The following is a 72,089-nucleotide window of genomic DNA, read 5'->3' as shown; positions in this document are numbered from 1 at the left end:
GCATTTCCGTTGCCAACTGTGAGGCGCTGGTAAGGGTGGTATCTATCAACATCGGCTTGTTTCAAGCATTTGCCTGGGGCAAATTAGGGAAAACGCAGAAAACTTAATGAGGGTTATCGGACGCGGATTTGAACCGTCATCCTCGTGAATGCGAGCCCAGTGTGCTAATCATTGCGCCACCTCGCTGGGTCAGATGTTGTTCATTTATTGCGGAATATCACCCTAAATATTGAAGTAAGCATAACGGGAAAATTCATTGTCTTCAAAAATATTATTGTAAGATTCTTTTATTCTGTCACCATAAATTTCAAGCGTTTCAAGCTCATGAAGATATCGCTCCTCGTTTGCTCCATGCAAAATCTCCAGGTTGTTATTGATTTATGACTACGAGGTGTGGCTAGAAAAAAACCGGACTAGTACTGGTGAAACAATAAAACGAATGCAATAAGACTGAAAGTCGCGTGGCCTGTCACGTGACTCTCGCTCCGCCTACTGCTCGAGTTTCATCTGCCTCCTGCACTCAGTCTGCCCGTGGCGTCTGTTTTAAGTAGTTGACGTTTTGTCTGTGCGTCGGAAAATGTTGAGTGTACAGAAAGAACAGCGTGTTAACACCAAATTTTGTTTCAAACTAGGAAAATCTGCAAGTGAAACGTTTGTAATGTTACAAGAAGTGTACGGCGATGATTGTTTATCGCGAACACAAGTGTTTGAGTGGTTTAAACGATTTAAAGATGGCCGCGAAGACACCAGTGATGACACTCGCACTGGCAGACCATTGTCAGCAAAAACTGATGCAAACATTGAAAAAAATCGGTAAACTTGTTCGACAAGACAACAAGTCACCTCCTGTTAACTCAGACACTGCTCTGATTGTTAAACGGCGATCTTGTCGAACAAGTTTACCGATTTTTTCAATGTTTGCATCAGTTTTTGCTGACAATGGTCTGCCAGTTCGAGTGTCATCACTGGTGTCTTCGCGGCCATCTATAAATCGTTTAAACCACTCAAACACTTGTGTTTGCGATAAAAAATCATCGCCGTACACTTGTTGTAACATTACAAACGTTTCACTTGCAGATTTTCCTAGTTTGAAACAAAATTTGATGTTAACACGCTGTTCTTTCTGTACACTCAACATTTTCCGACGCACAGACAAAACGTCAACTACTTGAAACAGACGCCACGGGCAGACTGAGTGCAGGAGGCAGATGACACTCGAGCAGTAGGCGGAGCGAGAGTCACGTGACAGGCCACGCGACTTTCAGCCTTATTGCATTCGTTTTATTGTTTCATCAGTACTAGTCCGGTTTTTTTCTAGCCACACCTCGTATGTGTAGATAAACGTGTACCTAGTCCAGTTTTACTTTGTGTGTTTTAAATTTTCAGCCCGTCTGTTTAATATAGTTCTTTTGGCAGTCATCACATGTTATAAACACCGTAGTGTAAATACTTATTCTCAGTGTGAGATGTTATAGCGAACCGTGCGTCCCAACGCACCGCCCATTCTAGAGGCAAATTTTAAGACCTGTTTACATAGGGATATTTCAGTTTTATCAAAATCTGTGTCACGATGTGGGATACTGACAAAATTATATTTCTTCCTTGATTTACGTTCCCGTTGTCTATGTTTTACTCTATTGCATATACTGTACGTGTAGCTGCAGAGTCGTCGTATCAATTTGCTCCTGCAGTCTGCTTCAATAACTCAATTTTCTTATTGACCGCGTTCGTCCTGTGCTAAAGGCGATTGCAACTTCCTAGGTAACAATGCCTCCTTGTACCGTTTGGGATGCCCGCATCTCGTGGTCGTGCGGTAGCGTTCTCGCTTCCCACGCCCGGGTTCCCGGGTTCGATTCCCGGCGGGGTCAGAGATTTTCTCTACCTCGTGATGGCTGGGTGTTGTGTGCTGTCCTTAGGTTAGTTAGGTTTAAGTAGTTCTAAGTTCTAGGGGACTTATGACCACAGCAGTTGAGTCCCATGGTGCTCAGAGCCATTTTACCGTTTGGGATGCCACGATTGGATTATTGTATCAGTGCATGTCTGTTTCCTAAAGATTCTAAATTTCTGTTCATCATTAACTTTTGAAATGGGTAAGGGACAGTCCTGTTTGGAAATTTCGTCATTATCGTCGTCATCATCAATAGTGTTGTGCCCAAAGGCAGGTTTTCACGTGGTAACTCTCCTGTCCTCTGCCATCCTCATCAGGTTTCCCTCTACGTCGTTTATTGTCCTGTATCTCCTCCTTCTTCCCAATCTCTTCCCACGAACCAGACCTCACAAAGCGTCTGTCAGCAGGTATATGAGTATGCATCTTAATGAAAGTCCACCCAATTCTTCTTCCATTCTCTTATACCATGATCCTGGGATTTCCGACAATGCATATGTGTAACTCAACTACAAAAAATGTAATGCAGCTTTTAACGCGTTTTTCTGGAAACGATATTGTTCAACTTGACGGGAAACATAATTTTTATAATGGTGCATACTATTTTGAATGGAATTTATTGCCGATATTCTAAACTGAATTCTCTATCAGTATACATAGCCATTTCGATTTCGCGACATCTTCGAAAGTCTGTTTTCGGTGCACGCTTTGGTCTTGGATTTTTGGGCGCAAAACAACGCGGTTATTTCGATAAGCGACCAATCTGTTATAACATAGTGTTTTCCCATTATCTTATATATTCTGATAGAAAATATATTGAAAATAACATGTATAAAATTATTTTGTTACAGGTCCAGTAGGAGGGTTTCGAGAATTCCCGCAGATGAACAATGTTCCGGCTTTAAAGGGTCATTCAATCTAGTGCAGCGGTTACAGGGAGCATTCAATGTGGTCACAAAAATAATTTCTTAAAGAAAAAAGTGTAAGAAATAATATTATGTCATCAGAGTTAGCATTACTTTTTATGTTACTTGAAAAAGAAATCACGAATATCACCTACACTATGTGACCAAAAGTAATCGAGCACCTGGCTCAAAATGACTTACAAGTTCGTGGTTCCTTCCATAGATAATGCTGGAATTCAATATGGTGTCGGCCCACCCTTAGCCTTGATGACAGCTTCCATTCTCGCAGGCATGCATTCAGTCAGGGGCTTGAAGGTTTCTTGGGGAATGGCAGCCCGTTCTTCACGGAGTGGTGCGCCTATGAGAGGTATCGATGTGGGTCGGTGAGGCCTGGCACAAAGTCGGCTTTCCAAAACATCCCGAAGGAGTTCTATAGGATTCAGGTCAGGACTCTGTGCTGTCCAGTCCATTACAGGGACGATAATATCGTGTAACCACCCCGCCACAGGCCGTGCGTTATGAACAGGTGCTCGATCATGTTGAAAGGTGCAATCGCCATCCCTGAATTGCTCATCAACAGTGGGAAGCGGGAAGGCTCAGGCTCTGAGCACTACGGGACTTAACAGCTGAGGTCATCAGTCCCCTAGAACTTAGAACTACTTAAACCTAACTAACCTAAGGACATCACACACAACCATGCCCGAGGCAGGATTCGAACCTGCGACCAGACTGTAGCGCCTAGAACCGCTCGGCCACTTTCGCCGGCGAAGCGGGAAGGTGCTTAAGACATCAATGTAGGCCTGTGCTGTGATAATGACACGCAAAACGACAAGGGATGCAAGCCCCCTCCACAAAAAACACGACCACCCATAACACCATCGCCTCCGAATTTTACTGTTGGCACTACACACGCTGGCAGATGACGTTTACCGGGCTTTCGCCATACCCACACCCTGCCTGTTGTGCCATACACTTTTAAGAGTAGCCTTTGTGTTAATTCAGGGTATAAGCTAATTCCATTACAAAATTCGTCGTAATTTGTCCAGCCGTTTCAGCGTGAAAGTGTAACAAACATACTCACACATAAATTTTGCATTTATAATATGCTAGCTGCTATCCGCTGTTTCGCTCGCTTATCAGTAATTTTGTCATGATGAACGATAGTGAGTAAGTAAGCTATAATTTTATGAGAAGTGTGTATATATAGTGATGTTGTATATATAGTGATGTAGCGACGTATGTACACTGAATCGCCAGAAAAACTGGTATAGGCATGCATACTCAAATACAGCGATTTGTTCAAATGGTTCAAATGGCTCTGAGCACTATGGGACTTAACATCTGAGGTCATCAGTCCCCTAAAATTTATAACTACTTGAACCTAACTAACCTAAGGACATCATACACATCCATGTCCGAGGCAGGATTCGAACCTTAGACCGTAGCAGTAGCGCGGTTCCGGACTGAAGCGCCTAGAACCGCTCGGCCACACCGGCCGGCTACAGAGATATGTAAAATGGCAGAATACGGCGCTGCCGTCGGGAACGCCTAAGTAAGACAAATGTCGGTTACTGCTGCTGCAATGGCACGTTATCAAGATTTAAGTGTGTTTGAACGTGGTGTTACACTCGGCGCGTGAGTGATGAGACCCAGTATCTCCAAGGTAACTATGAACTGGTAGTTTCCCAGTACGACCATTTCACGAGTGTACTGTGAATATCAGGAACCCGGTAAAACATCAAATCATTGACATCGCTGCGGTTTGAAAATGATCCTACAAGAACGGGATCAATGACGACTGAAGAGAATCGTTCAGCATGACAGAAATCAAACCCTCCTGCAAATTGCTCAGATTTAAATGCTGGGCCATCAACAAGTGTCAGCGTGCGAACCATTCAACGAAACATAATCTATATGGGCTTTCAGAGCCGAAGGCACACTCGTGCATCATTAGTGACTGCATGACGCAAAGCTTTACGTCACGCCTGGGGCCGTCAACACTGACATTGGACTGGTGATGACTGGAAACATGTCGCCTGGTCGAACGAGCGGATGGAAGTGTACCGGTATGGAGACAACCTCATGAATCCATGGACCCTGCATGTGAGCAAGTGACTGTTCAAGCTGGTGAAGTTTCTGTAATGAATGGTCGACGAGTGAAGTTGGAGTGATGTGGGACCCCTGATACGTCTAGATAGGATTCTGACAGGTGACACATATGTAAACATCCTGTCTGATCACCTGCATCTACCTATGTCCATTGTGCACTCCGACGGACTTTGGCAATTCCTTTAGGACAATGCGACACACCCCACGTCCATAGTTGCTACAGAGTGACTCCAGGAACTCTCTTCTGAGTTTCAGCACTTCCGCTTGCCATCAAACTCCCCATTGTGAGGAAAGGGGCGAGTTGTGGCGCCCTGAAAATATTCTAAGTTGGGAGTTGAGGTGGCCACGCTGGGGCCTCTCGGCGGGCATCAGCTCATCGGCGGCTGCATGGTGCCAAACGTTAGCCGGGATCCAGGGACTGCGTGGCTGGGAATTCGATGGTGACGCTGTGTTGATGAAGAAGACATGCTGGGAATACCAAAGATGGTGGACTTTGTTCGCATAGAAATTAGTAGTTGCCAGATGAACAATGATACCTCAAAGAGAAACATGTACCTTTGCATTATTCGCACGTCGATTCTGATGGTGTAATCAGATTTTCAATATCTTTATTAGTTTAAAGTTTAGTATCTGACTATAAGTTACACAAATAACACACAGCAACGATTTTCCAAAATCTAAACGGTTCGTCCGATTTTGTCGATCGACATGTCTTTAGAAAGCTATTAGTGTAAACCTAAATTGGTATGAATTACAGGCATGTAATGTGAATAGTACATAAGTTATTGGAGGTCAAAGTGGCCGATTACGGTTACATGAAAAAATGTTAGCAGCGTGCTTATAAATATATTTATTCATCTATGTCTTTGTTTATATCCGATATATACTATTAATGAAGAAATTGGTGAATTATTTACTGTGTCTTAGAAAGCACAGGAGCATTAGCCTACTGGCTTATTACTGTTCTGTTCCTTTGATATGTGTTTATTTGATTTTTTTATGTATTTAGTAATGTGTGTTAGAGCGTGTTTATGGCCAGTCCATAGGAATATTTATTTAATTTCAAGTCATTTAAAGGTAAATACAGTATTTTGAATGTGTTTCATTACGTTTTTGAGTGTGCGTTGGCTTGAAGACATGGTGGGAGCGCTCTAGCCAATCACAGCGCTCGTGAATGGGAAAACTGGGTGGAAGTGGGAGAGCGCTGGACAGTGCAGTGCGAGGGACAGTCGCACAGGACACGGAGGGAGTTTTGAACAGTATGGCGCGAAGGACGCACGGTCACGGGAATGACTTGGAGAGTGGAGCAGTTTGCGTGTGGTCGTGAGAGATAGAAATATTTCGTAGTGCTGACCTGTGCACTTGTGAGATTTTTGTGGCTTCTGCAGTTTAGATGTAGCATGGATTTCAAAGTGAATATCCCGCGAGCTATGTGTTTTGCTCATAACTAATCACGTGAAGTAGGAATCTATTGTTCCCTTTTATTCAACTTATAATTTATTTAATTGCTGGACCATCGATACCAATAAGTGTTTAACAGTAACAAAGGGCATTCTTAAAGGCACTTCTGCTATTGTACCCATCATTTAAATTCATTAAAATAGTACCTGCAGAATTTATTTAATTGTGATCTTACATTAATGAGTGTTTATGTTACGTTAAAAATTCGCAATTGCCGAGTGACAGGAACCTTCAACCATTCGATTCATGTGTATATTCATATTGTATACTATATACTCAGCAGTATTTGGCTTGTTATTCGGAAACTACGTATTCCAGTCCCTAGACAACCAAACCAGCCAAAACTTTTAGTATTTCAACTCTGAGTCTGAGAGTACGTAGTTGAGGGCCACCACATCATTTCATATACACTCCTGGAAATTGAAATAAGAACACCGTGAATTCATTGTCCCAGGAAGGGGAAACTTTATTGACACATTCCTGGGGTCAGATACATCACATGATCACACTGACAGAACCACAGGCACATAGACACAGGCAACAGAGCATGCACAATGTCGGCACTAGTACAGTGTATATCCACCTTTCGCAGCAATGCAGGCTGCTATTCTCCCATGGAGACAATCGTAGAGATGCTGGATGTAGTCCTGTGGAACGGCTTGCCATGCCATTTCCACCTGGCGCCTCAGTTGGACCAGCGTTCGTGCTGGACGTGCAGACCGCGTGAGACGACGCTTCATCCAGTCCCAAACATGCTCAATGGGGGACAGATCCGGAGATCTTGCTGGCCAGGGTAGTTGACTTACACCTTCTAGAGCACGTTGGGTGGCACGGGATACATGCGGACGTGCATTGTCCTGTTGGAACAGCAAGTTCCCTTGCCGGTCTAGGAATGGTAGAACGATGGGTTCGATGACGGTTTGGATGTACCGTGCACTATTCAGTGTCCCCTCGACGATCGCCAGTGGTGTACGGCCAGTGTAGGAGATCGCTCCCCACACCATGGTGCCGGGTGTTGGCCCTGTGTGCCTCGGTCGTATGCAGTCCTGATTGCGGCGCTCACCTGCACGGCGCCAAACACGCATACGACCATCATTGGCACCAAGGCAGAAGCGACTCTCATCGCTGAAGACGACACGTCTCCATTCGTCCCTCCATTCACGCCTGTCGCGACACCACTGGAGGCGGGCTGCACGATGTTGGGGCGTGAGCGGAAGACGGCCTAACGGTGTGCGGGACCGTAGCCCAGCTTCATGGAGACGGTTGCGAATGGTCCTCGCCGATACCCCAGGAGCAACAGTGTCCCTAATTTGCTGGGAAGTGGCGGTGCGGTCCCCTACGGCACTGCGTAGGATCCTACGGTCTTGGCGTGCATCCGTGCGTCGCTGCGGTCCGGTCCCAGGTCGACGGGCACGTGCACCTTCCGCCGACCACTGGCGACAACATCGATGTACTGTGGAGACCTCACGCCCCACGTGTTGAGCAATTCGGCGGTACGTCCACCCGGCCTCCCGCATGCCCACTATACGCCCTCGCTCAAAGTCCGTCAACTGCACATACGGTTCACGTCCACGCTGTCGCGGCATGCTACCAGTGTTAAAGACTGCGATGGAGCTCCGTATGCCACGGCAAACTGGCTGACACTGACGGCGGCGGTGCACAAATGCTGCGCAGCTAGCGCCATTCGACGGCCAGCACCGCGGTTCCTGGTGTGTCCGCTGTACCGTGCGTGTGATCATTGCTTGTACAGCCCTCTCGCAGTGTCCGGAGCAAGTATGGTGGGTCTGACACACCGGTGTCAATGTGTTCTTTTTTCCATCTCCAGGAGTGTATTATTTGAAAGCCCGCAATTGAGGGCTCGTCCGGGATTTGTGCCCCGAAAAGTGGTAATTCCTTTGCTCTCTGTTATTCAACGTACTATGCGAAGGCGTAAAAACCTTTTCAAAACCAATAGAGACATCTGTAGAGTGAATCTCTCACAAAACACAGTGTGAGATGGTTTCTTTTTCGCAAGTAGGTTTCGGGAAATAGTGAAATTACGCAGTAATTTTCACAACTAACACATGCTATCGATAGAGGTCCTAATCTATCACGTTAAAGGCAATTTGCGTGGGAGCTCAGAGTCTAAATAAGTTGAGTGCAGGGAATAGCAGCGGCTAGAGCGTTTAACGAACAGTTTCATCGGAGACCAGGCGACTTCTCCAGGGGTGGACGCAGACAACAGCAATACGACAGCAGTGTCTTCGAGTACTCCAGGGCAGTTTTCAATGTCGACTTCCACAACAACTGACAGCATCACCGTGGCAGAGGGAACCATCTCAGATCAGATAAGAGCCTGCGCAAATAGTGAGATAGTGTTTGACTCTGACGTTCAAGCTCCACTTATAGATCTCGCAGATATAAAATAGTCACCTGGTATGTGTAATCCTGAAAACGGAAGGGAGCCGGGTAGTCCGAGATCAGAGCGCGAAAGAGTAACTAGTAGGAATTCAGGCAAGGGGAATGAATGTGGGTGAAAAAATGATTCAAATGGCTCTGAGCACTATGGGACTTAACATATATGGTCATCAGTCCCCGAGAACTTAGAACTACTTAAACCGAACTAACCTAAGGACATCACACAACACCCACTCATCACGAGGCAGAGAAAATCCCTGACCCCGCCGGGAATCGAACCCGCGAACCCGGGCGCGGGAAGCGAGAACGCTACCGCACGACCACGAGCTGCGGACGAATCTGGGTGAGATATGATGTCTCAGCTAATGAAAATGTTCCAGGTATTGGGAAATAATATGAATACAATGCTAAATAGTATCAGTACAATGGGAAATAACATGAATACAATGGCAAATAGTATCAGTAAAATTCAAACAGTTACGGATACAATTCGGACTGATATGGGTACAATGCAAACTGAAATAGGTTCCGCTGTGAAAGAGGAAGTTAAAAAAATTGTGGGTAACTTTGAAAAAGCAATTTATGTAAGTTATGAATTTGCAATGAATGAGTGTGTGAATGGCGATAAATGGAAAGATTCAGTTGTTCAAAAAGAAGTTAAAGAGGAGAAGAATTTTGTGAAAGCAAATTGTGTGGAGAGTTCTGAAGAGGTATTAGCAAATTGCAGCAATTTCAGTAAGGAAGGTGTTGCAGTAGCAAGTATTTGTGAGTCGGCGGAAAGCGTCGACGTTAGTGAAGGCGGCGTAGCTTTGGTCTCGCCAGCTGTAAGTCAGGGCGATTGTGTTTCGGCGGAAAGCGTCAATGTTATTAAGGGAGGCTTAGCGTTGGTCTCGCCAGCAATTGAAGTTAAAAATGCATCGGCGGAGGTAGATGATTTCTGTTAAAAGAACAGAGTAAGGGTAATTTATGTAATGATGTAAAGGCTACTGGTATTGATACTTCGTAGGAAGGAATTTACGCGTTTCTAGTCAGGAATGAAGGCGAAATGAAACTTATTGATAAATGTGTGGATCTAAGACGTTTGTCAGAGTATGAATGAATGTAAAGTAGGATCGGGGGTTAATCTGGATGAAAAGTGTGTAGAAACGGCAGTGTGTGCTGGTTTTTGTCCGATCACAGCGGAATGTAGCAAGTCTGGATGTCCCAAAATTGTACGACAAGGTAGCAGCAATATGCAGGTATGTAGTGAATATGTTCCTATAATTTTGCGTTATGTTGAATCCGAGAGGGTGTATTATATTTTTTAATTAAATTTAAAATATTTCGATTCATTATATTCACGCAGAAGTAGAGTTTTTAGAGATTTCTCTGGCTTGCCTGGTACTGGATATGAGATTTTGCCACCAGAGAAACACATATCACCCATTTCTTCCTCCCATTTTAATACATTATAGTGCATACATCTTTGATCCATCCCCCTATGATACTAATTCATGATTAACATGCTCAATTAGTAGACCAGAATTAAATGTAATCTTACACAGAGCCTTCCACGTTCCACATGGAAAAGGTATAATGTTTCTCTGTTCGTCGTACAGCCTGTAAATCATGCCGTCGTTATACGTCATCAAGCACTCTGGAAACTGAAAGAGAAGCGTGGTGCTCATCATCTAAAATGCGAAAGGTTTGTGACAGTTGTAATGTCTCTGTACGTCCGCTTGACGTTCTGTATCCAAGTTCCGGCGGGCATGAGGTTGCTCTAAGGTTCGTTGTATTCGAGTAACTCTCACAGCTTGAGTTCTCTAAGAACTAAGCGCTAAATCAGACTTAACGTTCGCGAAGCTTTTAAACATGCTTCTCGGACTTACTCTCTGGTATTATTGTATCTCCACTAAAACTCTCCAGTCATGTCAGGTAGTGTAGTAACTCAACATCATAAACCACGCGCACAATAACACTGTATTTGCACTGTCACGCAATAATTTATAGTCACTAAGAGTCGCCGACCATCGCGCCAGCGTTGTCTACATCCCACTCACCTATACCATATTTAAAAATGTTAATAATACTCAAAACGATACAAATTTCTAAAGTAACCTGTGCTCTTCCTCGGGGTTCGAACTATCTCTGTACCAAATTTCATCGGAATCAGTTCAGTGGTATAGTCGTGAAAACGTAACAGAGTTACTTTGCAATTAATAATACTGGTATTCGTATGGAAGTATGGATTAAACACGTTGAGAACTGAATAAACATTGTATTGATTACGTTGAATCACATTTCGTAGAACATATCAAACAATAAAAGCAATTCCACAGTTATTATGATAAAGCTCAAAAGTCAAAGAGAAAATAGCTTTTTCAAAGACTAATGACTTTTCCATATTTCGCTTTATAATATGTTGTAATACACACTTTATTAGGAAACCTATGTTCTTCCTCGGCGTTCAAGCTATCTCCATATCAAATTTTATCAAAATTGGTGCAGCAGTTTAGTCGTGGAAACATAACTGAAAGAGTTACTTTCGCATTCATGACTTTAGTTTGGGTATGAAATCATTTGACACTCCTCTTGTGGATTGAAATCTCGGTCTGATGATGGTTATTATGAACGAAAACGGTTGCCCCCAGTACAGCGTAAATAAATTGCGAGTTGGAATGTTACTTTTTATTTTCGTAGCAAGTACATTCGCTGATGCCAGAGAACGACTTTTTGGTGGTGGGAACAACGATGGTGGCTCCTTACCGTCAAAGATACTATAAATGGGAAAATGGTGCTAGGTTCTTATCACGTTCCTTAATTAGCTTTGGATCTGGTCCGAGTTTTGACTCCATGATCCGTTTTTATGTGTCTTAATCTGAAAAAATCATTTAGGGCAAGGAATTTTCGTCGAGGTGGCTGATAACAGAATTCTGTGCATATAAAAAAAGGAAAACTGAGTGTTGCTGAAGAAATGCACGTAGGGTTAAATTGAGGTTAAGACGTATAGTGAATACTTTACAAGGCAACGTAAAGGTGATATAACGTTGCAAAATTGTCTGATAAACATTAGAGATTTAGCTGGTACTTAAAACTTTTATTGGCACTTACCTGTATCAACATATTTACGACTTAAAAATTACTGAGCTTACAAGGAAACAAAGCGCAAAGCTCTGGCGCTCCCCAGTTGTTTTTCACTCAGATACCTACAGTCCGTATTATGTCTTGCCGTTATTTCGCAAACCGTAAGTGAAAATAAATAACAAAATAAAGTCGCTGGTGGTCTCTTACGCTGCGCTGAACGTAACACTGTGCGAATCACAATATAGAAAAGCCAATATAATGTTTATATGGCTACCAATAAATATTAGGTGACTGCTTGCAGGTATGTAAATATGGTCTTTATTTACTGCGAAAGAACTGAAGAGCCCGAACGGGAATTACGGCAGACTCAGGCGGCATCGATGCGCAGCAGTGATCGGTGTTTATGGCTTGGCTATGGAGGAAGCGAAAAGATTATATCGCTAACGTGACGTCAGCGAAGGAAGTCTGTCTCAGTCGAAAGTCTGAATCTTCCCCGTGATCTCTTGAAGTGATTCTCGACAGTTACAGTAACCGCAAATCTGTTCCGATTAAGAATACTTGTCCAGAGAAGAGAAACGCGAAGAAGCGAGTGCTATATGTGGGGATCCTACCGTTGTTGAAAACTATAGATACGGCCGTTGATATACGATGACTGACCATCCTGACCTTTGCCTCTGCATTTTCAAAATTTTAGCACTCCTTACAAGAGCCGTAACAAAACACATTCCGCCTCGCCTATCATATCTATCTCACGTCTCCTACAGGCATCATCAGCCAGTTGACTAAAATGCTCTTTCTACTAAATTTCCTCAGACAATTTCACAGTACCTACACTCGCAAATCAAAAACTCATAGTCTCCCAAACCTCTGCAATTTTTGGCTGCTGCCACGCCTGGACCAACATGTCTGGCGTTCCCTCCATCTCCATTGCCTCCAAATCCTACCTCCCGACAATTTCAGCAGACTCTAAAGGAGAATATAGACTACTCTGACGTGACGTTGGAACACGTGGGCTCACGTCATAATGCGCGTCATACAAAAATGCAACACTGAGTTTTATTCGCATCCAGTATGTTTATACTGAGCTGACGTGACATCGGAATGAGTTGGATGATGCTGTCTTACACGAAACGCCTTATGACACGTGGGAAGAATATCAAAGATCTAGGTTTTCTTCTGTACTAGGAAGGCGTCAGAAGAGTCAAGTGGTTTCACCTGTACCGTTTCCTGTTATTATTTGAAGATGGTGGAGTTGTTGACTGAGTACATTCGGTCAAATCCGGTGCTGTAAGACCCTAAAAACCGAGATTATCGCAACCAGCATTCAAGAAAAGACGCTCGGGACGAAATAGGAGAAAAACTCGGCATTCCCGGTTAGTGAAAACAGTTAATTTTTCTATATATTTTATTAGTTTTTTTTACCATTTATAATGTTCAATAGGTGTTATATTTAATATTGATAAGAAAAAAGTATGACTCATATCAAATAAAACCAGATATGAATATAACAGATATTTATTATAGAAATTAGGTTATATGTATTTGTAACTAAAAATAACATCCAAAATTGAAATTGAAACTAGGTTATATTGTACTTAAACGGTCGGTTATAACGAATGCGCCTGTTAAATAAATAATACTGGATGTGTCACAGAGCAACTCTACCCTTTCGAATGCAGTGCCATTGCCAAGGACAACTTGCTCAGCCATAATTAGAAACGAAGAATTTTTTGAACTTATCTCTGGTGAAGGCCGCTTCTCTCACGAAATTTCTATGATGGGTTCGATGTTGGCTACACCATGAATGTGTTCACTCTCCATTCGGATTTGTTCCTCGAAAGGGGGAATTTTGGTTGATGTGCTCCGAAGCATGTTGTGTAGACAGTTGGAAGCTAAACTATTATATCGGTAGTTTCTGATTTAGTTTCAATGGGCTTTAGAATTATTCTCCAGCGCCAGGCTAGAATTTCCAACGCATTTTCTACAGTCCGTCAAGCTCCTGAATGACGATAGTTGTGTACCTTCTCTTCGTCAGTTTTAATGGCTGCTTTGCTGCATGGACGCATCAAATAGGTTTTAAGAGGGAAGGCAACAGTTACGTAAGGAAATTTATCCATTGCTGGTAGCAGCTCTTAGTCATGTGGAACGGCGTATTTGTTGTTTCCAAATCTTTTCCCCATCTCAGATGGCACAAAAGTTCCTCCATCGCTACTTTTGCCGTAAGCTCCAACGTCAACAAGCGCGAATTTGTAATTTGCATCTAACAAAGCAAATACAACAATGGAATACGTGCGTTTGTAGTTATAGTACAATGAACCAATACCAGCTCGACATCGGATTTGAACGTGATTGTCGTCCAAAGTTCCTATGCAGTGTGGATAATTCCACGTCTCATCATATGCCTTGGCATTCGTCTTTGTTTGGTTCTGGCTTGTAAATCGGTTGTAGAGTTTTCCAAATTACCTCGCAACACTCTTTAACTATTTCTCCAATATTTCAAAATCCAATCCGAAAAGAAAATCACAATGTTCTGTAAGGATTTCCAGTTGCCAAGTACCTGTGAACAGTGAAAAAAAGTCCAATTATTGAAGTATTGTATGTTGTATGTTAACTGGGAACCTAGAAACGACGGAGAGGCTCCGCCCCCGCCGCAGCCGCAGTTGTCCACAACCCCACGACGACTACCGCAGTCGCCGGCCGCAGTGGTCTCGCGGTTCTATGCGCGCAGTCCGGAACCGTGCGACTGCTACGGTCGCAGGTTCGAATCCTGCCTCGGGCATGGATGTGTGTGATGTCCTTAGGTTGGATAGGTTTAAGTAGTTCTAAGTTCTAGGGGACTAATGACCACAGCAGTTGAGTCCCATAGTGCTGAGAGCCATTTGAACCAGGTTCGAATCCTGCCTCGGGCATGGATGTGTGTGATGTCCTTAGGTTAGTTAAGTTTAAGTAGTTCTAAGTTCTAGGGGACTAATGACCACAGCAGTTGAGTCCCATAGTGCTCAGAGCCATTTGAACCATTTGAACCACTACCACAGTCCACTTTCACCCCTCCGCCGCCCCACACCGAACCCAGGGTTACTGTGCGGTTCGGCCCCCGGTGGACCCCCCAGGAAACGTCTCACACCAGACGAGTGTAACCCTTATGTTTGCGTAGTAGAGTAATGGTGGTGTACGCGTACATGAAGAACTTGTTTCCGCAGTAATCGGCGACATAGTGTAACTGAGGCGGAATAAGGGGAACCAGTCCGCATTCGCCGAGGCAGATGGAAAACCGCCTAAAAACCAACCACAGACTGGCCGGTTCACCGGACCTCGACACAAATCCGCCGGGCGGATTCGTGCCGGGGGCCAGGCGCTCCTTCCCGCCCGGGAAGCCGTGCGTTAGACCGCACGGCCAACCGGGCGGGCTATTGAAGTATTATTCTTTACGTTGTCCTTTGGCAAGTAGACGACCTCTTACTGTCTTTGGGTACCAAAGGAAAATAAATGAATAACTAATAGATAACCAAAGACATACGTAGAATTCTAAACTAATTTCTCTGTTCTAGGTAATGAATGTAAAAACAATTGGAATAAACCACGGATTGTGTACATCCAGGCTAAACACCGTAGAGCCACAAAATCAGGTCAAGCAGCAAAGGGTTTGAGAAAATAGAAATCTGAACATGAATTGGCTGTTTCGAATCCAACTATCGTAACAAGAAAAACTCGAGGAAATCCGGAAGACAGCCCCAGTAATGAAGATTATGATGGGACGCGGGAAGAGATTGGCTTATGTCCGACTGATGAAACACACTCACATACGGTCTCCCCAGAAAGTTCCCAATCCAGCCCACCGAGAAACGACTTGTTGCAAAGTGCAATCTCTGCAATGGTGGAGGCCATCGACAATCCCACGGCCAACGTGTCAGATACTCCAACAACTTTTACTCAACCTTCAGCAAAGCCCGTAAGGCCTTATGTTGAAAAAAAAAAAAAAAAAAAAAAAAAAAAAGTTTGTTGTCATGCGTACAAGAAACGGTTAAATTTATGAAAGACGACCAACGCTTGCGCTCACAAGTACTTCTTAAAAAGTGCACCCGCTGCATCAAGAAACAACGTGAACGATGAATGCGAACTTTTTTTCCTCCGCAAGGCGAAAAATGTGGACAATTGCGTCCTGATGAGCAGATCAGAGTGAAGATGGAAGTGAGCAACATAGTTTTCGGGACAGCGTTGCAAGATGCACGTGAGAGCCCATTTCAGGTGAACTATGGGTACCAAAATACTCTTAATACAAATCCATCATCATGCCATCAATCCTCTTCAAAACTATCTCCTCAACAATTTGAACACAGCTTGGAATGCTCAACGGACTCGGCGTTTTCCTACACTCGGCAAGAGAAACAGCAACAAAACTTTACTGATTTGTGATTACTTTTCTGCTGTATTACAAAACGCACATTGTGAAAAGGAAATGAATAAAAACTCCAAAATGTCACTGTAATAATCTTTTTTTCCTCCCAGATTTAGTATAATGAAATAATGTGTTGGTACTTACCTCAAGCAAACTGGAAGTCGTATCTCAGCCGGAATGCTTTCCCTGATTTGAGTGGAGCGTTTCTCTATTATCGTACCAACCAAGCTCAGGAGATGGTAGAATGTAGTTTCTGTCTTTCTGTAATACCACTTAAACAGCTCTTCATCTGCTATTAGTTGAGGCATTAAATTTTGGAACTCCCCGAATTCGTCTCGCTCCATATTGATAGGATGCTCCCATTCTCTAGACGAGCAAGCCATTTCTTCTTCTTCTTCTTCTTCTTCTTCTTCTTCTTCTCCCAGCATGTCAAACACAGAGAGTACATTCATGGTAGTAAGTTCAAAACAAACTGTCCGGAAATGCAATGCACACGAAGAAGATGTTTCATGTTGCTATACGTCAGGCCAATGTGAACACCGCTTCATGTCTGACGTGGTCCAACGATGCCTGAAGTGACGTGGGAACACGTCACGTTAGAGTAATCTGTATTTACCCAATCTCCTGACCCAGAAACCCATGCTGACGTTTACTAGCTACAGCCCTCGCCACCATAGCCTTTCCTTAGATCTAGGTTCCAATACTCACCTTGCCTCCTGCCTTACCCTCGCTCCTACCTGTTCCAGCATCCATTTACGCACACCACTCTCCGGCCTTGTATTAGCCAGCGATTCCCAGACATACCGCCCCATCCCATCCATCTATATTCTCTTATTGTCCTACAACCCTCACCCCTTATGATTCTTAAAGTCCTCGATGTCGTGCGCTCAAATTTCAGACATCATTATACTCTCTCCATGTTCCTTATCCACGAACCATTTAATGAGAGAACTCGCCATGCTGCACTTGCCGCAAGCATCACGACCATCATCATGGTGCTCACCACCACTACCATCGTCATAACACCAGTCATGCTACCGTAATGCGTGTTTTACAGCATCTCATCAAAAGAAATCACTTTGTAGTATTTAATTCTATTAATTTCAGTCCTTTTAACTAGAAAAACTATTTCAACACCATTTAACTGAAGGGCAGCAATATGGCTGCTGCAAGACTCTCAACACCCCCACCCCCTTTAACGAAAAACGAAATAAATGAAGAAAAAAGAAAACGCGCTGTCTGGAAACGATTGTTTAAGTTTAACTTCCGCTAAACGTGAATCAAAACAACTCATTTTTGTCGATCGGGTACTTGTGCCAAATTAACAACTGTCGGCATACTATTCTAGATGGCACGTTCAATGTTTCTGTTTGATAAGAACCAGCTCCTGAAAATTCCAAGTGAGTAAAATGATAGACTGTAGAGAGAGAGACAACAGGTTTTGCTACATATCCCGTTACTCATAATTTAATGTAATGAGTATTGATGTAAATGTGAGACTTTTCCTAGTCGTTTCACACACACTCAACTAACGTGCCGTCCAGTTCTTACAGAGAAAAAGCGCAGGATTATTCAACTGATATAAAATGCAATAACGGGTTCGAACAGAAGGAGAAATTACGAACTCACGCCCGCAATCACTGGCTCATTAGTGCATATTACATGACTCGGGAAACGTAATATGCAATTCACTCCTATAAAATCAATTTTCCTTGGGATTTCGGACCCATATACGCATTACTGAAGTATATTTCCACCACATCAAAAGTTCAGGATAATTTCGATATCTACCAAGCATTATATTTGAGAACTGTAGCAAGATGACGTGGGCAGTTAATGGCAATAGAGCCGAATAGATCCCATTGGCTTTGTGGCTACGCTTGCGCGGAGGAAGACCTTTCGTCCTTGTGTGCTCGGGTGGCAACATTTCAGAATGGGCAACGTAAGAGCCTGGAAGTCACGCCCGCCCCACTGCATAAAAGAGGAGTAGAAGATGTCAATGTATATGTCAGTAAACTTCACTTGTGTTGCTGATGAAGGCAATAACAGTAACACAAGCCCGCTCTTCAGCCCACGCAGATGCAGTATCGATACAGTTTGGTTTTAGATTGTTCGTGAAAACTGGTACGAAAGTTTGCTGCCATCTTAAAGATAATCGTACTTTGGCTTAAACGATCTTGGGGGGCCACTTGTCTGCACCTTGTACGAGGGTTTGTCTCAATATCCTGTAGAGCTCGGACTTCCACATCTGGTGTACACACGGTCCGCTTCGTCCCTACACGTTCGTCTGTCTGAAGGAACCCGAGATCACGTAAACGCCCAAACGTGGTTGGAAATGTCGTGTGACGTGGTTGGTGTGTGTGAGGGTACTTGGATTGGTATAGCCGTGCTGCCTCTCTACCCTTTCAATCTGCTTGGCCGTACACAAACACCACATCGGCTTGATACCGAAATGAATACCGGATCATTCTGCTGCTTATAATACACTGCGTCAGTCACACAGGCTGGAATACACAAGGAATACACAGCACGTGATGACAGGAACTTTCATTCGTTATCGCCATCTACCGTACCTACGACGCATTTACACAGCAGCTTTTACCGTCCAATTCCAGTCAGGAATCCGTTCCAGCTGTTTACCGGTTTTATTAATGTTCACCCTGTGTGCAGATGGTATAGTTGTAACAATTAGCCATACGAACTTCGTCATAAAGATATAATTTCATTGCGACTTTATACTCCTCAAAGTGTCGACACGTACGCCGTAATGAGGGTTCTTGGTACTCAAAACTGTAAGTTTATGACGAATCTTGCCAATACGACCACTTTTTTCTGCCCGTTTCGTAAAGTAACTAGCAGTGGCCTGTTCCCGCCCAGCTACTTTTCTCCTTGACCATAGAGTTGGCGCATTACTGCGCCCCTGCTCTGTCCTTACACCGTCGGAGGGTGGCACGGAACTTGGAAGTTCCACCGCTACACCTGCGAAGTCCTATGCTCGGCTGTTATTCAGCCGTTGCTTTAAGTCTCCCCTCTTCCCCTCTTAGCCTGCTGGAGTGGCCGAGAGGTTCTAGACGCTACAGTCTGGAACTGCGCGACCGCTACGGTCGCAGGTTCGAATCCTGCCTCGGGCATGGATGTGTGTGATGTCCTTAGGTTAGTTAGGTTTAAGTAGTTCTAAGTTCTAGGGAACTGATGAGCTCAGCTGTTAAGTCCCCTAGTGCTCAGAGCCATCTTCCCATCTTACTTGTCCACCGAGACAGTTGGACCGGATCTGAACCGGTGACGCTGGGTATTAGTAACAGAAAAAAATAAAATAAAATGACTCGGCATACCTACATACCGGTTACACTGTGCACCTACCCAGGTCTACAGGTGGACACCGTTGATTGAAATCAATAACCTGACTGATAAACGCTAGACGTCCATGATGGATTTATTGTAAAATCCATATTTCCCCGGATCACTAGAATACCTTATTGGCACTGGGTCGCAAGTTGCACTCTTGGCAGCGTCCAGCGGCTGAATCAATACTGCAGCAGACTGATATATCGTCCGAGTAGTTTACTTTCGTATGTAAGAAGCCGCCATTTCCAGACACTTGTACGAATTCAGTCTGTTTCTGTTGACCTTGTGGTCGACGTTCTGTGGACAAAGAGCTATCGTGCCTCGACGAAAAAAAGCTGACTTTCCCCCAAAGAGCTTTCAGAGTCTCGTTAATTGCGCCCCGTTGCTGAATAACGAGGCATCAGGACCAGAGTAAGGACGGCCGTACGGTTGCGCTAATGTATGCGTCGTCTTACAGAACTCGTTTTCGTAGAATCCATTTAGCGGCCCGCTTTAACCGTTCGGGCGGGCGGCTCATGCATCTTCACTTAGTCGTACGTCGTTTTGAAACACGAAGACGAATTCCATTTCGATGTAATTCCTTCCTCAGCACATTTCCGCCTTAAACCTGTTTCGCCTCGATAGGACCAGTGTCCAGTGACCTCGAGCCCCTCGTTGCAAAAATACACCGCGGTTCAAAATAAACAAGTAGCATGCGGACACCGGATACACAGCCTCACTCAGGCGCAATGTGCGACGTTACTGCGGTATTGAGGATACTCCTATTAAAAACTCCTTCTGTCTGTGAACACGAGAAACTGAGGAAACTTTCGTTCGACTGCATATACGCTGAGTCCACGTGAATGATGTCTCTTCTCAAAACTGAATGATTCTAAAATAAACTCCATAATCAATTTTGGAGGCGATTCGGATTAGTAATAAATTCCTCAAGATTGTCACGTTGTTTAGAAGCTACAGGTATGATTGTAAACCTCTGTGAGAGGGAGAGAACCTGTGAAATCAGTAACGCAGTAGTTAATCAGACCACCTAGGTTTGCTATGATTATTCTGCGAAAATGCGGTGCATTTGCGGAGAAAACTGGGTAGCAGGGGACGAAGAGATATACACTACTGGCTATTAAAATTGCTGCACCACAAAGATGACGTGCTACAGACGAGAAATTTAACCGACAGGAAGAAGATGCTGTGATATGCAAATGAGTAGCTTCTCAGAGCATTCACACAAGGTTAGCGCCGGTGGCAACACGTACAACGTGCTGATATGAGGGAAGTTTGCAACCGATTTCTCATACACAAACAGCAGTTGACCGGCGTTGCCTGGTGAAACGTTTTTGTGATGCCTCGTGTAAGGAGGAGAAATTCGAACCATCACGTTTCCGACTTTGATAAAGGTCGGATTGTAGCCTATCGCGATTGCCGTTTATCGTATCGCGACATTGCTGCTCGCGTTGGTCGAGATCCAATGACTGTTAGCAGAATGTGGAATCGGTGGGTTCAGGAGGGTAATACGGAACGCCGTGCTGGATTCCAACGGCCTCGTATCACTAGCAGTCGAGATGACAGGCATCTTATCCACATGGCTGTAACGGATCGTGCAGCCACGTCTCGATCCCTGAGTCAACAGATGGGGACGTTTGCAAGACAACAACCATCTGCAGGAACAGTTCGACGACGTTTGCAGCAGCATGGACTATCAGCTCGGAGACCATGGCTGCGGTTACCCTCAACGGTGCATCACAGACAGGAGCGCCTGTGATGGTGTACGCAACGACGAACCTGGGTGCACGAATGGCGAAACGTCATTTTTTCGAACGAATGCAGCTTCTGTTTACAACATCATGGCTGGCTCTGAGCACTATGGGACTCAACTGCGGTGGTCATAAGTCCCCTAGAACTTAGAACTACGTAAACCTAACTAACCTAAGGACAGCACACAACACCCAGCCATCACGAGGCAGAGAAAATCCCTGACCCCGCCGGGAATCGAACCCGGGAACCCGGGCGTGGGAACAACATCATGATGGTCGCATCCGTGTTTGGGGACATCACGGTGGACGCACATTGGAAGCGTGTATTCGTCATCGCCATACCGGCGTATCACCAGGCGTGATGGTATGAGGTGCCACTGGTTACACGTCTCGGTCACCTCTTGTTCGCATTGACGGCACTTTGAACTGTGGACGTTACATTTCAGATGTGTTACGACCCGTGGCTCTACCCTTCATTCGATCCCTGCAAAACCCTACATTTCAGCAGGATAAATCACGACCGCATGTTCCAGGTCCTATATGGGCCTTTCTCGATACAGAAAATGTTCGACTGGTGCCATGGCCAGCACATTCTCCAGATCTCTCAGCAACTGAAAACGTCTGCTCAATGGTGGCCGAGCAACTGGCTCGTCACAATATGCCAGTCACTACTCTTGATGAACTGTGGTACCGTGTTGAAGCTGCAAGGGCAGCTGTACCTGTACACGCCATCCAAGGTCTGTTTGACTCAATGCCCAGGCGTATGAAGGCCGTTATTACGGCCAGAGGTGGTTGTTCTGAGTACTGATTCCTCAGGATCTGTGCACCCAAATTGCGTGAAAATGTAATCACATGTCTGTACTAGTATAATATATTTGTCCAATGAATACCCGTTTATCATCTGCATTTCTTCTTGGTGTAGCAATTTTAATGACCAGTAGTGTACTTCTGTTGCGTAACGCCTGGTACGGCGTATTCGGAACTGTAACAGAGATATTCAGCGAACTGAAGTATTAATAATTGAAACAATACAACGTCTTTCTCGAAACTGTATATAGTAAGTTTTAGAAAATCCACATTCGAGGTAGAATGTGCAATAATTTAAGTGCCCACATGGAATATACCTTATAGAGGAATTGAGGCAAGGCGAATTAGGTCGCGTGTGGAAGAATACCGAAATCATTTCTCCCCACGCATGTGTAGCATGCAACAGTACAGGTAGGAAGTACTGTCTAGCGTGCGCTCCAGAGATCTCTCGCTAAAAAACGAAATTCTGATCATATTCAGCAGGCGATTCGGAGCAGTTAGCGTCCCACGCGTACACTGAAAATATAAATGAGCCCCTTTCACAGCCTTTGAGAAAGATCCACCAGAGTGGGTTCCCCGTTAGCAAAGACAGCCCGTAAAGCCCCTACACCCCCAATAGGAAGAAACCGTGTGACCGTAAGACTAACAGTTCGAAAATAAGGACTTGGTTCCGAATCACGACCGAAACGAGATGAGAATGTACTGGGTGGACGAGAAGTCCCAATACCCCTCTAACCCCTGTTTAGTGTCAAATTTTATTACGCAGGTTGCTAGGTATGCCACTTCTAATTATCTGTTGTAATCAGTTGGATGTTTTCGCAGTCTCAGTCGCAGTAGAGTTTTAATTTGTAGCCATGGCAGATGTGAGGGGTCGTAGTTATGCTGCTCAGGACGGCTTAGCGACAAGTGTGCGGGTCGACGAACGACAACACACAGGGCAGGCACTGGAGACAGATTATGGGAGAATTCCAGGAAAGATTTAATAAGGCTACACCGCGAGAGGTAACACTGCTGGATTGGAGAAGAGGCACTTTTGCTTTTGGCAGTTTTACAGACAGGCCGCGGAGTGGAAGGAAGAAGACACGAGAAGGAATATGTGCCTGAGTCTCTGCTTCGATTGAACAACCTGCTATGAAGTCGACGCGTCAATGTGTGTTTTTTTGAGCTCGGCATACCGAAGACAACAATGCGAGATCACATGAGAAGACCTTTATGTCAGACCTTTTCGACCGAAGTTCGTAAACGAGATATCGCTACAGATAGGAGTGAGCGCTGTGTAGCATGCCAATGCAGTGAACCGTGCCAAGGTAACGTTTCTCAGACGAATGTGCCGTTTATCACGGCTCACATACTAGAAACATTGTTGCTTGGGCCAAAGACAATCCTCGTTACATAGTCGAGCCAGAAATCATCTCACAACTCACACTCATATGGGCAGTGATGACATCACAACATCTACTTGGACGGTAAGTTTTTGAAGAGACTGTGAATGTCGCAAATTATGTAGACACGTTACAAACATGGTTAATACCTCAGCTTGAGGGAACGGCCCTCACACGACGCATAAGGATGCAACAAAACGATGCGCCTCCTCAATATGCTCTCGCAGTGCGCGGTTTCCTCAACGAAGACTTTTCGGGACGGTGAATACGTCGTGATTCATGAGCAACAGAAGCTCCCATGAAGTAGCCTCCAAGAACTCTTCACCTCACCACACCTCAAAACTCGTTATGAGAAGTCATTTGGGCGCATATTTCTGCTCATCGTTGTGCTTCAAACGAAGACCTGCGCAATGCCGTTCAAGATGCATTTCGCACTACAACACCGGACATGCTCGAAAATATATCAAGAAGAATATGGAGACGTATGGCAATTTGTTCACACCATGACGGGGATCTTACTGGTGTACCAACCAAAAATATTGTCTAAGTCATCTTGTATCCTCCTACGGTCAGTCAGCGATGGCACCTTACCGTAAACCAGAGTGACATCAGCAACCAGCAGCAGACCGCTGATCACCCACTCCTGTTCTTGTATAAATATACATTGAGCATGCTGTAACCTCCCTCTTACTAATCGGCCTATCCCGCTTGCGATATAAAATATGACCGTGGATCGCGTGAATGCCTAATGGATTTTTTCGAATTGTATAAGGCTATCTTTCCCGAAGAAGTGATACCGATAAGTAGGAGGAAAGTGTACAACCGACCCTTCTGTTGCAAAGTCTACTAAAAATAAAAATAATTGAACGGAACAGGGCTAGAATTTGGAAAATGATAGTTATTTCGTGCATTCACTCACGAACAACACTGGACAGAAAGGGGTACCACTGATCATGAATCCAAAAGTTACACTAATGAACAAAAAGGAAGCAATTAACGGTCGCCAGCCCACTATGGCAATTTACATCCAAAATCCTGTACAAGATGATGGGAAAGAAAAACATGTATCATTAAAAAGTTGGCACGTTCTTTTTTGACACTAATTTTAAGTGAGTATGTATGATAATGAAAACTGAGAAGTCACTCTTACTTTATGTTTGGCATTAAATTTTGAAAAAGGCAATAGAGTAATGATTTGAAAATATGCAATTAAACTGTATGTTAGTACTGAACTTCGTTACGTGAACTATGACTTTCAGTGACCTCAGCATAATGTCATCTAAGAAATTTAGAAAAAAAAGCAAGCACTTTTTACTTTGCCGTTACTTATTTTGCAAATTGGATTTCATATTATTGTCTGAACAACTGAGCCTTTTTTACTGACTTGAACAGAATTAGATAGTAGAATACGTACCAAACCAAACACCCACGTGCTCAAAGCTATGTGTACAATAAATAAAACTTCCGCACTCTTAATTTGTGCATTTCTTTAGATTCGGATTTTTTCCATTGATTCATTCTCAAACTTGAAAAATGAAATTCCTTTACTTTAGTCATATACTGAAGCCTCTGTTGTTCAACAGTCAATTGAAAGTAGACTGAGGCTAAAATTCTTAAAAGAGAAATTATTAATTAATAAACTGGCTCTAACTATTCAATTTGTTTCTTATGACACTCAGTTAGCATATCAGGAAAAAAAAAGGAACAAGGATCCTGCTTGGTAACATGATAACAATATCTTGGGGCAATGAGGACACAATCGCCCAGAGTTTAACTGATTATTATTTAAATAAATCTTATCAATAAAATCACATTCAGTTGTGCTGCTGGGATAGCCGTTAATACTTTCTACCAATGAGCAGTCTTAGTTCAGTGCTGTGCATACGACGAAACTCGGAGCCGACGACGAAGCTGTGTTGCTGGAACTGCTGCTGTTGTTGAAGACGGTAGCATATTGTGGAGCCACGGCTAATTATAGGAACGGGCAATCGTAATTAATACAGCCTCTTCTGCCCGTCCACTGTCCATACTCCTGCTCTAGACAGCTGGCCGGCGCGCGTACATGATGCCGCCGAAAATTGTACTCTCACTGCGAGAGCGTTAACACTACACTTCCGCACACTACAAGCGCTGGAACCCGTCTCTCTCTGCGCACTCCGCGCAACAACTTCCCACCCAAATATTTTACAACTCACAAGCACTGCTCTTATTGTTGCTGGTCGATGCAAATAACAATTCATTTGGCTTTCTCCCAGAGCTTATAAGTTTCATAGCAAAACACAGATAAATACAATGAAATGTCAACATACTTGTACCTAAATGTAGACATACATTGAAGCAATGTCCTTACTTATTAAAAGAAAGTGTTTAAATTACAAATATTTACATACAATTAAAAAAAATTATATATCGGTAGCAGGTGCCATGCATCCTGCATTTTCGGTGTTACAATGCCTTTTACATATTAAACAGTCTACTTGATGTTTCTTATAAGCAGTCGACGTCTTGATTACGGTGGTGACGGATGATGATCGTCTCTAACAATTCAGTGTCCTAAAACGAATGCCTATCGAATCGCAGCTACTCCAGCGCGTCTGGCAACCAGTTGTGAGACGTGTCTCCAGCGCACTTCTTCACGATCAACATCGGAAGAGCCTTCGGGCGGATCTCTCGCAATCCTTTTGGTGTGTTTCCAAGGAACTTTGGGAGCTCACCTACTCCTAACAGTTTTACTTAACAATTCTACGCCGTGACAAATCCCAGTGCTCACATTTATACACACCTTACCAGTTTGAAACACAGCATAAACTAAATACGTCATTTGTTTTTGCAGCATTCGTAAAAAAAAAAACATTAATTATATACATCACACACTTCAGAAAATCAGAAAAAAATTAGTAGTTGTGGTTTAAAACGCGTTAGTTCGTTACAAGTGACGTTGTAGGAGCAGACAAGCCGCTCTTTACACTTCCAAAATTTTACCAGTCTCTTCAAGATCTAGAACGACAAACACTGCACTGACTTTCTGTTTGTCTTCTTCTTCCCCAAACATCCTCCACCAGCTGACTAAGGTCCCTCATCTCCCCAAACTCATTCGCCCACATCGTGTATTTTATACGTCCCATATACTTTAAGATGAAAACCCCATTGTCTCTCCAATCAACGTCACCGTCCAGCTACTGAAACGTCTAAACCGACAAGTCGCCACCTGTTTCCTCCTCGTCACCTGCACATCGTATCGCATGTGTACTCCAAGTGGTTCAAATGGCTCTGAGCACTATGGGACTTTACAGCTGAGGTCATCAGTCCCCTACAACTTAGAACTACTTAAACCTAACTATCCTAAGGACATCACACACATCCACGCCCGAGGCAGGATGCGACCCTGCGACCGTAGCACCAGTGCGGTTTCGGACTGAAGCGTCTAGAACTGCTCGGCCACAGCAGCCGGTACGTGTACTCCAACAGCCTCCTTCCTCCTGTCCCGGAACATCATGCTGATAATTATCCATTCTACCATTTCCAACCATAGCTCCAACAGTCTCTTCTTGGATCAGGGCTCCAAGACTCATTCCAGCCTCCTGACATCCATAATCCTGTCCTTCCACAATCTCGCTTAGGGCAAATGTTGGGATGGTTCCTTTGAAATGACAAAGCCGACTGCCTTCATCATACTTCCCTAATGTGAGCTTGCGCTTCATCTCCAAGGACCTCGATGTCTCGATGTTAAACACTAATCTTCCTTCCACTCGCTATAGCTCTTTGGTGTTCCATCCCCCACGTAAGGAATAGATACACTATCTGATCAAAAGTATCTGGACACCACCAAAAACAAGCGTTTTTCATATTAGGTGCATTGTGCTGCCACCTACTGCCAGGTACTCCATATCAGCGACCTCAGTAGACATCCTGAGAGAGCAGAATGGAGCGATCCACGGAACTCACGGGCTTAGAACGTCGTCAGGTGATTGACTGTCACTTGTGTCATACGTCTGTACGCGAGTTATTGCCCGCCATCCATGTGGAGCACGTGTTGATATAACAGCGGACTTCTAGACTGAGCCACACACAACTGATTTCACCGAAGTGTAAGGGCCTGAAGATGGCGTTGACGCAATGCCGAAACTAGTAGCGAAGTAAATAAAAATTCTTAATAACAGCTGGAGGAATTTCATTTTAATAAGAATGCATACATCTGGTATATACATACATACCTCTGTATGCTATACGTCAAACATTGTGCTCCTTACATGCGCGCCCGCATCTCGTGGTCGTGCGGTAGCGTTCTCGCTTCCCACGCCCGGGTTCCCGGGTTCGATTCCCGGCGGGGTCAGGGATTTTCTCTGCCTCGGGATGGCTGGGTGTTGTGTGCTGTCCTTAGGTTAGTTAGGTTTAAGTAGTTCTAAGTTCTAGGGGACTGATGACCATAGATGTTAAGTCCCATAGTGCTCAGAGCCATTTGAACCTTGCATGCGTTATTTCTCCTACATAGCAATCCAGGAATCGTATGTTTTACGGAAGCATAATACGACCACTCACCTAGGGTGACCACCATTGCCCCAGGGTGACCTCCGTTCCCCCTAGAAGGCAGCAATGGTCATGTTATAGTGTGACAGCCGTTACACCTCCGATAATACTGGGACAGTATAATACTGGAACAGCGATGCTTCTTATCTAATATGTGCTTCGGTAGGAATTTTTATATGGTTTTCACTAACAGGTACACTAAATCAGGAGAAAGGTTTGAGTATATAACTTATTACCGCATCGTGAGAAGACTCGTCCGGCATTGACAGTTAGCGCTACCTGTGTGGAGCCAAGCCGGGCCGCTAGTGTGCAAAAAAAGGAACAATATAAAAGTCTATCCGGCGCACATGTATGACTGCTTCACATAGCTGTGCTGTAAAACCCTGCTTACACAGGTAGCTATTACTGTGCCCTAACACTGCGCACAAGGGCTTGCTTTGTATTTATAATTTGTTTCCAATGCATATTATAATGGTTGTTCGTCTCTTGTGATATATCATTTAGAAGAACGCACACGATTTTTTTAATAGTCTCTCATTATTGAAAGCGACCGCTGGCTCCATTTAAAGACCCAGCAAATGTTCATATGACTGTCTGTAAAATTGTTAAATGTTTGTTTCGTAATTGTGTTATACGAGGACTGGAATTTTAATAGTGGCAACTATTTGTTTACAGCCCGTACAAAGTAGATACGTGTTTCAAAGTTTTACTGACCTTCAGAGTAGTCATCACCATTGTGTGTAACCCGTTGCCAGCGATGTGGAAGTCGCGGGATACTCTTAGCAGTGCCACCTGTGTAGACAGTTCGAGCGGCGCGGTCTATTTCGCGATGAATTTGTAGCAGTTCTGAAGCGAATGCCGTGAAGTGTTTCCTTCAGTTTAGAAATCACATTGAACTTACGAGGGCTTAAGTCAGGGGAGTGCAGTAGGTGGTATAGCACTTAGTAGCCCCATCAGTCAAACAAATCAGTAACAGCTTGCACTGTACGTACTTAAGCATTGTCCTGCAAAATGATGGTCAGGTCCTGCAGAAAGTGTCAGCACTTCTGTCTCTAAGCTGGTCGTAGGTTGTGTTCCAAAAATGAACAGCATACAGACAGAAGTGATGACATTTTCTGCAGGACCTGACCATCATTCTGCAGGACAATGCTCAAGTACGTACAGTGCAAGCTGTTACTCATTTGCCAGCTGCGGTGGTCTAGCGGTTCTAGGCGCTCAGTCCGGAACCGTGCGACTGCTACGGTCGCAGGTTCGAATCCTGCCTCGGGCATGGATGTGTGTGATGTCCTTAGGTTAGTTAGGTTTAAGTAGTTCTAAGTTCTAGGGGACTGATGAGCACAGATGTTAAGTCCCATAGTGCTCAGAGCCATTTTTTGTTACTGATTTGTTTGAGTGATGGGGCTGCTAAGTGCTATACCACCTACTGCACTCCCCTGACTTAAGCCCTCGTGAGTTCAACTCGATTTCTCAACTGCAGGGAACACTTCACGGCATTCGCTTCAGAGCAGCTACAAATAGGTCGGGCAATAGACCGCGCCGCTCGAACTGTCAACACAAGTGGCACTGCTAAGCGTATCCTACGACTTCCACATCGCCGGCAACGGATTATACACAATGCTGGTGACAACTTGAAGGTCAGTAAAACTTTGAAACACGTATCTATTTTGTACGAGCTCTAAATAAATAGTTTCCACTATTAAAGTTCCAACCCTGGCAGATGTCATAACTTCACAATGCAGTACGCGCTTGTCTGTGACTCGCTGTGGTGCACGAAAACCTGTCACCTCCGCAGTCCAGAGAGGTTACAGCCCACATTGTGGCTGGCCGCTGATATCGCAGCCGAGCGCTATTACTAACAGTACTGAAACTATAAAAATGGGTAGTGATTACGTACATTTGTTCAAAATTGAATGGTTCCGATTCTTTTACATGCAGCAGGTAGACAGTATCATTCGCACCGGAAGAAAAGCCGGTTCGCGTCGAGAAGGCCTGAGTCATGAGTACAAGAGTTGTTGGAAGCGGAATAATTTGTGCGGTGAGTCATAAGATACCACAGAGTATATATGTGTTTTCAAGTTTCTTTCTACGGTAAAGTTTGGTAGAACTTGCTTCTCTGGTTTCGTGATTGACGAGTTAAGTTGTGCTTAATAGTCACTGTTATGCAGGGAGATCTCTGATTATGGTTTATACCTTGCCGGGTTTGCAATTATTTGCAGTTGTTTTTTGATAGGGATGTATTTGATGAGCTATAAGGAACAAGACTTCAAGATTCTGAGTTTTGGTCTGAAGATAGCGCACTGTGATCCGCCTGCTCCCTAGCTGTAAATGTATTCGGTAGCCACACTCAAAGATAACTGAGTTGTGAATAGTCCGTTGTGTGGCACACCCTGAGGTAATAGAGCTGTGGCTGTTTCGTTGATGGTGAACTGGTATCGTGGGCCTTTAGGGTAGTAACTCAATAGCGTTATTTTTTTGTGATAGACTCTAGTGTATGTGTACAGAAATGTGGCTTGGTCCTACAGAGTCAGTTTGCCCGTGCTTCAGTAAAGATGTGCCCTAGCACTGTTAGAGATAGAAGACGAACACTCAAGGAGTCATTCAAAGGAGCAAGTGTACAGGAAAGCTGTCACATATTACTCGTATTGTTATTTGTGTCGAGTGGCCATTAGACCTAGGGATTATAGCGGGATGCGGAACGCCAACAACTGAAGACGCTGTGAGTTTTGAACAAATGTGTAATTGTCTGGATGAAAGTGATGGTGTACCTAATTTTTGTTTAATGATTTTGATACTCTCCGTTGGTGAGATTGTAGATTTTTGCTGCACCCGTACATTTTGACGATTTTGACTGCACTGTTTTGCAATAAAAACAAAAATAGCTCTACGTTACTCAAAAGTTCCCGACTTATAATTCTGAACAGAAATACTTTCTATGACTTATATTTGAAACAAGACGAAGGGTCTTAAGAATATATTTTTTGGAAAAAGTGGTATTACGGGAGGCCAAGACAATCAATATATACCAGATAGTTGTAATCAAGCTGAAGCTGTGATAAGGAAATTAATGAAGTTACGACTGTTGAGTTGTGAAAAGAAAAACTATTGTTGCTAGATAAAATTAAATCAGAAGCATGTCTTTAGATATTCCGTTCGAACCATTCCTATGTTATAAACAGTTTTGTTGAAGGTAAAGTTTATAATCGCAACAAATTAAATAAAAGAAAGCCAGTATAGATGGTAAATTACATAGCTGACCTGTACTGAAACGTAATCACTGGTCCAGTAAAGAGCTAAAACTAAGATCGTGATTTCCGCTGGATTTAATTTTTTATGTAACAAGTTTACGTAAGTAATTTTACCATTGTAACTGACACACAAGCACAGAGTGAAAGGTTTTATTTACGGTACAGAACCTAGTAACAAGACTATTAGCTTCCGCCGGCCGAAGTGGCCGTGCGGTTAAAGGCGCTGCAGTCTGGAACCGCAAGACCGCTACGGTCGCAGGTTCGAATCCTGCCTCGGGCATGGATGTTTGTGATGTCCTTAGGTTAGTTAGGTTTAACTAGTTCTAAGTTCTAGGGGACTAATGACCTCAGCAGTTGAGTCCCATAGTGCTCAGAGCCATTTGAACCATTTTAGTATTAGCTTAGATAGCACGATTTATTAATAGAAGTATACGACATACAGTTCATAGTGCGCTCAGCTTAGAACTTGTTCAAGTTTTGCATATCGATGCAATTAATTCCGTCCAACTAGATATGATATTACTAGCCAGATAACTTCGTTTAACTACATTTTTTGTAATACGCTAACCGTCTGTGAGTGCTTCCCGGTACTCTTACCACATACCTTGAAATACACGCAAACATATGAGCATTCCCTAAGAATTAGGAAATCCTTTCTGTTAGCAAAAGAGACAGAAATTTATACTTTAAGTGCGCTTATGCGTATATTCGTTCAATTGTTCTGTGGAACCCGTATTGAAGTATGCAGTTGCAGAGGGTTATTTATAATATATCATAAATCGTACTTTATTACTCAGAGGTGGTATAGTGCATTCTTCGATCTTCTCTTCTGGATCCTTAGTAAAATGAGTCTCGATATGTTATAGCGGGGGATCATACGAAATGTCGACATCATTCAATCAAAAAGCGAAAATGTATCGCCGCGAACATTGTTGCCGCGCGGGATTAGCCGAGCGCTCTAAGGCGCTGCCGTCATGGACTGTGCGACTGGTCCCGGCGGAGGTTCGAGTCCTCCCTCGGGCATGGGTGTGTGTGTTTGTCCTCAGGATAATATAAGTTAAGTAGTGTGTAACCTTAGGGACTGATGACCTTAGCAGTTAAGTCCCATAAGATTTCACACACATCGACCATTTGAACATTGTCCATATCGCAGTGTCGGTTTCGTGGGTTACAGTAACGACGTCAGATGCCAGACGACAAGACTGAACTCTTAAATATGGCCGTTACGTCGGAGAAACCAAAGGTATGAACCTTTAGCTGTTCGTGGAAGGCTATCATATCCTTACTGACGGCTAATCGCCATATTTATGGAGTTAGAAATTTGTAAATAAATCGCTTACTGACAGGAATCAAACATTGACGTATCTAGTGGAAGGAAGTAGGGGATATCAGGGGGATGGGCTGCAGCTGACCACTCCCCCCCCCCCACCCCCTCGCCATATTTATGGAGTTAGAAATTTGTAAATAAATCGCTTACTGACAGGAATCAAACATTGACGTATCTAGTGGAAGGGAGTAGGGGATATCAGGGGGATGGGCTGGAGCTGATCCTCCCGTTCTATAAAAAACAAAAGTGTGACCATCAGAAAGTTAAACTCAAATCCTGCTCCATCACACAGTCGTATCCGTTTGAAGAATTGCGTGATACGTAGTGGATACTGATTTGTTGGTATCGTGAAATCTCAGAACTATGTTGCCTCGCACCTTCAAAATAAGACTCACTACCGCCCGCCCCCCAAAACACCTTTTCCCCCTCTACTTTCTGTCGATGCAGTGACAATTGTGCTTAGCAAAATATTGGGTTGGTGCATAAGCTTGTAGCGTTTTTCACATGTTTAATAAACGCTGAGATTTTAGGTGTCAATAATATATTCTCTTTCAATATTTACAACAGTCTCCCAACACTGTGGTAACTCTCCGATTCCGAGACTGTAGAAGTCACGTGGTTTTGAAGAGAAGAATTGGTTGAACCATCCGAAAAGGAACTTCCTTGAAGGCTGTTCTATAGAGAGCGGAAAAGGTGAAAATCTGAGGAAGCAAGGTCGGGTGAATACGGTGCGTGCGGCATGACTTCTCAACTCAACTCCGGTATAGGGCTTTTTGACAGTCCTGCAAAGCACGGACGGGCGTTACATTCGAGCAGCATCACTTCATGCAACTTTCCTGGTCTTCGAATGCGTCTGCAGAACACCTCAGTTGTTTACAGTAAACGTGAGCAGTGATGGTTACATCTCGGGAAAGCAATTGGTAGTAGACACACCCTCGCTGCTCCAGCTGATGCGTAACCTTATGCTTTATGGATGTGCGCAGGTCTTTGTACGGGGGGTGGGGGGTGGGGGGGGGGGAGGGGGCGCGTTGCTGCTTTGTTTGCGCTCAACTAATTCTTTCTTTTCCTTTCGTTAGCATAAAGACGCTTTTTCTTGTCACCAGTAACGATAGAGGTCAAGAATGGTCGGCGTTGTTCACGAGTCGCTTGACGACAAGGAGCCTCTACGTCACACATCATCTTAGAACTTCCTGTCTCCTAATCTTCAACTAATACCCTCAACAGCTTCTCGACACCGTTCTTGCAGCCTGCCCCCCCCCCCCCCCCCCCCCCTTTACTTTTCACAGTATTTGTTTGGTTTTCGTTTGTCAGTCACTTACGTCGTCCGCCTTGGACTGTGGAACAATAGCCACCGACCGTTTTTTGTGATTGAGGCTTAGAGCACGCAGTACGTTTACACCCGTTTTTTGAACCTGCCCCATTGCATACAAATATATCACGACGGACGAATGATCACAATTCGTCACATCTGCGAGTTCTCGAGTACGCTCACGTGGATCAGTGTGGATTAACACGCTTAACCGACCTTCATTAAACCCCGAAAGTCTTCATGAACGTCGAGAGTCACTAACGTCAAAACGACCCACCTCTATCCAATGGTATTATCCCCAGACGGGACACAAATGTTGCTGTCTGTCTCCAGTGCTGTCCAGTGTCTATTGAACTCAAGCAGAAGAACATGCCGGAAAAGTTCCGATTCCTCCACTTCCATTTTCTAGCGTCCACAGCTCCATTCACTATCTCCTAATGACGAAATGACAATATGTAAAGTCAAATAGCAATAGCGAACTACAAATAAAAGCGACAGTCGATAAGTAAACTCACGGGAACCGGACTATCAACAAGCGAAACATAACAGTTAAGAAATGACGTATCAACCTAATAGTGGTGTAGCTAAGTACAGAAGGAGTGTTAGTTTGTGTCCGACAATAATTCGAATTTCCCGCCAGGACGAGGAGTCTGAGCTGCTGGTGACGGCAAACAGACAGTTCCTCGCAGCTGCGTAGACGGCGCAAACCGAGGGTACAGTGGGCGTATACACGCATCTTTACGCTCTGTCACTTTCCTATCACTTCAGACAGTGCCAAGTGACACAGTGTTCGCCTATTCTTTTCTTTTAGTATTCCCCCTGGACTGATCTTGTACCCTTACGACTACCTGCACAGGCTAGGGATCGGTTTATAGCGAGGCCGTTTATTACATGAACTTAGTCGTTACCGATAACTCGGAACTTCTGTCTGTTGTAGCGACCAGCGCGTCACTGAGTACCTAGTTACGCTGAATTTATGCACTCCAACTCGAATAGGATATCAAACGAGTATCACGTGGATGGAGCCTCGGGATAAAGCCTGACTACATCTCTTTGTGAGCGTTATTACTGTCATTTTATCTTACTTATGGGACCTTCATATACAATGTCGAAATCGGGCAAAATCACTGATAGATTTCGGAATTGCCTGACTATAGTGCACGTGGTGAGTGGAGACCATGGCTACTGGAGACACATTCATGACTGTTCTTTGGTAAACAGTGAACGCAACTGAATTTGCCAGGAGCATCTAGGTCACACATCAACTTAGAACTTCCTGTCTCCTAATTTTCAACTAATACCCTCAACAGCTTCTCGACACCATTCTTGCAGCCTGTCAGCCCCTTTACTTTCTATAGTACTTCTTTTGTTTTCCTTAGCCAGTCACTTACGTCGTACGCCTTGGACTGTGATTTTGATACTTCAAATGTTTGTAATTTGAACGACAAATTAAAACAGTTACCTGTGTCAGTCAGTTTTCTTTTCTTTCCCGACACATTTCGAGGGCATGTACCCTCATCTCTAGGTGGATCAGTTGGTTAGATTAGAATTATTTCTCTAGATACAGGCACTGAACTGTCTTAACTTTCATTTCGAAGATGTTCTAGGAAAAAGAAAACGCTTAAGTCTCACTGAATAACAAACAGTCACGAAAGAAAGCAGTCCATGGATGACAAAGTAAACTGTAGATCTGGCCGTAGCGGGAACTGACTTGCGATAGCCACATTACAGTTCAATGTAACGGTCGTTATTGCCCCGCAGTGCAGACAAGGAAAATGATCACAAAAAATTCCCTCGAAGGTAGCCGTGGCGACTTGCTTTTAACCTCATTACGTTCACGCACGATGAGAGGGAAAAAAATGACAGTGCTGATTGAAGAAATGTCAGGACGTGCTAGCAAAATGTGACGTGAAAATTACAGCAGGAGCGACGCGATACTGAGCGGAATGGGATTCAAGTATCTAGCAGAAAAAAAAGAAGCAAACACTGCACAATAATTATTCCACTGACAACGTGGATAAATGTACCATTAGCCAGCAATTTCTGCCCAATTATAAACGACATAAGAAAATTCCAATTTTGCTAACACTTCACGGCAATTTTCCCGCGGCTAGTAAAAGAGCTCTGAGAAAGAATGTTGTGTAAATGGGATAACGCTTTAAAAAGGTGCGGAATAGATAAGTTATGAGCGGAACGGGATGACATACCTTCAACAAGGCAAATTACACACTTAAATTAAAAGTTTTCCATCTCCCCACAGAAAACAAAAATTGGTTCTGAATAACATGTATATATTCATTTGCAATGTGTCCAGATCACCACATCAAACCAATAAACATTTATGTAACGATAACATCGTCTGTTTTCCATGGGCAGTTTCCACAGCACTCCTAAGCAACGTCAATAATTGATGGAACATCCCTTGCTCGGATGCACGCTTGAAAAGCTCGTGGCATATCAGCGATGATATCGTCAAATCAGCCCTGTTCCACGTTGTACCATTCTTCAATGTAGATTCTGTGTAAGTCTTGCAGAGTACGTAGTCGTTGCTGTTCCGAAAGTAATGCCTCCTATTTTATTCATGGAAACTACACGAGATATATAAATCACAACAGTACAGCTAAACAGAGCAATATTTCAGCTACAGACTGTCATTTTTCCAAGCAGTCACCACCATTTAGTCCATCTTTCAGGGGCCAAAAGAGATGAAGACGCTAAATCGGGACTTTGCGGTGGATGTGGATTTAGCAATGAGTTTCGTGGTCGCAAAACTGCTGTGGGATCTGGCAGGGGGAAGTTGGTCTTCTTCTCTGACCTTAACCTGGAAATTCTGGCTTTCAGCTTGGTCAGTGTCATCTTGTGGCGTGCTGAATTAACAGTTTCTCCAGGCTCCAGGATATCCAAAAGAAACACAATCTGGCTATACCAGAAGACTGTGCACACCACTTTGCCTGCAGAAGGCTGTGTCTTGAAATTCTTCTTTGAGAAGAAATCGGATGTCGCCATTCCATCGACTGTCCTTTCATTTCCGGCTAGTAGTGGTAATACTACGTCTCATCTCCAATGCCGATGTTATTCGGTAAATTGTCACCTTCAGCCGGCCGGAGTGGCCGTGCGGTTATAAGCGCTACAGTCTGGAGCCGAGCGACCGCTATGGTCGCAGGTTCGAATCCTGCCTCGGGCATGGATGTGTGTGATGTCCTTAGGTTAGTTAGGTTTAATTAGTTCTAAGTTCTAGGCGACTGATGACCTCAGAAGTTACGTCGCATAGTGCTCAGAGCCATTTTGTCACCTTCAGCTTCATATTGGTCCAGTAGGTCCCGACAAATTTCCATTCGATGAGATTTTAGTTTTTCTGCAAGTATACGCGGGACCCGCCTCGCTCAGACTTTGTGATAAAAAAATGTTCAAATGTGTGTGAAATCTTATGGGACTTAACTGCTAAGGTCATCAGTCCCTAAGCTTACACACTACTTAACCTAAATTATGCTAAGGACAAACACACACACACACATGCCCGAGGGATGAGTCGAACCTCTGCCGGGACCAGCCGCACGGTCCATGACTGCAGCGCCTTGGACCGCGCTGCTAATCCCTAGCGGTAGACTTTGTGATAACCAAGATGTTCCAACATTGTTTTCAGAGCAATACAGCCGACATTGAGCTTTGCACACAATTCTCTGGTCGTCATCCGCGATCAGTACGGATGAACTGCGAGGGATGGCAGCTGTGCACGGTCGACTGGGTCGTGGCTTGTCATGCACACCATTTTCGCCACCATGAAAATGCTGTACTTACCGCCTCACATTGCTCACGTCTATTGTATCGTCTCCATACACCTTTAGCAAGCATCGATGCATTTCAGTCGGCGCAATTTCTTCAGCAGTCAGGCATTCAACCACACATCGCTGTTTTATAGGCGCGTCCATATCAGACTCCATTTTGGCGCCAACTACAGCAAAACACCTGCAAATCAAGGAGGGAGGTTCAGGCATTAGTACTACACCAACGATACCTTGCGCGTACATCCAAAGTCACCACTAAAAAATAGGAGGCACTACTTTCTGAACGGTTCTCGTTGCTCGTTTCAATCGACCCCACTCATGTTCGTTTTAGCTAATGTCCGGCAACAAACAGGCCACTTCATTCCGGTGCTTCTAGAATGCTGAAGCAACATGTTCACGGGAGCAACACGATGAGCATACGAGTTATCATCCTTCACAATGAAATTGTCACCAAAATGTTGATGACGATACGGTTCCACTGTTGGTTGCAGAATCTGGTCCCCGTACTGTGGAGCATTGAGATTTCTCTCAACGACCACGAGAGGTGTACAGAGGCGCTATGTAATGTGGCCCCATAACATCACTCCACCAACACGTTGTCGCACATGTGGGACAGTGCTGGAGGTATTCGATATTTCCTGACTGTCACTAAACACTTTGTCTGCGATCGTCAGGGTACCGACAGGTCCGTAAACAACATACGGTGCCAATCCTGGGGCGTTCATTCCGCATAATTTCTTGCCAGTCTGAAACGGAGTCCACTGTGTTATAGTTTACAACGCGGTGCTCGCCATGCTCTTCGGGAATGGAGATTCGCATAATGTAATCGACTCCTAACAGTTAAATCGACACAAGACGTCCTGTAGCCTCTTCGAATGTCAAATTCAGTTCTGAAGTAGTCAGGCCACGTTCCTTTGAGTCAGACGTCGTAGATATCGATCATCCTGCCCACCTGTCAAACGTGGAAGGCCTGTGTGGTTTAAGTCCTCAACGATACCTGTCAAATGGAATCGATTCTATCTCCGCGCCAGATCACTTTGACTCTGGCACACACGTCAGCAACTTCACTGATAGACAAGCATTCTGCGCTTGACGTGATCATGTGGAGCCGACCATTGGCTGCGATTGTCCTTCGTGGCGTGAGTGTCCACTCTACTGTTCCACTGACATCTGTAACGCTTCTCTACTGGTGCTTTATTTTCAACTGAAACGCTGCCGTCCATTAGAGCGCGTCGTACCAACCGCGGGTAGAGCTCACTCTAACTGAGCGTATGTTCAAAAACAACGTTGGGGGTGGCCTTCCGATGGCTGCAGAAAAACATCGGGGTGTTGCAAAACACTTGTTCAGATGTGTTCATCAGATTTTTAAGAAAAAATGAAGCCTCAGAATTAACTACACATTAGACCGTAAGTAAATGTTGGAAAAATGATAATGCCCAGAAAATTAGCAGATAACATTTAATTGCTGAGCTATATAGTGTACTGGTATACAGATGACGCATGTAACACTTGTGAGAGTACCGGAGTATACGCTGCAGATGCCTGATCCTCGTGCCTAAACAAGACGGTGTTGCCACGCTGGGCATGTCTGTAGGTCGCTTTGGCGACGTTCTCTCGACTGTTGTTTTTGTTCCGTGATTGGGCGCAATTCTTATAGACGGCTGGAGGACCGAGGCGTTCCTAATGATCAATAAAAAGCGCAGGTCTCTGCAGTTTTCAAGAAAGGTCGTCGAAAGTCGCACTAAACTATGCCTCTATACAAGATCAAAAAATTCCGTAACTTTGCCCGCAAAATTTTTCTACTCTGATCTTGTACTTAGTTATACATGGTCTCCTTCGAAGCACTCTATTCCACAACTGATACACCGCTAAACTGGTGAGCCGCTCAGTTCCTCCACTCACCGCCTTGTGGTAGATCTTAATCGATGGTCCCAGTATGATGGTAACAGCATGGAAGAACGGTCGATTACTGCTTATATCGATGATGTCAAAGCATGTGACAAAATTATCGATCCCATGCATGATGTCAGTACTGAATTACGGTTTTGAATTAAAAAAGAAACGCCCTACTGAAATACACGGATAACCAAAGAGGAAATATGATGAATGAAGGTTGAGTTCGAAAGTGGTGCATCATACTCGTATTAAATTCCACTGCGTACTAACGAATTTTCGTGATGAAGAACCTTCAGTTGTAATTGACAAACTCAAATTGGGAATTCAGGAAAACGTTCAACTGATAGACGTTTCGCTACTGATGGCTCAAGCTTGCGTTTTCCTGAATAGTAGACGATTACTTCTTCGTCAAATTGTTAGTAGTGATTCGGGGTACAGAACAGTGTGTGTCAGGTGGGTTCCACGACTTTTGACAGATGATTAAAAAAAACATCGAAGGGGCGCTCTGCTGTCATTTTTTCACTAGGTACGACAAAAATGGCTCGGAGATTTTGAACCACATGCTTATTAGTGACGAGACGTGGGTTTCGCACAAGAGTCCAAAGGAAAGCGCCAGTCACTGGATGGCGTCATCCATGATCTCCACCAAAATGACAACGAGCGGTTCTAGGCGCTACAGTCTGGAACCGCGCGAACGCTACGGTCGCAGGTTCGAATCCTGCCTCGGGCATGGATGTGTGTGATGTCCTGAGGTTAGTTATGTTTAAGTAGTTCTAGGGGACTGATGACCTCAGAAGTTAAGTCCCATAGTGCTCAGAGCCATTTGAACCATTTGATTGTTATCTTCACCATAACGTTCGCCCCACTACTTTGACGAAGGGTTTGCTTCGGCTGTTTAAGTGAGAAGTTCCTCAACATGTGCCCTACAGTTCTTTGGAAAAGACGACCATGTGACAGTGCAATTACATCCGTTTCTTTTACTCCCCAGTGACATATTGATTCAGACAAACAAATGATTGCAGTCTCAGTCCCGTGCTGGTGCCCTTTGTGGCTCGCCTGCACCTTCCTCGCACCCGTCGTCCAGGTAATTCTTGCCCTGGGGCCCGAAGCTCAGTGGAAGCTCGTAAGCTCTTAGTTGACGGGAATATGTAACAGATTTTCACAAACAGACTAACAAAACATCTTCTCTCCACTTGCCACACTTGTGCATCATTGAGCAAATGTTTGTAATACACTCTCAGAAAAAGCAATCGACGTACAACGATAGAATTGTCCGAATGGGACGGAAATCGCTAGGTGTGACGTACATGTACAGAAAAACAACTAATTACAATTTCAGAAGAATTGGATGATTTGTTTAAGAGAAAGAGCTCCACAAACTGAGCAACTTAATAACACGTTGGTCCACCTCTGCACTTTATTGATTGAAAGAGATTTTCTCCTAAAGGATATCGTGCCCAACTCTGTCCAATTGGCACGTTGGTTAGTCAAAATCCCGAAATGGTTGGAGGACCCTGCACATAATCCTACAAATGTTCTCAGCTGGCGACAGATCCGACAACCCTGGTGGCCGAGGAAGAGTTTGGTTCAAATGGCTCTGAGCAGCATGGGACTTAACATCCGAGGTCATCAGTCCCCTAGAACATAGAACTACTTAAACCTAACTAACCTAAGGGCAACACACACATCCATGGCTGAAGCAGGATTCGAACCTGCGATCGTAGCGGTCGCGCTGTTCCAGACTGTAGCCCCTAGAACCGCTCGGCCACACCGGCCGGTAAGGAAGAGTTTGGCAAGCAAGAACACCAGCAGTGCAAAATCTGGCTGTGTGTAGGCAGGCATAATCTTGCTGAAGTGCAAGTCCCGAATTGTCTTTCCATGAAGGCTATAAAATGGGGCATGGAATATCGTCGACGTACTGCAGTGTCATATGGGTGGCGCAGACGACAACCTAAGAGGTCCCACTATGAAAAGAAATGCCGCCCCGGACGTCGCCTATGGGTGTCGGGCCATATAATGGTTGACAGACAGGTAGGTATCCCAGCATTGTCTGGGGCATTAATAGACATATCTTCATTGGCCATCGGGGCTCAGTTCGAACCGGGATTCACCAATGAAGACAATTATGCTCTAGCCAATGAGATTACAAGCCGAAGATGTGACTGGTATGCCTTGGACGTTGGTGGGATAGCTGTAGTATCACGTCTCAGTGCCACCCCATGGGCGTCATAGCGACGGCATTGCAAGTTTCCGCGAGACGCCGATAGCGGTCGAGCGGGATCCGGCTGACTCAGTGGAGCACACCCGCTGAGCCATGTCTCCAGGGGCTCCGTAGCACGAGCATCCCCTGCCATCGCAATATAGGGCGGCCTGCGGCAGCCACCGCGTGCACTCGCGCTCGCAGCCACTTTGCAACGTAGATGCTTCGCAGATGCTGCCTGGTTGCCGCTCCGCCTTCATCATTCGTGCTTTCGTACAGAGAAACTTTTCCTTGTGAACACTGTAGTAGCTGGACTCTGCTTCTTGTCGTATTATTAGTACTGAGTCTTCGAAAGTTTGAAGAAATACAACTTAGCAGAATCTTCCGTTAATTGTGTCAACTTGTTCGGTAACCATTTCTGCTCCTGTCCAGCTTTCCTGCGACTACAGTTCTCGCAAAAATTTGTAGCTCACCTCTCCTTACCATTGTGTACCAAATCGTACACAACAATACCGACGATAGTCTGGCTTGCCACTTCATTTCGTAGCAGGACTCCTTTGTTTGTCTTCAGCAGCACCCTTACAGTACAGTGGTAAGTCGACGATGTTATAGACCCTGTTTGTTACCTTTCGTCGCAAACCATCCTGGGCTTAAGTTTCAGCAAGATAACGCTCACCTGTGCACGGCGAGAGTTTCTACCGCTTGTGTTCATGATTGCCAAACGCAAATTTTCCATGTTGACAACGTTTGGAGTATTATGGGCATGGCCCTCCAACCAGCTCGAGATTTTCACCATCTGACGCACCAGTTGGATAGAATTTGGCACGGTGTCCCTCAGAAGAACATTAGACAACTGTATCACTCAGTGTCAAGCCAAATAACTGCTTGGATTAGTGCCAGAGATGGCCTGAGGCGTTATTTCCGAATGATGACTGATGTTCCGAGCACCCAACGCAGAAAACGTAATATCTTGCCAGAAGGCAGCAGTTAAAGAAGCGCTGTAAGAACGAGCAGCCACGCGGGACTAGCAGAGCGGTCTGAGGCGCTGCAGTCGTGGACTGTGCGGCTGGTCCCGGCGGAGGTTCGAGTCCTCCCTCGGGCATGGGTGTGTGTGTTTGTCCTTAGGATAATTTAGGTTAAGTAGTGTGTAGGCTTAGGGACTGATGACCTTAGCAGTTAAGCCCATAAGATTTAACACACATATTATTTTTAAGAACGAGCAGGAAAATGACAATGAGAGTGGCTGCATGTTCCTCGTGAGTGATTGAAAGGCGTATATGTCGAGTAATTCCGTGAAGCGGTATGGAACTACAGTAACCGAGGAGTCGGATGGGAGCTCTCGTGTGTTTGCAGAGGCAAATCGTGAACTTTCGGAGGCTGAGTTTGCATTTCGAAGCACTTGTCACTTCGTGAGTCTACTCTCCCGGTACGGAAAGCCTACAAAACTTTCGATACTGCACTCCCGTCCGCCGGCCGCTGTGTCCGAGCGGTTCTAGGCGCTTCACTCTGGAACCGCGCGATCGCTACGGTCGCAGGTTCGAATCCTGCCTCGGGCATGAATGTGTGTGATGTCCTTAGGTTAGTTAGGTTTAAGTAGTTCTAAGTTCTAGGGGACTGATGACTTCAGATGTTAAGTCCCATAGTGCTCAGATCCATTTAAGCTCCCGTCCGCGGGCATCAAATTCTGCTCAGGCAATTCTTTGTTTTTCGTCTCCATTGTTGCGAATAACTGGAGTGTGGATTTGTTTGGTAAAACAAATCCTCAGGGCAGAACGTGGAGACATATTTAGCTGGCGGTGTTGTAGGGTAAAACTGAAGGACTTCACTAGAGTTATCTGCACCAAAAACACTCATTTGTTTCCGCGCAAATTTCAGCCTTGCGTTTTGACTGCATTTATCCCCACTGGCTTTGAACTAGACTGAAGCGCCACAGAAAGTGGTATTTCATGCGTATTGAAATACAGAGATATGTAAACAGGCAGAATACCGCGCTGCGGTCGGCAACGGCTATTTAAGACAACAAGTGGCTGGCACAGTTATTAAATCGGTTACTGCTGCTACAATCGCAAGAGATCAATATTTAAGTCTGTTTAAACGTGGTCTTATAGTCGGCGCACGAACGTTGAGGCACAGCGCCTCCGAGGTAGCGATGAAGTGGGGATTACCCCGTACGACCATTTCACGAGTGTACCGTGATTATCACGGATCCGGTGAAAGACCAAATCTCCAACACTGATGCGCTCGGAAAAAAGATGCTCCAAGAACGGAACCAACGACGACTGAAGAGAATCGTTTAACATGAGAGAAGGGCAACCCTTCCACAAATTACAGCAGATTTCAGTACTGGGTCATCAACAAGTGTCAAAGTGCGAACTATTCAACGACATATCATCGGTATGATGACTGCACGAAACAAAGCTTTATGCGTCGCCTGGTCCCATCAACACTGACATTGGATTGTTAATGACTGGAAACATGTTGCCTGGCCGGTCGAGTCTCGTTTCAAACTGTATCGTGTGGATGGACGTGTACGACTATGGAGACAACCTCATGAATCCACGTACTCTTCATGTCAGCAGGGGACTGTTCAAGCTGGTGGAGGCTCTGTAATGGTGTGGGGTTATTGCAGGTGGAGTGACATGTGACCCCTGATGCGTCTAGATGCAACTCTGAGAGCTTACACGTACGTAAACAGCCTGACTGATCACCTGCATTCACTCATGTCCATTGTGCATTCCGACGGACTTGTACCTTTCTAGCAAGACAATGCGACACCCCACGCGTCCAGAATTACTAAAAAGTGGATCCAGGAATACTCTGAGTTTAAACACTTCCGCTGGCCCCCAGACTCTCCTGACAGGAACATTATTGAGCATATGTGGGATGCCTCGCAACGTGCTGTTCAGAAAAGATCTGGACCCCTCGTACTCTTACGGATTTATGGACAGCATTGCTGGATTCATGGTGTGAATTTCCTACAGCTGTACTCCAGACATTAGTCGATTCCATGCCACGTCGTTTTGCGGCACTTTTGCGTGGTCGCGGGGGCCCTACACGATACTAGACAGTTGTGCCAGTTTCTTCCGCTCTTCAGTGTATATTCCTTTTTCATCGTTTTGGTAACTATTGGCGTGGGTTGCCAGTAAGCAGCAGGAAGCGCTGTATTGAACTGTTGGCTGTCAACATATTCCAGTCCAGAGACTGAAACTCGGAATCTTTCTTGAAAGTAGTCAAATATCTACAGGGCTCTTACCTGTGAACATAGACATGTGCATGTACACGTACATGATTACTCTGCAGTTCACAATTAAGTGCTTGACAGAGAATTCATCAAACAATCTTCAAGCCATTTCTGTTCCGTTCTACTCTCGAACAGCGCACAGGAGAAACTAACACTTAAATTCTACCTACAGGTGGGCGCCAACGAAGTATTTTCTCACTCTGTGGATTGATGGTTGAAACTTCACGAGTAGATCCTGCCGAAACGGGTAACGGCTTTGTTTTAGTGACTGCCACCCCAATTCGCTATCACATCCGTGGCACTCTCTCCCCTACTAAGCTACAATACAATGCGAAATGCCACTTTTGAACTTTTTCGATGTCCTGCGTGAATCGCATTTAATGCGTATCTGACACGGCTAGCAATACTCCAGAAAAGGTTAGACAAGCCTAGTGTAACTTGTCTTTTTAACAGAATTGTTCCATTTCCTATGCGTTCAGTCAGTAAATCATTGCCTTTGGTTCGCTTTCCCAACAACATTATCGAAGTGATCGTTCAAGTTTAAGTTATTATAGCTAATTATTTAGTTAAATTTACAGTCTTTACATTTGTGTGACTTGTCGTGTAACAGAAATTTAGCAGATTCATTACAGTACCCATGTGGATGACTTTACTTTTCATTATTTAGACTTAATTAACACTTTTCGCACCATACAGTTAGCTTGCCTGAATCATTTTGCAATAGGTTTTGATCATCTGATTGATTTACACCACGGTAAGTGACTGTATCATCTGCAAACAATAGTTTATGTAGCGCAGGAACAGGTAGCGTGCCACAATTCCTAGCGTAACGCCAGATATTACTCTTGTTTTATTCGATGACTTTCCGTCAGTTATTACGACTTGTGACATTTCTGACAGGTAACCACGAATCTAGGCACAGATCTGTGGCAACATTCCACAGGAACAGAATTTGATTAGAAGTAGCTTGTGAGGAATGGTATCAAAAGTCATCTGGAAATCTAAAAATATGGAGTCAATTTGTCATCCACTGTCGATAGCACTCAATACTTTGTGAGAATAAAGAGCTAGTTGTGTTTCACGAGAACGATCTTTTCTGAATGCGTAGTGGCTGTTTGTCAATAAATCCTTTTCTTCGAGGTGATTCATAATGTTCGAGTTTAGTATATATTTGTTCCAGATCCTACTGCAAATCGACATGAGTGACACGGGTTTGTAATTCAGCGAACTGCTCCTATTTGTTTCTACTGGTGTTGGTGTGACTTGTGCAACTTTCCAGCCTTTAGGTACGGATCTCTCGACGAACGAGCGGTTGTAAATGATTGCTAAGTATGGAGCTATTGCATCAGCATACTCTGAAAGAAACCTGAATGTATACAACGTGTTTTGTAAACCCTCGGTGACAATTTTGTAAAGGCCTCGTCACTACTGGTGAGGAGGCCGAGTTGCCACTGTTTTAAAGTAGGCCGAGTCTGAGAATTCGTGAGACGGCTTGTGGTGCAGTTTCTGGGCGCTACAGTCTGGAGCCGAGCTGGCACTACGGTCGCAGGTTCGAATCCTGCCTCGGGCATGGATGTGTGTGATGTCCTTAGGTTAGTTAGGTTTAATTAGTTCTAAGTTCTAGGCGACTGATGACCTCAGAAGTTAAGTCGCATAGTGCTCAGAGCCATTGAGTTAAAACGTTTACTTATCTTTTGACTAGTTGAATAATGAAGTCTGCAACACTGCTTGTAATATAACACAAAAATGGTCCTCAATGGCCAAGAGCAAATAATAGTAGGTAAACTTCACAATACATAGCAAATGCAGTTTACAACAATTGTCTGTTCGCTTCTAAGAGTTCACTGAACGACATTCCCTGTCTAAGTAAGCCCTGGACGATGATTTATAACCAAGTGGGCGAGAGCTTCTCGTCTGTCCTCCGTGTAGGCTTCTGTCCGTTGTCGTCCGGTCACTGGCGGATTGTACTCGGCCGGCAACTGGCCGAGGCGAATTCGATATCTTCATCCAGTCTCTATGGCACTCGCATCAGCCCGCATCTTTGCGCCTGTGGTGCTTTTGCCCTGGCTGTGTCTTATTCGGACGACACAACAACCTGTACTGGAGGCTTTTCCTTTCTTAGGTGAGGAGGAGGAGGAGATTAGTGTTTAACGTCCCGTCGACATCGAGGTCATTACAGACGGAGCGCAAGCTCGGGTTAGGGAAGGACGGGGAAGGAAAGCGGCCGTGCCCTTTCAAAGGACCCATCCCGGCATTTGCCTGAAAGGATTTAGGGAAATCACGGAAAACCTAAATCAGGACGGCCGGAGACGGGATTGAACCGTCGTCCTCCCGAATGTGAGTCCAGTGTGCTAACCACTGCGCCACCTCGCTCGGTCATTATTAGGTGATCTAAGCCTCTTAGTTACATCGAGGATGTCTACTTCTGCGATACTCATGTTAGCAATTGTTCTTGATTCGAATTCTGGAATATTTAGTCCGTCTTCTTTGTTTAAGGAATTTCGGAAAACTCTGCTTTAGCGACACTGTAATCAGTGATGTTACCATTGTTATCGCACAGTGAAGGTATTGGTTGCATTTGCATATTTTACTTACGGCCAGAATTACTTTAGGTTTTCGTCGGCCGGATGTTGTTTACGGATGGAACTTGAATCTGCTGGTACCGTGACTATCACGGACAACGTGTTTAGAGACAGTCCGGTAATGTCGAATGCCTCCAGCACTGTTCCACATGTGCGACAACTTGCAGGCCGCTGCAGCCGAGGGGGTCTAGGCGCTTCAGTCAGGAACTGCGAGACTACTACGATCGCCGGTTCGAATCCTGCCCCGGGCATGGATGTGTGTGATGTCCTTGGGTTAGTTAGGTTTAAGTAGTTCTAAGTTCTAGGGGATTGATGACCTCAGATGTTGAGTCCCATAGTGCTCAGAGCCGTTTGAACCATTTGAATCTTTAGGTTTTCTGCCAGGTTTACCGTCATACTTTTGTCGTGGAAGTTATTACACTATCGGCTTTGGAGTGGTTATAAGTTTAAGACTGTCTCGTGCGTCAAAGCGATCCTGGCCACTGTTATTTTTAAACATGCAGACGTGAGAAACGTGCAGACGTGAGAAGAATGAATTCAGGGCAGGCGACGAAATTGTGGAGCAGTACGTCGCGTCAGTTGTTTCGCACGTCCCCAACGGTGCGCAGGATTCTGGCTGAGGTCGCGAGCGTTACTTCGCGCGACGTGACGGAATCTCCGAGGACAGTCGAAAGCAACGTTTCACACTGTCCCGTAGGAAGGCCATTCTGTTACGAAACGCGAGTTGACATAAATAAGCGAAGGGAGTGCGGAGCGACACGTGAGCGCGTCCGCTATTGAGCTGTCTGCCCTGTGCCCCGCCACCCTTTGTGCCCGCGCCGCTACCTCCCGACACACAGGCCGCCTCGCCTCGGCCGTGTTTGCAGATCCCAGCGGCACTCTCATTAAGAATGTACTCCCGGCCGAGGCGCGACGTGAGAAATGTGTTTTTCACGCCGCCGATTGGCATCTAATCTGCAGCGAGCATCGCGACGCGGCGCTCCGGGTGAAAAGAGCGCGAGACAATTAGCGACGGCGTGCGAGAGCATTGTGCAGCCCGGCCAGGGAAGAGTTGCTGCCGGCTCCTCTGCTCCCCGGCTGTGGCCGTCTTTGTGGCCGCCCGGGGCGCCGCCGGAGGGCGCTGCCATCGCGATAGCGCCTCCAGGGGGCCGCGGGCCTTATCTGGCACGCCGAGTCGGTTACCGGCCGATCCGCCATCAATCTGGAGCCCGTGAGGAACGGCGGCGGCGGCAGGGGGCCGCGCGGGCTCACGTGTGACCTCCCCACTGTGCGATAACTCGCCACCGGCTCTGCTCCTGGCGTGCTCGCCGCTGGGACAAGGCGAGCGCTGGCGTCGCGGTCAATCCTGTTACCCGCGAGCGACAATGGTGATGACGCACGACACGCGGTACTGGGGGCTCTCTCGCCCATCCTAAAGTTGGGTGAGACGAATATGATTAAAACACACCGAAATGGCAAAAGTCATGCGATACTTCCTAATATCGTCTCAGACCTATTTTTTTCCCAGCCTAGTGCAGCAGGCGACTTGCCATGGACTCCACAAGTACCTGGAAGCCCTTTGCAGAAATATTAAGCCATACTGCTTCTAAAGTCGTCCGTAATTCTGCATCTACATCCACATCTACGTGGCTACTCTGCTATTCACAGTAAAGTACCTGGCAGAGAGTTCAATGAACCACATTCGAGCTGTCTCTCTACCGTTCCACTCACTAACGGCTCGCGGGGAAAAAATGGTTCAAATAGCTCTGAGCACTATGCGACTTAACTTCGGAGGTCATCAGCCGCCTAGAACTTAGAACTAATTAAACCTAACTAACCTAAGGACATCACACACATCCATGCCCGAGGCAGGATTCGAACCTGCGACCGTAGCGGTCGCTCGGCTCCAGACTGTAGCGCCTAGAACCGCACGGCCACTCCGGCCGGCCTCGCGGGAAAAACGAGCACTTAAATTTTTCTGTGCGAGCCCTGATTTCTCTTATTTTATCGTCATGATCATTTCTCCCTTCGTAGGTGGGTGCCAACAGAATGTTTTCGCAATTGGAGGAAAAAATGATACGATCGTACGGCATTGTTGGCCGGGAGACCACATGCGGGCTGCCGAAATTGCAAGTCCTTTCGAGCTGACGCCACTTCGGCGACTTGCGAGTCAATGATAATGAAAGACACACAACACCCAGTCATCACGAGGCAGAGAAAATCCCTGACTGCGCCCCAATCGAACCGGGACCCCGTGCGCGGGAAGCGAGAACGCTACCGCAAGACCACGAGCTGCGGACGCAATCGGAGGAGAAAACTGGTGTTTGAAACTTAATGAGAAGATCCAGTCGCAACGAAAAACGCTTTCGTTTTAATGATTGCCACTCCAATTCACGTATCATGTCTGTGACACTATCTCCCCTATTTCGCGATAATACGAAACGAGCGGCTCTTCTTTGTTCTTTTTCCATCCCACCTGATGCGGATCACACACAGCACCGCAGTACTCCAGATTATTTATATACTGGTAACCTTAGGACATAGCAGTAGTGCCCATAGTGGAAGAGTAACTGAACTAACATTCTTAGAATAAAAAGCTGCAGTAGTAATAATTGTATTGGTATCAACTAGGACCCACTAATGTATTAGGTGGTGGGTTGCTTTTGTATCACGTATTGAAGAATAAAGAATTTAAAAAAAAACTCCAGAACAGGGCGGACAAGCGTGGCGTAAGCACTCTCTTTAGTAGAGCTGTTGCACCTTGTAAGTGTTGTGCCAATAAATCGCAGTCTTTGGTTTGCTCTACCCACAATATTATCTATGTGATCGTTCCAGTTTAGGTTATTTTTAATTGTAATCCCTAAGTATTTAGTTGAATTTACAGCCTTCAGATTTGTGTGGCTTATCGCGTAATCGAAATTTAGCTGATTTCTTTTAGTACTCATGTGAATAACTTCACACTTTTCATTATTCAGGGTCAATTACCACTTTTCGCACCATACAGATACCTTATCCAAATAACTTTGCAAGTCGTTTTGATCATCTGATGACTTTACAAGACGGTAAATGACAGCATCATCTGCAAACAATCAAAGACGGATACTCAGATTGTCTCCTATGTCGTTAATATACCGGGTGATCAAACAGTCAGTATAAATTTGAAAACTGAATAAATCACGGAACAATGCAGATAGAGAGGTACAAATTGACACACATGCTTGGAATAACATGGGGTTTTATTAGAAGCAAAAAAATACAAAAGTTCAAAAAAAGTCCGACAGATCTTCATCTGATCAGAATAGCAATAATTAGCATAACAAAGTGAGACAAAGCAAAGATGATGTTCTTTACAGGAAATGCTCAATACGTCCACCATCATTCCTCAACAATAGCTGTAGTCGAGGAATAATGTTGTGAACAGCACTGTAAAGCATGTCCGGAGTTATGGTGAGGCATTGGCGTCGGATGTTGTCTTTCAGCATCCCTAGAGATGTCTGTCGATCACGATACACTTGCGACTTCAGGTAACCCCAAAGCCAATAATCGCACGGAGTGATGTCTGGGGACCTGGGAGGCCAAGCATGACGAAAGTAGCGGCTGAGCACACGATCATCACCAAACGACGCGCGCAAGAGATCTTTCACGCGTCTAGCAATAAGGGGTGGAGCGCCATCCTGCATAAACATCGTACGTTTCAGCAGGTGTTTATCAGCCAGGCTGGGGATGGTGCGATTCTGTAACATATCGGCGTGCCTCTCACCCGTGACAGTAGTAGTTACAAAACCAGAATCATGCATTTCCTCGAAGAAAAAAGGCCCGATAACGGTAGAGGTGGTAAATCCAACCCATACCGTGACTTTCTCGTCGTGCAATGGAGTTTCCACGACAGTTCTAGGATTTTCGGTACTCCAAATTCTGCAGTTGTGGGCGTTGACAGACCCTCGGAGCGTGAAATGAGCTTCGTCGGTCCACAACACGTTACTAAACCAATCGTCATCTTCCACCATCTTTTGAAACGCCCACACCGCAAATCCCCTCCGCTTCACTAAATCGCCAGGTAACAGTTCATGATGCCGATGGATTTTGTACGGATAGCATCGGAGGATACGCCTCAGTGCCAACCAAACAGTAGTGTATGGAATGCCGGTGCGACGTGCTACTGCACGAGCGCTGACTTCCCCGTGCATAGACGAACCCGCTACAGTCTCCATTTCTTCCTGAACTGTCTCAGCAGCATCATTCTCGCCACAGGTGCATTTGTCAACGGACCTTTACCCATTCGAATCCTCTTCCTATGGCGATAGGATCGTAACGCTCAACTAGCACATTCCCCGTTCTGATAATACAGCTTCACTAAAAGCGTCTTTTCAGGTAACGTCAACACGCTGCGACTGCTGGCGCATCTGATTCTCTCTCTCATTACAGCTCCTTTTATACACGATTGTCATGCGCGGTCACTGACGTTTTGCTTCCAGCGCCATCTGTCGGACATTTTGTGAACTTAGTTTTTTTTATTTATTTTGTTCTAATGAAACCCCATGTCATTCCAATCTTGTGTGTCAATTTTTACCTCTCTATTTACATTATTCCTTGTGGAACGCCGGAAATTACTTCTGTTTTACTTGATGACTTTCCGTCTATTAGTACGAACTGTGACTTTTTTGACAGGAAATCACGAATCCACTCGCACAACTGAGCGATACTGCGTAGGCACGCAGTTTGGTTAGAAGACGCTTGGGAAAGTCTTGCCGTTGCAGGACTTTGTGTTAAACTGACCTTTCGGTTACATCCTATAAGTGTTCTACGGGATTCATGCTGGGCGATCTGAGTGGCCAAACCATTCTCTCTAGCTGTCCAGAATGTTCTTCAAACCAATTACGAAAAATTGTGGCTGAGTGACATGTTGCATTCTCATCCATTCCATCGTTCTTTCGTTGCAGATATTGTCCAGCAAACCGAGTTAATCTTTTCCGGTCAATGATCGGTTCACTTGGATCACAGGATCCAGTCTATTGCATGTAAACACAGTCCAAACCATTATAGAGCCACCACCAGCTTGCACAGTGCCTTGTTGACAACTTGGGTCCGTGGGGTACTGCACTACACTCGAACCCTACCGTCAGTTCTTACCAACTGAAATCGGGGCTCATCTGACCAGCCCGCAGTTTTCCAGCCGTCTAGGGTCCAGCCGATGTGGTCGCGAGCCCAGGAGAGGTCGCTGCAGGTGAGGTTGCGCTGCTACCGTAGGCGCTCACGTCGGTCGTCTGCTACCATTTGGTATTTTTGGTACACTCTCGACACTATAGATATCGAAATACTGAATTCCTTAATGATTAACGCCAAATTTCGCCGCTTTTCCCTAGCAGGTCGTTCTTTGTATTACCCCCACTGATTTCTGCTGTTATTTGACCTAGTGTTGCTTGTCTCTTAGCACTGACAATCCAGCGCAAATGCAGCTGATCTCGGTCGTTAAATGAAGGCCGTCGGCCGCTGTGTTGATTGTGGTGAGGGGTAATGCCTGTAATTTGGTACTTTTGGCACGCTTTTGAAACTATAGCTCTCGGAATATTGAATTCAAAAAATGGTTCAAGTGGCTCTGAGCACTATGGCACTTAACTTCTGAGGTCATCAGTCCCCTAGAACTTAGAACTACTTAAACCTAAAAACCGAAGGACATCACACACATCCATGCCCGAGGCAGGATTCGAACCTGCGACCGTAGCGAATATTGAATTCCCTAATAATTGCCGACATAGAAAGTCATAAATTAGAGTGTAAAAAACGTAGATGAGAAAGTTAAAATACAGTAAATCAAGAAATTTTCGGAGCTCACTAAATACTCGATGATGTTTGAGGAGTATACTCAGTCGTTCAAAAATTGGTTCAAATGGCTCTGAGCACTATGAGGCTTAACATCTGAGGTCATCACGAACCTGCGACCGTAGCGGTCGCGCAGTTCCAGACTGTAGCGCCTAGAGCCACTCGGCCACCCCGGCCGGTGATAGTCAGTCGTCATTTTCTAACAGTCCAGTTACATTCAGCCCCCCCCCCCCCCCCCACACCCCAAAAGTAGCAATTTACGACGTAAAGCCAAAGCGATGAACTGAAAATGTTTTTTGAGAGATGGGATGAGAGCTGCAAGTGGGGGGAAAATACATTTATTAATTTTTTCTGTGAAATTTGTTGCACGTAAGCAGTAGAGGCGACGAACGGTGAACGAGACACCACAGCGTCTACAGATACTTTTGTCCTGCTGAAAATGATGGTATTCAAATTATGTACACGCCGGTCTTCGAGATGTGTTCTTCTCCAACTAACGTATGTTTTACTTGTGCCACGCCAGAATAAACTCTAATAATTCCGGTACACCTGCTACTGTAGTGAATAATTGGCCTTAACTGTACACGATCAGTTGCCAAATTTACAGTACAAACTATTTAAGGTTTTTTTATGGTTCAGGTGAACCAAACTAAAAGGAGTCTAACATAAAAATCCCAAGTTATTGGGACTGTTCGAACAGAAAAGTCATAATGGTACTGTAAAATGAGTGTGATTATTGTGTTTTATTGTTGCAACTTTCCATCACAATTAAGTTGCGCCATCTGGGCATGCAACAATTCCAAACAGTAGAATGCGACACCCAAGCAATAAAAAGCTCTCCCAGCTTCACGTAGTAATTACTCACGTAAAATGAACTTCATATTTGCAGATAAGTGAAGATAATTGGTCACGCTGTCACTCTTACCTTCTTCTCATGCAAAACAAAAACGGTGAATTCTGTGTGTATTCTGCCAAAACATTTTAGTATAACTACGCCTCACTTCCGCTGGCCAACAGACCTAATGAGAAGCAATTATTATGAAGGTCAAACTTATTACTGTTTTTATTGGGCCGGTGCAAACTGCTCCTCGCCTCCACCGCTTACCTGGTCTAGGTCCAGCCACTACCTTCCTTGGAGTGAGCATCGTGACGGTAACTCAGACGTTCTTCACATACAACAGATTTTCTAAAAACAATTAAATAAAAGTACTTTCCCTCACTTGTGGCCCTTACTCCATCAATCAGCAAACGTTATGAATACTTCGTTTTACACTGAAGAGCCAAATAAACTGGCACACCTGTCTAATATCTTGTAGGGTTCAAATGGCTCTGAGCACTATGCGACTTAACTTCTGAGGTCATGAGTCCCCTAGAACTTAGAACTAATTAAACCTAACTAACCTAAGGACATCACACACATCCATGCCCGAGGCGGGATTCGAACCTGATACCGTAGCAGTCGCTCCGCTCCAGACTATAGCGCCCAGACCGAGCGAGGTGGCGCAGTGGTTAGACACTGGACTCGCATTCGGGAGGACGACGGTTCAATCCCGCGTCCGGCCATTCTGATTTAGGTTTTCCGTGATTTCCCTAAATCACTCCACGCAAATGCCGGGATGGTTCCTCTGAAAGGGCACGGCCGACTTCCTTCCCCATCCTTCCCTAATTCGTTGAGACCGATGACCACGCTGTCTGGTGTCCTTCCCCAAAACAACCAACCAACCTATAGCGCCCAGAACCGCACGGCCACTCCGGCCGGCTATCTTGTAGGGCCCCGCGAGCACGCAGAAGTGACGCATCACGACGTGGAATGGACTCGACTGATATCAGAAGTAGTACTGGAGGGAACTGACACCATGGATCCTGCGGGGCTGTCCATAAATCCATAAGAATATGAGAGTGTGGAGATCTCTTCTGAATATCACGTGCTAGGCATCCCATATATGCTTAATAATGTTCTTGTCTGGGGAGTTTGGTGGCCAGCGAAAGTGTTTGAACTCAGAAGAGTGTTCCTGGAGCCCCTCAGTAGCAATTCTGGACGTGTGGGATGTCGCATTGTCTTGCTGGAATTGCGCAATGGATATGAATGGCTCCAGGTGATCAGGCAGGATGCTTACGTAAGAGTCACCTGTCAGAGTCATATCTGGACGTATCAGGAGTCCCATATCACTCCAACTGCACACGCCCCACACCATTACAGAACCTCCACCAGCTTGAACAGTTCCCTGCTGACATGCAGGGTCCGTGGATTCCTGAGCTTGTCTCCATACTCGTACACGCCTATACACTCGGTACAATTTGAAACGACGCCCGTCCGACGAGGCAACATGTTTCCAGTCATCAGCTGTCCAGTGTTGGTGTTGACTGGCTCGGGCGAGGCGTATAGCTTTGTGCCGTGCAGTCATCAAAGTTACAAGAGTGAGCCTTGAGCTCCTAAAGCCCATATCGATGATGTGTCGTTGAATGGTTCGTACGCTGACACTTGTTAAGTATCCAGCATTGATATCAGCAGCAATTTGCGGAAGGGTTGCATTTCTGTCACGTTGAATGATTCTCTTCAGTCGTCGATGGTCACGTTCTTGGAGGATTTTTGCCGGCCGCAGCAATTTCGGAGATTTGGTGTTTTACCGGATTCTTGATATTCACGGAGCACTCGTGAAACGGTCGAACGGAAAATCCCCCATTCATCGCTCCTCGGAGCTGTCCCATCGTTCGTGCGCCGACTGTAACACCATGTTCAAACTCAGTTAAATCTTGATAACCTGTCATTGTAGCAGCTGTAACCGAGCCGACAACTGCGCCAGACACTTGTTGTATTATAGAGGCGTTGCCGACCGCAGCGCCGTATTCGTCCTGTTTACACATCTCCGTATTTGAATACGCATGCCTATACTAGTTTCTTTGGCGCTTCAGTGTAGTTTTACGCTATAATAAATTACCTTGATGTGGAATAATAATGCGAATGTAACCAGACAGTCACAATTTCTACCACGAATGGTATCTCATCCGGGCACTTGCCACACAGTTTTGTCGAAGCTTGTCATCGACTGTCCACGTCGCACAATTTATCACAGCGCTGTATGCGGTTTGCGCATGCGTCATGACTGCAACTGCAAGACAGACCCCAGTGCCAGTAGATAGCAACCTCCATAACACTGTAACAGCAAACCATATTTTAATGTTCAACCTCTCTCTTGTAGTGTCTGCCACAAACGCTGGATGAACATTTTTGTGTTGGTTTCACGTTTGCTGTTCTCATTCGGATCTTCTTTACATGCTGCATAATTTCTTTCTGGTACGTGTCCCTGACCAAGAAGCAATATTCAATTGTTAATTGAATACTGAAAATTATTTTGTAAGGTATCTACTTTGTGGGTGGACTACATTTCTTGACGGTTCTTCCAATCAACCTCGGTTTGACGTCTGTCATACCTACAATTAATTTTATTTTGTTGTCCCACTTTAAATCGTTGTGTACACATTCTCCCTAATATATTGTGAATGTGATTCCTTCCAGTGACTTTTCTTCAATCGTGTAATCATCCACTAATGAACCATTCTGCCTATTTATATGCAATACGTTACATTTATTTGTGTTGAAGGTAAATTGCCACTACCTGCATGAAGCGTCAGTCTTCTACAGATATTCCTGAAATCACTAAAATTTTCTGGCGTTGCAACTTCTGTTTATAGAATGGCATCCTCTGCGAGAAGTCTAGGGACTTACGGCTTTATCCATTATGTCACCTATACATTTTGTAGAAAGTAATGGTCCTGCAATATTCCATAGGGGTACGTCAAATGTTACTTTTATGTCTGAAGGTTTCAAAGAATGACATGCTGCCTTCTGTTTACTCCATTTGGCCTCTAAGAGAGATAGAGGCCTTTCAACAACTATCTCCACATCTACGTCTACACAACTGGCCATTAAAATTGCTACACCAAGAAGAAATGCAGATGATAAACGGGTATTCATTGGACAAATATATTATACTAGAACCGACATGTGATTACATTTTCACGCAATTTGGGTGCATAGATCCTGAGAAATCATCACCCAGAACAACCACCTCCGGCCGTAATAACGGCCTTGATACGCCTGAGCATTGAGTCAAACACAGCTTCGATGGCGTCTACAGGTACAGCTGCCCAGGCAGCTTCAACACGATACCACAGTTCATCAAGAGTAGTGACTGGCGTATTGTGACGAGCCAGTTGCTCGGCCACCATTGAGCAGACGTTTTCAGCTGGTGAGAGATCTGGAGAATGAGCTGGTCAGGGCAGCAGTCGAACACTTTCTGTATTCCGGAAGACCTGTACAGGAACTGCAACATGCGGTCGTGCATTATCCTGCTGAAATGTAGGGTTTCGCAGGGATCGAATGAAGGGTAGAGCCACGGCTCGTAACACATCTGAAATGTAACGTCCACTGTTCAAAGTGCCGTGAATGCGAACGAGAGGTGACCGAGACGTGTAAACAATGTCACCCCATACCATCACGCCAGGTGATACGCCAGTATGGCGATGACGAATCCACACTTCCAGTGTGCGTTCACCGCAATATCGCCAAACACGGATGCGACCATCATGATGCTGTAAACAGAACCTGGAGTCATCCGAAAAAGTGACGTTATACCATTCGTGCACCCAGGTTCGTCGTTGAGTACACCATCGCAGGCGTTCCTGTCTGTGATGCAGCGTCAAGGGTAATCGCAGCCGTGGTCTCCGAGCTGATAGTCCATGCTCCTGCAAACGTCCCCATCTGTTGAATCAGGGATCGAGACGTGGCTGCACGATCCGTTACAGCCATGCCGATAAGATGTCTGTCATCTCGACTGCTAGTGATACAAGGCCGTTGGGATCCAGCACGGCGTTCCGTATTACCCGCCTGAACCCACCGATTCCATATTCTGCTAACAGTCATTGGATCTCGACCAACACGTGCAGCAATGTCACGATACGATAAAACGGAATCGCGATAGGCCAAAATCCAACCTTTATCAAAGTCGGAAACGTGATGGTACGCATTTCCCCTCCTTACACGAGACATCACAACAACGTTTCACCAGGCAACGCCGGTCAACTGCTGTTTGTGTATGAGAAATCGGTTGGTAACTTTCCCCATGTCAGCACGTTGTAGGTGTCGTCACCGGCGCTAGCTCTGAGAAGCTAATCATTTGTATATCACAGGATCTTCTTCCTGTCGGTTAAATTCCGCGTCTGTAGCACGTCATCTTCGTGGTGTAGCAATTTTAATGGCCAGTAGTGTACGTAGATACTCCGCAAGCCACCGTACTGTGGCTCCCCTGTTCCACTCGCAAATAGAGCGAGGGAAAAACGACTATCCATATGCTTCCTTATGAGCCCTAATTTCTCGTATGTTAGCCTTGCGGTCCTTACGCGCAATGTAAGTTGGTGACAATAGAATCGTTCGGCAGTCAGGTTCAAATGCTGGTTTTCTAATTTTTCTCAGTAGTGTTTCTCGAAAAGAACGTCGCCTTCCCTCCAGGGTTTCCCATTTGAGTTCCCGAACCATCTCCGTAACACTTACATGTTGTTCGAACCTACAGAGAACAACTCTAGCAGCCCACCTCTGAACTGCCCCGATATCCTCCTCCAATCTCACCTGACATGGGTCCCAAACACTCGAGCGTTGGTCTCCTTTACCTGTGAAGCACACTTTCCTAAAATTCACCCAGTTACCCGAACTCGACCATTGATTTTCCCTACCACAGTTCTCACATGTTCGTTCCATTTCATATCGTCAGTCGCTCAAAAAGACTTTACTAAACATAAATACGTTGTGATAAGAGCATTCTGGAATAAGGCTGTGATGTCACCCTGAAATTTGTTGCCGATCAGTGCCAGTGAATCTGCGAGAGGGACCCGTGTAGAAGAAGAGACTACACTGAAGGTAAGAAAGCGATCCCAGCTGCTTGGACCAAGTGCTCCCGGTCTATTAATGGAGTCTTCCTATTTACGAATGTGTTGGGAACATTTTACCACAAATCATACCAAAAAGGATGCAAGAAGTTTAATAGAATCATATGTAGGGGCACAAATACTGTTTACTATTGCCTACTATGAAAGACACCCTTTATGTATTTAGGAAGATTGTTCAGTCTAAGTGGATCACTAGCATGTGGTCTTAATCTCTTGATAACAGCTTGAGGAAACGAAGAAGAATTTAGTACTGAAGCTCTTCGTTGCACTGGTTCTGTGCGGTTAGATTCAATCTTCCAATGGGCAAGGCCACTTAACAAACTATTTATCTTAACGACATAATGGTTACGAGATAATACTCCCTAAAACATCCCTTATGAAATACACACACACACACACACACATTATATATATATATATATATATATATATATATATACAGGGTGTTTCAAAAATGACCGGTATATTTGAAACGGCAATAAAAACTAAACGAGCAGCGATAGAAATACACCGTTTGTTGCAATATGCTTGGGACAACAGTACATTTTCAGGCAGACAAACTTTCGAAATTACGGTAATTACAATTTTCAACAACAGTTGGCGCTGCAAGTGATGTGAAAGATATAGAAGACAACGCAGTCTGTGGGTGCGCCATTCTGTACGTCGTCTTTCTGCTGTAAGCGTGTGCTGTTCACAACGTGCAAGTGTGCTGTAGACAACATGGTTTATTCCTTAGAACAGAGGATTTTTCTGGTGTTGGAATTCCACCGCCTAGAACACAGTGTTGTTGCAACAAGACGAAGTTTTCAACGGAGGTTTAATGTAACCAAAGGACCGAAAAGCGATACAATAAAGGATCTGTTTGAAAAATTTCAACGGACTGGGAACGTGACGGATGAACGTGCTGGAAAGGTAGGGCGAACGCGTACGGCAACCACAGAGGGCAACGCGCAGCTAGTGCAGCAGGTGATCCAACAGCGGCCTCGGGTTTCCGTTCGCCGTGTTGCAGCTGCGGTCCAAATGACTCCAACGTCCACGTATCGTCTCATGCGCCAGAGTTTACACCTCTATCCATACAAAATTCAAACGCGGCAACCCCTCAGCGCCGCTACCATTGCTGCACGAGAGACATTCGCTAACGATATAGTGCACAGGATTGATGACGGCGATATGCATGTGGGCAGCATTTGGTTTACTGACGAAGCTTATTTTTACCTGGACGGCTTCGTCAATAAACAGAACTGGCGCATATGGGGAACCGAAAAGCCCCATGTTGTAGTCCCATCGTCCCTGCATCCTCAAAAAGTACTGGTCTGGGCCGCCATTTCTTCCAAAGGAATCATTGGCCCATTTTTCAGATCGGAAACGATTACTGCATCACGCTATCTGGACATTCTTCGTGAATTTGTGGCGGTACAATCTGCCTTATACGACACTGCGAACACCTCGTGGTTTATGCAAGATGGTGCCCGGCCACATCGCACGGCCGACGTCTTTAATTTCCTGAATGAATATTTCGATGATCGTGTGATTGCTTTGGGCTATCCGAAACATACAGGAGGCGGCGTGGATTGGCCTCCCTATTCGCCAGACATGAACCCCTGTGACTTCTTTCTGTGGGGACACTTGAAAGACCAGGTGTACCGCCAGAATCCAGAAACAATTGAACAGCGGAAGCAGTACATCTCATCTGCATGTGAAGCCATTCCGCCAGACACGTTGTCAAAGGTTTCGGGTAATTTCATTCAGAGACTACGCCATATTATTGCTACGCATGGTGGATATGTGGAAAATATCGTACAATAGAGTTTCCCAGACCGCAGCCCCATCTGTTGTTGAAAATTGTAACTACTGTAATTTCGAAAGTTTGTCTGCCTGAAAATGTACTGTTGTCCCAAGCATATTGCAACAAACGGTGTATTTCTATCGCTGCTCGTTTAGTTTTTATTGCCGTTTCAAATATACCGGTCATATATATATATATATATATATATATATATATATATATATATATATATATATATTCGTGTTGACAATAGAAACTTGACATAAATGTTTTGGTCTTTTTTACGAACACTTTATTTGCCAAAAACGCAGTTGTTTGTACAGTGATGACGAGTATCGTCAAATATGAATTTCCATTTCCATATTACATTAGTAGGAGCAGAATGACCATTACAGGAAGGCACTTTGCCATAATCGACAATAATGTTACTGCAAAACTAACTATGGCAGGTAATCTAAAAACTTACCACCTTTCAGCCTTTAAAGGATTGGCTTAGGTGAAAAATGAGCTCTCAAGGAGAATGTATTAGAAGACTGTTGCAGATCCGTGTAGCTGGCTTCTCGCTATAGGAAAATTAACGTAACAGCCTCTCGGAAACACACTAAAACCTACAGCTTAGCAGTTTAGATTGACTCTGGACAGTTCACAAAATTTTAAAATGCTTACCACTCTCGCCACGGCATCAGCTAAAATTGAGGGCAGGTCCCCACTTCTACTTACTGCTAACCTCTCTGTTAAAATGTGACGTATTGAAATATGCACTACAATATCTGAGCCGCGCGTGGCTCGTGTTCGTGCCATATCTCATTTTACATCCTGTTTTTACTGTACCACCACCTCGTTATGTTAATTTCAATTACTGGTGTCACTGAGTTGCCGCCTTGCCTGCCCGTGAGCGGCAGCAGCGGCGCTTATCCATATAAGCCGTGGCTTATTATCTGTGCTGACTGCTATTACTTCCCAGCTGTCGTGCGTTCGGGGTTAGTTCGGATCTGCCAGTGAGTTGAGAGGCGCCAGGAGTGCAGTTCTGACCTGGCAGTGTTTGGCTTAGGACGCGGCAGAAGTTCAGTCGGGGCGCGGCTGCAGTCAGGTCCTGACAGCCAAGACTTGCCCGACGGTTGCTGATACATGTCAGTTGACTGCTGTCCACCTTGGTTAATCGTCGGTCGGTTGTCTTGTCGGACGAGGTGTATGTTGGCCGGCGATCGCTGAAGGGTTGCCTGCGTGTGCCGACTCGTGAATCGTCCTTGTTATTGCACAGTCGCTGCCGTTAGTATTGTCTAGTCATCCTTGCAAGTGTTCGTGAAACTGTGTGCAGCTTGTGATGTCACTGCTCAGTTCTTTTAGTGCTGTCTCTGTGCTGATGTGTGGCAGTCGGTCGGTTGGTGTGGAGCAGCGAGGAAACCTCCGCGGGACATAGTTTGGCTGGGCCCACTGGGAGTCTCTATGCTCTGTCGGAGTGTGTGGGGCTGTTCCCATTGCTAAGCGGTCCGTGGCTCACCGACCCTGGTCACGAAAGCTGAGTTCGGATTTAACTTACCAGCAAGTCAAGACTGTTCACAGTGTGTCGTTTGGAGTTCGTTGTCAGCTGTTGGGACATTCCCGCGATAGACAACGTGTGTGTTCGAGTTTGCGAAGGTTTAGCCACCGTCCGGTGGAGTCAACCGTACTTGGTTATTTGCAATTGAAGTGCACCAGCGTAATTTTCTGCCTTGTGGCCGTTAACGTTCCGGTTACCTGCCCTGGCCGTTGACGTAAATTCAGGCAGTGTCCTTTCTTCATCATGTTGTCGCTGTCCAGCACGGTGTGAAGTTTGACAGCTTAATGTATGCTTGGTTGTGGGCGTCCATGCCTTTACGTTTTGCATTGAACTCCCGCTTGCGTGCTGGTCGAGTGGGGTGCAAGTTACCTTGTCGGTGGGTCCTTTGACTGTCTGTTGGTTGGATTGTCGTCGGACCGAGAGTGGTTGGGCCGACTGCCTTTCTCACGTAAGTGATCGTTAGTATTTCAAGTGCTAGCCAACCCTCAAAACTTCTGAGCGCCGTTAGGTGCACTGCCTTTTTTCATTTTCTGTTGTGTGTATTTGTATGGCTCAAAGCCGGTGGTTTTGAATTAAAGTTGAATTGTTTTTAGTGGTGTTTTAAGTCATGAGCCTTCAGCCGCTATAAAATTAATGTTCCTTGCTTGTCAAGTGTTAGATTGTTTGGGGCCTTCAGCCTAATTTAAGGTAAGGCTTTGTTGTTTAAATTTATTTTACCTTGAGTTTTAAGTCATGGAGCCTTCAGCCGTTTTTAAATTAACGATCTTTGTCATTCGAGCATCAGACTGTTTGGAGCCTTCAGCCTAATTGAAGATAAGGCCTTCTGCCTTGTGTTTTTATTTAATTTTACCTGGAGTCTTAAATCATGGGCCTTCAGCCGTCATTAAATTATGGTTGTTGCTTTTTAAGTGTTAGATTTCTTGGCCTTCAGCCAAATTATAAAACTTACTTAACGCGAGGCCTTCTGCCTTCTAAATAGCCTCTTTGGCGTCTGAATTTTGAGTTAATGGCTTTTAGCGTTTTTTTTTAAAATAAAAGTGGTTGTGCCCGTAAGGCATAAGATAGTGTGGCGTATTCAGACGATAACTAAGTCCAGGAATTGGTACTGTGATGTTTGGTCAAATAAATAAATTAATATGTGTTCGAGTGTAACCGACAGCGGTTCATTTTGGCCCCTTTCCACAATTCAAACTACCTGTTCCTGTCCATCGGGTGTAGCAGGGAGTCTCAATATCTCCACAAACTGCCGGGTGCTCTTTTTCGAGCAAGAGCATGTAAGTCAGAGGATAATGACTCATGCAAAGGTAAGTCAGTGCCACTTCATCCCCTCTATACGACCAGAATGAGAATCGCCCCGGTTGGGCAGTTGGTTTCGCAGACTGCAGATTATTTTCGAACACTTTCAGCCACTCTGTCCCTCAATGGCTTATGGCTTTCCGAGTAAACAGCATGGAAATGGCTATAAATGGGACACCACAAGTTTCTGCAGTGTGTGCCTGACAAGCGTACTTGGCTACAATCTCAGTGTCCCCATTTTCATGGATTACGAAATGGCCTGATACCCATCAAAATACTACTTCTTTTCCTGTTCACGGAGATGAGTCAGGGACTTCCGAATCCACTGAAGCATCTGTGAAATTGCTTGGAAGGACCGGAGCATGAGAAAATTCTTCCTTCTATGATGCCTGATGAGTCCCGGGACCATCAGGATTTGGAACCGCGGGACTGCTACGGTCGCAGGTTCGAATCCTGCCTCGGGCATGGGTGTGTGTGGTGTCCTTAGGTTAGTTAGGTTTAAGTAGTTCTAAGTTCTAGGGGACTTATGACCTAAGATGTTGAGTCCCATAGTGCTCAGAGCCATTTGAACCATCAGGATTTTATATACTTCTACATCATAAACTTTATTAAATTCGGTTCATAGGTGAATCTTTAAGACATGTTGTTAGCTCATGTCACGATTTTTAGATCTACCGATTTTAGATGAAGGGTTGTGTAACCGATCGAAGTCCAATACTTTTTTTACGTGCTATATGTGTCAGTGATTATAGCACTGATAACTTATATTGGCCTTACCTGAACGTCCTGCTGAGCCAACTTAGAGTTCATCCGGGTAGAAACTGTTTTATAGCTGGAGAAGCAATTCTAATTCAGCTGATTTCTCCTACAAAAATTAGGCACTTCTGTCCGGAACCGCGCTGCTGCTACAGTCGCAGGATTGAATCCTGCCTCGGGCATGGATGTGTGTGATGTCCTTAGGTTAGTTAGGTTTAAGTAGTTCTAAGTCTAGGGGACTGATGACCTCATATGTTAAGTCCCATAGTGCTTAGAGCCATTTGAACCATCCTACAAACAAAAACTGAAAACCATTTATATACAAATAACATTCATTTGAAACTGTCCTCACAGTTATACCACTTTAAGAAGTTTTCATTGTCCACTTGACAGACTAAAAACAATATCATTTGCACAACAGGTCTCAAGTGTAGCTGCTCGAGAGATATTGCAGAAATCTAAGAAGAGATGTGTGAGTTGAATCGTTTTCTTTCCTATTTGTTCTTGTGTAGTGTCCTTGTCTTGCGAGCAGAAATCGTCTTCCGCTCTTCTTTTGTTCTGTATCTTTCTGATGAAGTTTGAAGTATTCTAAGCTGAATTTGTGTGAAATTATTCTGACGCTAGTTCAAAGAAAAATAATCGGTCTCCGGAATAAACGAGGCTAATGTTCGAAGTTGGACCATTATGGAGTAAGGAGAGTAGCTTACAATTGGTTCGCCTCTTACGTTAAGAACAGAAAGCAGAAGGTAATTCTCCGCAATATCGAGAGTGGTAGTGATGTTCAGTCCCAATGGGGCACTGTGAAGTGGGGCGTTTCCCAAGGGTCGGTGCTGGGGTTACTGCTGTTTCTTATTTATATAAATGATATGCCTTCTAGTATTACAGGCGATTCAAAAATATTTGTGTTTGCTGATGACACCAGATTGGTAGTGAAGGATCTTGTGTGTAATATTGAAACAGTATCAAATAATGTAGTTCATGAAATAAGTTCGTGGCTTGTGGAAAATAATATGATGCTAAATCACAGTAAGACTCAGTTTTTACAGTTTCTACCTCACAATTCAACAAGAACCGATATTTTGATCAGACAGAATGGACATATTATAAGCGAGACGGAACAATTCAAGTTCCTAGGTGTTCGGATAGATAGTAAGCTGTTGTGGAAAGCCCATGTTCAGGATCTTGCTCAGAAACTAAATGCTGCTTTATTTACCATTAGAACAGTATCTGAAATAAGTGACAGTTCAACACGAAAAGTAGTCTACTTCGCATATTTTCATACGCTTATGTCATATGGTATTATTCTTTGGGGTAATTCTTCTGATTCAAAAAGGGTATTTTTGGCTCAGAAACGGGCTGTTCGAGCTATGTGTGGTGTAAGTTCGAGAACCTCTTGTCGACCCCTATTCAATAGTCTGGGAATTCTGACATTGCCCTCACATTTTCTTTAATGTCGTTTGTTGTTAGCAATATTAGTTTATTCCCAAGAGTTAGCAGCTTTCACTCAGTTAATACTAACCAGAAATCGAATCTGCATGTGGAATGCACTTCCTTGACTCTGGTGCAGAAAGGAGTGCAGTATTCTGCTGCATCTATTTTCAATAAGCTACCACAAGAACTCAAAACCCCTTAGCATTAGCCCTAACACTTTTAAGTCTAAACTGAAGAGTTTCCTCATGGCTCACTCCTTCTATTCTGTAGAGGAGGTCCTGGAAGAGCTGAAAAATTAAGCAAATTCCGGTGTTACATTGTTGTTTTTCTTTATTTAAACTTACGAATTCTCGGCTGAATATGTTACTTACATTTCATTTTATCTGTTTCTACTATCGTGTTACAATTTCATGTATTGACTCGTTCCATGACCATGGAGACTTCTCCTTAATTTGGTCCCACGGAACAATAAATAAATAAATAACCACAGATCAAAGCTTCGGGGCGGAGAGCTGGCGAGTGATGGGCGCGGGTGGGGGGGGGGGGGGATAGGAAGGCAGGAAAGGCTGGTATCGTCTCAGCGGTTTCAACTCAGGTCCGGTGGCTTGGATACTAAATTTTTGAGAAACGTCTCTGCAACTCCTTAGAAGCGCTGACATCAAATCCTACTCATGAATCCACGTCGTGGTCTCTTGAGAGGGAAGGGGTGAAAGGCGAATCGCTCACCCCGACGAAACGGCAGGTCAGGAGACCTAATGTTACTATTTAGTTACACGTAGCTAAATTATATTATGGAAAGTCGAAGTGACCACAAATCAGGCATGTCTCGTGTTGTGTGTTCCTCTCTAATGCATTGAAAAAGAGGTGCCTATATTTGGAATTCCCACTTGCGTCGTTCGGTCTTTTGTGTACAGAAGTCTTTTATTTGAGGTAGCTTTGGTGGCGACCCTCGGCTGTCTGAACAATGCGTTCATTGTCTCGTAATGAGAACAGGATCACGAGATCAGAGCAGCGGGGCGGACACAGGAGCGAGTTTACGGGCGACTTACCCGCCACTTGGCAGCGCTTGGTTTATATGCGGCTGTCCCAAGCTTCTGCGAAGTGATTTGGTTTGAGTCCAACGCTGTGGCCGTGTCTGCTCTGGACCTGGGCGCGGCTCTCACTTGTCCTCTACTTGTGACGACTGTCCCGATGCTCGTGTCCCACTTGCAAAGCCCGGAGTGGAAAAATCATATCTCTCTAAAATCTAGACATGAGTGCGGTCTCGTGATAGGTGAAGACTGCTCAACGGCAGTTGTATGACATACGCAGAAATGGGACGTAACTGGTACTATCAGTAAGTGTGGCAATACCACTCCGAACAAGAAGATTCCTTTCTCTCAGAAACCCTTCTCGAAGCTGTGAAACATGACGGTTTCATAAAATTATAACAACTCCATGGCAGAGTACATCAATCGCAGCGGCAGGTGAGTGGAGGTATGTATATACCTGAGTGATATCTGTTGTGTCGGATATGTTCGACAGACGGACACCACTGAGACTTTCACATTTCTGAAAAAGAGGACACCGGCTCCTCAATGTTTGTTTCTGTGAAAATACACAAATATGGTACGGCAATCAATATTTGCGAGTGGAGAGTTTAATGGACGAGGGACGCTGCATTGCAGCGTGCGATACGTTGGAAATCAGAGATGGTCAAGGACCGTGTCCGGATGACCGAACTGTTTAAAGTAGCGGCTCATGAGAAGCGGCAAATCCGGGTACGAATCCTGGTCCGACGCAAATTTTCATCTTCCGCCATTGCATTACAACAATGTCCCGTTCAGCTAGCCGTCACTATTTCCCAGCGATCCTATCTTTTCCTACATTTCAGGTCGACATGACTAGCGGCATGCCAGTCTCTCGACAGCAAATCACCAGATGTTTCTAATGTATGTGAGATGTGGAGGACGTCCTGATCGTAACAACAGTCTTATAGTCTTTGCATCGAGGCATGTCAGGTAAGCGCAGGCTACACATGGCCGAGTGTTATCGTGTTGAAAGATAATGTAGCGAAGACATGGAAGATAGTCCACAAACACCGGCCATAACACGTCAGAAATGTGATTTCTGGACTGGCGGTAGAGAACGGGTTAGCGTCGAAGTGGACCGTGCTGGTGCATTTGCCAACAAAAAAATAACATTTCTTTTAAGACACCAATTTATTTTCTACCAAGTTCTTATGCACTGTTAACGGCTTCCACAGCTACAAGTAGAGATATAGTCCCAGTTATCTACAGAAAATACAGAAGTTTGAGAAGATGAACCTGTTACACATGTAACTTGTAATAACAAATACTGAATACTTTAACACTTAAACATAATGAAAATATTGAACACTTAAAATGATTTTAAACTTTAAATTGTTACGATTATAAAGAAGCAGATTTCTTTCAAATGTCATTAAAAGGAACTGAGTTGGCACGACTTGGCAATATTCAGTCAATAAATAAAACAATTCAGCGCACTATTGTCGTGCCTTCTAAGCATCATGAACTTGCAGACTACACTTTCGACAAATTCAACGATGTGCCCTAAAAGAAGGTTAAATTTCTTATGAAAGGAGAATTATCGTAGACCCTCTCCCATAGCCCAAGACGGCTAAAAGTGAAAAGAAAAAGATTAAAAAATGCTTGGAACAACAGCTGTAGAAGTGACCAGACAAATCGAACAACAGCTCTTGCCTGCGAACAGTACATGACTAGCTCAGAAATGCATCATCCTTCAAAGCACACTTTCAGCACACTGCCCGCAGCAACTACATCACAGCCATTTCGGTAAAGCTGATTTCAAACACGACAGAAGTTCAATTACGTCAGCTTTACTCTAAAAATTATGCAAAGCTAAATTAGTCATTCGTTTTATTAAGACAGGTACTGTGACGTTCACAGCTGCGATACATGTGGGGCAAGCACTTGCCCACATCAAAATGCTGACATCTCGATGTTACACCGTCACGCAGTAACGACAGACGTAGAAATGTACATATCTGATAAGTGGCTGTAAACGTTCAAATATACACATTTCTGTAAGAGCGCGACGGCTCCTTGGCATTTGGTGCAGTACGGATACGCTGATACCGTCCAAACGCCTACAGCACTCAATAAATGCAAGTAGGGTATCAACGGAGAATAGACTCTGCACTGTAAAGTGCGATTAGTTGGAAATTTGCTTCAGTCGGAGACCGTCTTCGCAAGGCAAGCAAATTTGTGTTCGACAGAGACTCTAATCCGGATTTAGCGCTTCTTATGAGCAGTTGCCTAAACCGCTTCGGTTGAGGCAACTGCTCATAAGAAGCGCTAAATCCGGATTAGAGTCTCTGTCGAACACAAATTTTCAATTTTGTCCATTTCATTATCAGAATCCATTGTGTGGCTGGAAGTCATTAATTCCCATCCATCCCCTCCCTTTCATTCCCTATTCTCTATTTACACTGAAGTTCCAAAGAAACTGGTATAGGCATGCGTATTCAAATACAGAGATATGTAAACAGGCAGAATATGGCGCTGCGGTCGGCAACGCCTGTACAAGACAAATGTCTGGGGCAGTTGTTAGATAGATAGGTTACTGCTGTTACACCGAGCGAGGTGGCGTAGTGGTTAGCACACTGGACTCGCATTCGGGAGGACGACGGTTCACTCCCGTCTCCGGCCATCCTGATTTAGGTTTTCCGTGATTTCCCTAAATCGTTTCAGGCAAATGCCGGGGTGGTTCCTTTGAAAGGGCACGGCCGATTTCCTTTCCAATCCTTCCCTAACCCGAGCTTGCGCTCCGTCTCTAATGACCTCGTTGTCGACGGGACGTTAAACACTAACCACCACCACCACCGCTGTTACAGTGGCAAGTTATCGAGATTTAAGTGAGTTTGAACGTGGTGTTACAGTTGGCGCACGAGGGATGGGACACAGCATCTCTGAGGTAGCGATGAAGTGGAGATTTTGCCGTACGATCATATCAGGAATATGGTAAAACATCAAATCTCCGACATCGCTGCTGCCGGAAAAAGATCCTGCAAGAACGGACCAACGACGACTGAAGAGAATAGTTCAACGTGACAGAAGTGCAACCTTTCCTCAAACTGCTGCAGATTTCAGTGCTGGGCCATCAACAAGTGTCTGCATGCGAACCATTCAACGAAACATCATCGATATTGGCTTGAGGAGCCAAGGGTCCACTCGTGTAGCCTTGATGACTGTACGACACAGAGCTTTGCGACTCGCCTGAACCCGTCAACACCGACGTTTGACTGTTGATGGCTGGAAACATCTTACCTAATCGGACGAGTCTCGCTTCAAATTATATCGAGCAGATGAACTTTTACGGATTTGGAGAAACCTCATGAATCCATGGACCGAGCACGTTAGCAGGCGACTGTTCCAGCAGTAATTGTGTAGCGCATGTGCAGTTGGAGTAATATTGAATCCGTTTTACGTCTAGATACGACTCTGACAGGTGACACGTACGTAAGCATTCTCTGTGATCACCTGCATCCATTCGTGTCCACTGTGCATTCCGATGGACCTGGGCAATTCCAGCAAGACAATGCGACACCTCACAGGTCCAGAATTGTTACAGAGTGGCTCCAGGAACACTATTCTGAGTTTAAACACGTCCACTGCCCAACGAACTCCCCGACATGAATATTATTGAGCTGTTTAGAAGAGATCTCCACCCCCTCGTACTCTGACAAATTTATGGACAACTCTGCTGGATTCATATTGTCAGTTCCCTCACTCAGTACTTCAGACGTTAGTCGAGTCCATGCCACGTCGTGTTGCAGCGCTTCTGCGTACTCGCCGGGGCCCTACAAGATATTAGGCACGTGTAAAAGCTGGCTTGGATCTTCATTCTACTATAGACATAAAAAGCTTTTTCTGACCGAACACTGCCATCTTCTACCAGCCCGACTACGGCAACCAACCGCGAGTTCTTCCTGATGCACGGCGCTGACGCTGCGGACAGCTTGGCCGTGTGCTTGTCGACTTCGCCGATACTGGTAAATCAGTTTACAGTGTCTTCCTAGTTAAAGTCTCATGTCCACGGTTTCTCTTTACTGAGCTGTCACTGCACACTCGACCACACCGGCTATTCGCCTTCACTTCCCTGTCACACTCGCCTAACTTCCGGTCCCGCGCATATGCTTTACATTCCTTGGCAGTAGGCGGAGTCAAGGTAACTGGAGGCAGCACCTTGACAGCGCGCTCTGGCGGACGCGATTAATCGAGCCGCCGATACTCGCGACTCCGTGGCTACTGTCCAATTTTCTGGCTACGCGAAGCATGGCGTTGCGTACGCAGTGGCACCGCCTGCTACCAGGTCGTTATAACTGAAGTGCAGCAAGTTACGCAGGTCCAGTGCGAGCTGTAACTATCACATGAGAGCGAAGTTTGGTAGATATGCTACAGCGTTAATACAGAACCGATTTTCGCTAAAAGAAAAGTAGTTCTAATTGCGTCCACCAGGAGCAAATCTGGCGCTGTAGGCTGCTTGTATGATGGTAAGCCAACAATGCTGTCATTTGACGAGCCATAACGTGAGTGAAAGTGTAGAGAGACAGCGCAATGATAGTGAAACATTTTTATGTGAATGGCAGTAATTACAGAGCTGCACTGAGAAAGTATGGCCGACTGAAGTGTCTGAGGGAAATGATAATGAAATTGGGAAACACGAGTGAGCATCCTGTGGCACCTGGTAGAGGAAGGCGTCCTGTCCGCCGTGGGATGTTATTGACGAGTGTTCTGTTGCTGCAGCTGACCATGCATTACGTCCCCCAGACAGTGGTACATCTCGACAGTGTCTCGAGAATTCACCTTCCCACAGTCAACAGTACGATAAGTACACTGTGTGATCGAAAGTGTCCGGACACCTGGCTGAAAATGACTTAAAATT

Source organism: Schistocerca americana, chromosome 5, assembly GCF_021461395.2.
Source record: "Schistocerca americana isolate TAMUIC-IGC-003095 chromosome 5, iqSchAmer2.1, whole genome shotgun sequence".
In the NCBI taxonomy this organism is placed as follows: Eukaryota; Metazoa; Arthropoda; class Insecta; order Orthoptera; family Acrididae; genus Schistocerca; species Schistocerca americana.
This window is presented reverse-complemented; position numbering follows the sequence as displayed.